Source organism: Hetaerina americana, unplaced genomic scaffold, assembly GCF_022747635.1.
Source record: "Hetaerina americana unplaced genomic scaffold, ioHetAmer1.1.p SCAF_36, whole genome shotgun sequence".
Lineage (NCBI taxonomy): Eukaryota > Metazoa > Arthropoda > Insecta > Odonata > Calopterygidae > Hetaerina > Hetaerina americana.
In genome coordinates this window covers 1,142,142-1,214,230 of record NW_027286941.1, presented here as the reverse complement: position 1 = coordinate 1,214,230, position 72,089 = coordinate 1,142,142, and positions in this window count along the sequence as shown.

Sequence of the window (72,089 nt, the reverse complement as noted above, 5' to 3'; positions counted from 1 at the left end):
GGTTCATTTCCATTTCATTGGCATACTCAAATACGGCTCTTGCACTAGGAGGTTCAGAGCTATGGGAATTGCTTCGGGTATGGCTCCCTTAGAACCCGCAATTCTATTATTGGCTTCCGATTGAGAGATATGCTTTAAAGAGTTTGGAATGTTTGCATGGAGGGCGTGTTTACTAACGGCAGGGGCCCACTGTGGACTATTATGCTTCTGAAAATCGGCTTCGAATCGATCGTCTCGGAATTGGTGTGATATTATGTCTTTTGCCATAACAATTTCTATTCCAAAAATTGCAACTTTCCCGAAGAAGTCCTATTATGTCATTTATGTCCTCATATTGTATGCATGCTCTTGTTCTTTTATTTACGATATACAGGGAAAATTGGACAGGCATCGTGTATTTAAAGGAAATAAATATTCAACCCAAATCCCCATTTAGTTATTTCGGGTCATAACATATATTCACAAATTGTTTTACACATTCTCGTCTGTTTTTATTCTTAACAATTGTGTTGGATTATCGTTATGCTTAGTTTTATAAAACTTAACATCAACTTAAATATTTTCGATAAATTTCCTTCACAATTTAAAAAAAACTGCCCCTGTATGCGTTGATGTTTCTGTCTCATAGCCACTTTTTAAGGATTCATTTTTTTACCGAACCTTGCAGAATCTATATTAACGTCAAATTAAATGGTGATCCTATCACCAATTGCTGAACTGCCAAATATCCACACTGCCATAAGCACGGTTAAAGCTTATCCTATGTCAACTCTAGGAAACTGAATTCTGTGGACACACAATGGTGGACGAATTTTGGAGGAAATGTGTCCTCGTATTTCATTTTATTCTTCAGTAATATTATCTCTTCTCGGTACGCAATGGCGCACCCCTCCTCAAGTTTCCTCTTTTGCATTGAAATAGAAGAAAACCACTCAGCATCTCAGTTGTTGGCTTTATCGCCGTTGGTTCATTTGCATAAACACACAATGCTTCCGTCTGGCCTTGTGCCGGAATGCTCTTTCTTACGTGGGCTAATAGACTTCCGCTCTCACTCGCTGTTCCAACATTTATATCAATCCTTTTCTTTTAGCTTTCATTCGAATTAAATGTCCCGCAAATAAGTCATTTTGTCCTAAACTGGATTAAGTGTTTTCATTTGCAGTCATGCCCGCTGTGGAAAGAAACATGAGAATAAAAGTTTTATATGGTGGTTAGCCCCTTAAAATAACCAACTGTTTTCTTTATGTTATTTTTAAATGTATAATGAATATATTCTTATATATATCTTTCTTTTTGACCCTTTTTTAAGAGTAGGCATTCATTTTAAATGTAATTTTTCATTTTTTTTTCAAAAATATCTGCGAATACTTGCTGCTAGTACTAATTATTTGGGGTACTTATTCCGTTATATCCAATAAAGGTTTATCTTTGGGAATTTTTTAAGCTGTGATTTCTTTCCCTGCGTTATAAAATATTGGTTAGTGGTGAAGAGGGATGAATGAATGCTGTAATACAAATAAAAGCATTGAATTAGAAGGTTACATTTTCTAGCTGATATTATTTTTGGAATTTGAATGCACCCGAGAGAAGATTTGTGATAAATTTAGCCCTTATTGTAAATATTTTTCACTAAGTAGAGTGATGCAAATGTATTTGTTTTAAAATATAGATTTTAAATTCCCATGGATGTGTAATGCATCTCAGGGGTATCTTTCACAGAAAACAAAAACCTTGATATTTCCGTAATCTTTGGAAATCGTCAGTCCAGGGGCAATTCCTCAAAAAGTTACTGTCGTCGATCTCTCGGAGACTTGGGCGGAATGTTCTCGCAAATTCCAAAAACCTTCCTCGCGTGGCGAGACTCGCTTCGAGCATTTCTCTTCCCCCTCGGGGCGCCAAACATCAAGCTGAATGTCAATAGAAGGGATATATCCTTTCCGGTTAGTTGCAGTATGTTTTCTACTAGACCCTTAAAGGAGTCTCTCCCTTTTGACATCCCTTCCGACGTCCCTTTGCCCCGATGTCTCGGAAGGGGGAGACTTTTGCAAGGGAGATGTTTTCGTCTCACCAGTGGAAAATAACTCCCCTCGACTCCGAAAAAGTTCCGAGCGATGGGAAACGGAGGAGGGGTGGAAGGAATACTCCCCGTTTTGTATTGTGGACATTATCCCCAAAACGAAAGCTTTTGGCATCTGCATGCCATTAGAAGGTGGAGTATGAAGTCATTTTACCCGTCATTACCTATGTAACTAACTTTATTTCAATTTATTTTGCTCTGCCCTTTTTCTGCATTTAGTCCTGTGCTGAAAGTTGTCCCTTTATGCTGACTGATTCCGCGTTGGTTTTAGCGGTCAACAAAAAGGGATTGATCGAATTGAAATTGATATAGTGAGGCAAATATATTTTCTATAAATCTCTATTTCATACCGTCAAGTGTAATCATGGAACTAATAATGACCGAGACCATCTTTTTGCTCGCGGACTCTCTTTAGGCAGACCACAATTTTATTTGTCATTGTGAAGGAAATTAAAGAAAGGGAGGATTACACTGCCTATGATAAAAATAAATTTACCTCCGCGTTTATTTGTGAAATAATGCAATTGGATAAGTATTAAATCGAGCGTTCTTGAATGGGAGCCCTACTTGGGATCACATTGTGTTATTTTAAGTATCAAAATGAAACTTATAAAGCGGGGGCAATTTTACAAATTTGCCGTTTCATCACACCGATATTTTCAAATGTCTGTGCGAAGAGGCAGTTCAGCACAATCTAATTGGGCATTACTCTAAAGAGGATGTTTACCATCTCGGATGCAAAAGCTTGGTTTTAAATGAAAAATTGTCGTATTTTACGTGTATACCTGTATATCGTTCTCGTGGTTGGTCATTAATTCAACTAGGAAATTAAATTTTTGTGTGCATTTCTTTGCAAAGTTCTCCAAATTACGAAGAAGCAACCGAATGAATCCACGTTTCCTGAAGTCATGACAATATGACACACCTGCTTTTAAGCAATTATAATATCACAATATACAAATACTCTACCATCTCTACTACTCATCTCTACCGACAGAACTGTCCTCTCTTCCTTGATAAAGGTGGTCACGACCACCGAAAATTCGAAAAATTGTGTGTCTCTTTTTTGTGTGTTTCTGTGTGTTTTTGTCTGTGTCCACTAGTGCTAAGTGTTATACATTATTATTCACGTCCGTGAGACTTTCAAAAAGTGTTATATATATAAATATATATATATATATATATACATGTATGTATGTATGTATATATATTTATATATATATATATATATATATATATATATATATATATATATACATGTATGTATGTATGTATATATATTTATATATATATATATATATATATATATATATATACGAGGGTCATCCGGAAAGTAGTACCCGTTCGTGCCGCATGAAGTGCTGACGACGCGAGTAGCCGCTGGACGAGGTCAGATAGCTTCAGTGGCTTGTCTGCCTTCTCTGAGCCAAGTTGCGTGACGCTAGCATTGCCTGTGTTGTTTCTGTGATTGTTTACAATGTTTAAAAAAATTGAGAACGCCGCCAGTTGTGAAGTGAGGGCAGTGATTAAATTCCTCAATGCAAGAAACGTTCGCCCATGTGATATTCATCGCCAATTAAAGGAGGTGTATGGAGACAATGTAATGGACGAGTCGTCTGTTCGGCGGTGGTGTCGCAACTTCAACATGGGGAGGGGGAACACACACGACGATGAGCGTTCGGAGAGACCGTCTGTCATTACAGACCAACTGGTGAGCTCAGTTGACGAATTCGTGAGGAACGATCGGCGCGTCACAATTGATGACATCTGTGAGCATTTTCCCAATGTTTCTCGAACAATTGTTCATGAAATTGTTAAACACCATCTGCATTATGCAAAAATTTGTGCAAGATGGGTCCCTCGCGTATCTCAATGAGCTGGCGGCGAAGGACTATGCAGCAGGAATACAGAAACTTGTCACACGCTATGACAAATGCCTTAATTTGCTTGGAGATTATGTTGAGAAGTAGTTTAAAGTATCCTCTTTCAAATAAAATTTTGTATGTTTGTTAATATTTACTTTTGTGTCTTTATTTCACGAACGGGTACTACTTTCCGGATGACCCTCGTGTGTGTGTGTGTGTATATATATATATATACATTCAAACATGAAATCCCGCCAAACGGCGAATAAATACTCATATATATAGAAACAGATATAAGGAAAAGGGATAGGAACACATATAAAGGACGAACACAATAGAGGTGGGGAAGGCGGAATCGAACGGATCACAAGAGTAAAAATACTCCTTGGGTGGGTGAAACAGCCCCCTGACGCCATCTCCTGGCTGAAAGAATCGGGGCGCTTGGCGACATATTAGACCCACGGATCTCAGGGTAAATTGACTATCCTCGATAGCTCAAGTGGTTAAGAGCATCCGCCCGGCAAGTGGAAAGATCCGGTGTTCGAGTCCCGGTTGAGGAGATATTTTTACTCTTGTGATCCGTTCGATTCCGCCTTCCCCACCTCTATTGTGTTCGTCCTTTATATGTGTTCCTATCCCTTTTCCTTATATCTGTTTCTGTATATATGAGTATATATATGTATATATATATATATATATATATATATATATATATATATATATATATATATATATATATATATATATATATATATATATATATATATATATATATGCATACATACATATATATACACATTCAAACACGAAATCTCCCAAACGGCGAACAAATACTCATTTACATAGAAACATATAAGGAAAAGGAATAGGAACGCTCATAAAGGACAAACACAGGAGAAGTGGGGAAGGAACATCACGAGTGTAAAAATATTTCCTAGACTGGGACTTGATCCTATCCCTTTTCCTTATATCTTTTTCTATGTAAATGAGTATATATAGTATATATATATATATATATATATATATATATATATATATATATATATACTTATACACATATATATACATACTTATAAATCTACATATATATGTATGTATGTATATATATATATATATATATATAACAGGTTTAAATGTATATACATACGAGTATATGTGTAGACGGTATATATTGCATTCCGCGGCGAGTAAATAGCGTTAAATTTATTCGAGTTTCAAAACATTTGCGTGAGCCTCGATCGATTCCAAACTTCTGGATTATTTGATTCCATTCGCTCACTTTCACTTTCGCCACATTTCTCTGGCCTTCCCGATTTATATGTTTATTTTAAATGTATGGGTTGAGAGCTTTTCTGTCAAGAGAATAAGTTTCTGGTGGGTGGTCCAGTGCGTTCTAACTCAACGCCGTTCCCTTTTTGCTTAGATATTGGTACGGATTATATTATGCACACGCATTAATGTAAGTTAAATGAAGGGCGATCGATATTCGTAATGTCCATAGATAATACTGAAAGAAAATTTGGTACTGGGAAAATTTCATCAAGAGCGGAAACTTATTATTTCAAGAGAGAGGATAATTAAAGTAATTAACACAAGGTTTAAATAAACTTTTTTTATCCATTCTTTGGGAGCGGATTTTACTCAAATCTAATAAATTGCAAAGAAAATGCGGGAGATGCCGCAACAGTAACTTTTAACGAAGTCATCCGCTAATGTGCATATCAATGCAACAATTCCAGTCTGTAAAAATATTTGCCTTCGAATGATTTTTACACTCTGAAATTGTTGAATCAAATCTAATACACTCATTACAGGTCAGAATTGTCTAAAACTATTTGTTGGTGAATTTACGATATCTGTGTATGTCAAATATTACGTCGGCTACTGAAACGTTTTCTAAAGTGATAATTAAATTAAGAAAAGGAAATTAAACTCTCGGGTCTCGGTTAACGAAGAAAATATCAGCACTTACGTATAATTGATTACTAACAGGTTTACGGAGAATACCCAAAGACAAAAGCTGATTATACGGAAAAGATGGCGATTGAGCTGAATGGAAGTTAATCAAAACCTGTAAAAATTTGACAGAATCGGAAGTTTTGATTTCCAAACTTGCCAATGTCGACGGGGATGACAAAATTGACCCTGAGGCAATTGCAAAGGCAAATTATCAGGAGAAACGAAAAAGGAATATCATAAGTAGAAAACTTCATGCAGTTTTTGTGCATAGTAAATTAAGAATATTAATCTTGTGAATTAAGCCTTTCATACGTAAGATATGAACAGTTGCTTTGAGAGATTATGTCAGACATGACGATTTTCTATTATTTTTTTTATGCGAAATCTATGAAAAGTCCAGAAATATAAAGAAAATGATTGGCATTTTTTTCAAACTGTTTTGTTTGTTAAAAGTTCCACAGGAGAGGATTAAATCCCCAAGAAATCGTTAGTCGTCTTATAAACGAGGAGGGTTTTGTACAGATGGTGGAAAAACCCACGCGCGGGGGAAACATCCTCGACGTCATACTTGTGAGACCGAAAAAGTGGGTAGGGGAAGTCGATGTCCTTCCGGGAATAAGTGACCATTCAGCTGTGCGTATATATCTAAACTGGGAGAGGGCTCAGTATAAGGGGCTAGTAAACAAAAAGATAGTTTGGCAATATAAACGGGGTGACAGGGAAGGGTTACAGACCTTTTTAAGGGAAAAATATTCAAAATGGGTAAGTGGTGGGCAGAATGTAGAAGAAATCTGGAAAACATTTAAGGGGATAATGGAGGAGGGATTAAATAAATTTGTCCCGAAAAAAATTCTTAAAGAAAATACTGATCCAGAATTCTACAACCGCAAAATTAGATCCTTGAAGAAAAAACTGAGAGTGATTCACAAAAAACGGAACGAGAGCTCGGAATGGCTCATAATTTACAAAAAATTAGTTCGTGAATTGAATAGAGAAAAGAAAATAGCCAAAGATAGTTTTCTACAGAAAATAATCGGGATAGATAATGGAAATAAATTTTACAAGTACCTCCGGAGGAGGAAAGGCAACAGGGAAAACATAACAGCTTTAAAAAAAGAGGATGGGACACTAATCGTTGATGATAAGGAAAAGGCTAATACGTTTAATAATTGGTATGCAAGTGTATTTAAGGTTATGGTAAATAAAAAGGATCCTGTAGATTCATCTCTGAGTCAACAAGGAGGCGAAAAAATATTAAATACCAAAAGTATTAAAACGACGAGCGCAGAAATTTATAAAAAAATTATGAAAATGAGGGCAAATAAATCAAAAGGGCCAGATGGTATCTCAATTGACTTGCTTAAATTGGGCGGTAGTGTAGTTTCAAATTATATAAATCATTTATTCAATGTTACCTTAAACAATAATGCCCTGCCAAATGCTTGGAAGGAGGCATATGTTACGCCAATTTTCAAAGGAGGAGATAAGGCACTAGTTGATAATTATAGACCGGTCAGCTTGACATCAGTTGTATGCAAGCTATTAGAAAAGATAATGGCTGATTATCTCTGGGACCTGTGGGAGAGTGAGAATTGGTTGTATAGTCGCCAATACGGTTTTAGAAAAGGGCACTCTTGTGAAACTCAGCTATTAGGGTTCTGCCAAGAAATGTTCGACTCTATGGATGCGGGAATAGAGGTGGATGCTATAATAGTCGACCTGTCAAAAGCCTTTGACAAAGTTGACCACGATCGCTTAATGCTTAAGATGGGCCAATTGCCACTACACACAGATGGAAGAGTAATCTCTTGGGTCAGAAATTTCATGGAAGGTCGAACACAAAGGGTAAAATTAGGAGAAGTGTATTCTGAAAAAGCAAGGGTAACATCGTGAGTCCCACAAGGAAGCGTACTTGGCCCGCTATTGTTTTTAATATATATAAATGATCTCCCAATAAATATTAATTCTCAGTTAAGACTTTTTGCAGACGACTGTATTATCTACAGGAAAGTCGAAAATGACAGAGACCGTGACAAACTTCAGTGGGACATTAATAAAATGGCTGATTGGGTGACAAAAAATGGGATGGATATTAATGTTAACAAATGCAAATCCATCACTTTTAGCAATAAGGTAAATGGAAACCATAGGGAATATAAATTCTCAGAAAATGTCATTCCTAGAAGTGATACTGTCAAATACTTAGGTGTATATTTAACTAAGGACTTAGGGTGGGGGCTAAATGTGGAGTACATCTATAAGAAAGCTTTCAAAACTCTTCATTGGGTAATGAGAAACCTAAAAGGGAGCGTTAGAGCAACCAAGGAGAAGGCTTATCAGACCCTAGTAAGACCAATTTTAGAGTACGCTTCTCTTGTATGGGACCCTCATGAAGAAGGTCATATTAAAAAACTGGAAAAGGTGCAAAGAAAGGCTGCCCGATATGTACTGGGGAAGCATAGGAGGATGGAGAGTTTGTCTGACATGCTAGAAACGCTGGGCTGGGAACCTCTAGAATCTAGAAGAAAAGTAAGCAGACTTTGTGGAATGTTCCGAATTTTGAAGGGGGAGAAAGCTTGGGCAGATCTTAGGAAAGAGGCGGGGAACCCAAATTTTATAGGCAGAAATGATCACAAATTTGAGATAAAATGCCGGGCACAGAGGACAAATAAAAAAAAATTTTCATTTCTAAATAGAACAATTGTTGAGTGGAACACCTTACCTGCAAAAATATTCGAGCCCTTTCCTAACAGAGTGTATACTTTTAAGAATAGATGTAAGATATATATGTAAAAATTTGATTTATGTGTGGTGTATGGTATTATATGTTATAGCTTAATTTTTTTTTATGTACGAGGGTCATCCGGAAAGTAGTACCCGTTCGTGCCGCATGAAGTGCTGACGACGCGAGTAGCCGCTGGACGAGGTCAGATAGCTTCAGTGGCTTGTCTGCCTTCTCTGAGCCAAGTTGCGTGACGCTAGCATTGCCTGTGTTGTTTCTGTGATTGTTTACAATGTTTAAAAAAATTGAGAACGCCGCCAGTTGTGAAGTGAGGGCAGTGATTAAATTCCTCAATGCAAGAAACGTTCGCCCATGTGATATTCATCGCCAATTAAAGGAGGTGTATGGAGACAATGTAATGGACGAGTCGTCTGTTCGGCGGTGGTGTCGCAACTTCAACATGGGGAGGGGGAACACACACGACGATGAGCGTTCGGGGAGACCGTCTGTCATTACAGACCAACTGGTGAGCTCAGTTGACGAATTCGTGAGGAACGATCGGCGCGTCACAATTGATGACATCTGTGAGCATTTTCCCAATGTTTCTCGAACAATTGTTCATGAAATTGTTAAACACCATCTGCATTATGCAAAAATTTGTGCAAGATGGGTCCCTCGCGTATCTCAATGAGCTGGCGGCGAAGGACTATGCAGCAGGAATACAGAAACTTGTCACACGTTATGACAAATGCCTTAATTTGCTTGGAGATTATGTTGAGAAGTAGTTTAAAGTATCCTCTTTCAAATAAAATTTTTTATGTTTGTTAATATTTACTTTTGTGTCTTTATTTCACGAACGGGTACTACTTTCCGGATGACCCTCGTATCTTTTTTTTTCTTGCTGGTTAATGGTTGTAAATGGGATGGGGATTCACTTGTTTTGTTAAAGAGATCTGTGTTTGTCTGGTTTTATGTATTATATTTTGCAATTGTTTGGGACTTGTGTGCCACCTGACAGTGTCTATAAGCACATGTGTATTTATAATAATAATAATAATAAATGATGGAAGTACCAAAGAGAATCAAAACGCATTAAAATATGCGATCTTCGTGTACAAAATGCTGAGATGAGTGGCGGTAAAACTTACCGTTAAGCCATATCCTCACGGAGAGGAAAATGGACTATAGAATTTCCAGATGCCCATCCTCGTTTTCATGACGATTGATCATATAAACACTTATTTGATATGAATATGAAGCTCTGATTGTAATATGGTCGCCATCTCTAAAAATAAGACAATCATGAAGCACTTTATGTATGTTTGCTATTGGATGGATTTTTATGATTCGTAAAAAGAAACGAATACTAGTACAAAACTCAATGTTTTTAATGATCATGTGTAGGACTAAACGCATTTTATTTGGTGAAAGCAATTTCTTTGAATGGTATCCGCTAAAATGTATGCAAATAAGGTATACGATGAGTTGGTGCCTAATTGAGCCGGGAGGGCCAGTTTCAGTGTCGCTAATCGTTGCTGAAACTTATTCTTGAATAAAATACTTGCATGGGCGAGTCACATTTTTGTCAATTAACATGCTCAAAAAATTTAACAAAATCATCTTGAAATCCTTTCCCGTCATTTGCGCATTTAATTTCGCTCAGTCAACGTAGAGTCATCATTACCATAAGAGCTATATCAAATTGAATGCTAATTCCTTGGGATGATATTTTGAGGAATAAACTCTTCAAGAAAAGTATTTTATCCCATATAGCCATATATATATATTCTATAACTTAAGAGCAACATACTAAAGTCATTGCCCTTCCGGCAAAATACATCGTTTTTCCTCGGTGCACAAACTGTATGCCTTTATTGCTAAATGAAGAAAGGTGACATTTTCAAAAATAAGTTTTCAATATTTCGGTTATTTTATTTAAGTGGTTAGAAATTTTTTAATTTTGCAAATTCAGCCATAAACCTATGAATCAAATAATAAATCCTGATCCGAGATTATAAGCATGATTAATATGGTTCACTTTACTCAGTGTTAATATTTACGTGATATTTTGCGGATTAATACTAAAGGGTTTACAAGGTTCATCTCATATCAGTTACATTTATTTCAAAACCATTTCAAATGTTTTTCGTATCGCTTTTAATAGAAAGATTGTCCGTTAGTGGAACTGGCAATTATGGTCCTCAGGTAGAGGTGTAAGATTATTTTATCGGAGAGCTGGTGGAAGAGGGCACACAAGGTGTGAAAACGATGCGGTAGGTTGGTTGAATGGATCGTTATTTCTATAGAGTTCAATCATACCTTCCTAACGGAAGTGGCACGGCTATTGTCCGATCACATCATTAATTAGAACATCACAAAAGCCCCTTAGTTAGGCAAGAGCTTGGAGTGGAAAGCTCTGTGTCCAACGCAGACGTTGGTGAAAACCACCAGGAAAAATGGACACAGCGCCGTTGCAGCTCATGAATAATGCTCTGATCGCTCTTTTTTTTACCTTCCTCGAGCGATTGAGAGGTTTTCAGAGGTGCACTCAAAGACAATGAAAATTGCATGAGAGCGAATTCACCAAACCCTTCACGTCATTATCCCCATCATGGACCAGTGTGCCGGGACGCAAGAGTGACTTATTTCTTTCACGTGCGCTTTTAAATCTCTCTCAAACCGAATCGCTCATCTTTGATCATGTCCAGCAAAATACACCAGATTCCAGTTAATTGTTGAGTTATGAAAGATAAGTATAATTGATATATTAATTAAAAATTGGCAATTTTCCACAAAATATTTTCGTGTAAAATATAAGACGAACTTTAAGCTGGATATAATTATTGTACCATGAAATAGAAATGTTCAAATACGAAATAAAAATAGTATATAATTCTAAAATAAAGCAAGACATGGAAAATGTGGCGAGAATAACTACGCCATGAAGAAATAAAGCTATCTAGCTTGTGGACTTTTCCTCAAATGAAGAATGAACTCACAATCCTCGGAATACCATCTTAAAAATGCTAACGCTGAAAAACACGATGTGGCATTAATGAAATTTCTGAGTTCAAGAGGACGCCTCGACAGCTTAAGTGGCTAAAGCACTCGACCGGATATTGAGGGATCTGGGTTCGAATCTCAGTCAAGGCGAATGATTTTTACACTCCGAAATTGTTGCATTGAAATGCACATTAGCGGATGACTCCGTTAAAAGTTACTGTTGCGGCATCTCCCGCAGTTTCTTTGGAATTTGTCAAATATAGAGATATTGGAAAGCGTGAATTGAAGGGTAAATGAAGAAGTTTGCGTACACAGCAATTAAACCTTACAAAGTATTCTTATCCATATTAATATCTGCCACTATTAACTTGGAGACTTTAAGGTTTCTGTTAGAATTGCATGAATAGTTTTTACGTAATAGAATTTGAAATACTCATAGCTGGCAAAAAATTATAAATGTGCGCATTAGTGTTTTCAGATGCCAATTTTCTTTGCGTACAAGATTCTGCAATTTATTGTATTACTATTTTACTTTGGAAAAAGTATAATGTGTCAAATGAATACTTTACAATTCTACTAATTTCTTTTCGCATGCGTTATGCTGCGTCAGCTTGGGAAACCAATAGACATTTCGTAGTGTTTCTTCACCAAACGATTAGATATTCGTAAACCAGTCCTAAAAATAGATTTAGCTGACTTTATGTGAGGCGATAGGAAATCATCGTTGATAGGCTTGCGAATTATTTGCGAATAGAGGATGCTTATATTACCCTACCCTACGTCGTTGTCGTAACTCTGCGTCCCAATTCTCAAGCTTGAATTTGGAGAGCCTTTTTGACGGGCGTAACATCAGCAACTCCGTAAACGAGCGGACAAAAAGAAAGAAAAGATGAAGTAAAACAGAAAAAGCTGGGTTTGTGTCCATATTTGTTGTTCTAGCAACTTTTGCCAATTTCAATATATCGTGGCGATGGTAAAAAAGAACTCGGAGAATTGATGTGTATATTATATATGTTTTAATGCTAAATTTTATTCATTGGTTATTCATTATAACGATTTAATGTAATTATTGCCACCGAGTTTGATAAATATCATAAACCCACTGCGGCGCAGGTTGTAATCACGAAGAAAACGATTAATCTCCAGGAACGAACCAGAGCAGGAGACAGACGAGAAAGGCTTTAAAGCATTGGAACACGATTCAAACATAACTTCAAATGCTGTACGTAAAATACGAGGGTCATCCGGAAAGTAGTACCCGTTCGTGAAATAAAGACACAAAAGTAAATATTAATAAACATAAAAAAATTTATTTGAAAGAGGATACTTTAAACTACTTCTCAACATAATCTCCAAGCAAATTAAGGCATTTGTCATAGCGTGTGACAAGTTTCTGTATTCCTGCTGCATAGTCCTTCGCCGCCAGCTCATTGAGATACGCGAGGGACCCATCTTGCACAAATTTTTGCATAATGCAGATGGTGTTTAACAATTTCATGAACAATTGTTCGAGAAACATTGGGAAAATGCTCACAGATGTCATCAATTGTGACGCGCCGATCGTTCCTCACGAATTCGTCAACTGAGCTCACCAGTTGGTCTGTAATGACAGACGGTCTCTCCGAACGCTCATCGTCGTGTGTGTTCCCCCTCCCCATGTTGAAGTTGCGACACCACCGCCGAACAGACGACTCGTCCATTACATTGTCTCCATACACCTCCTTTAATTGGCGATGAATATCACATGGGCGAACGTTTCTTGCATTGAGGAATTTAATCACTGCCCTCACTTCACAACTGGCGGCGTTCTCAATTTTTTTAAACATTGTAAACAATCACAGAAACAACACAGGCAATGCTAGCGTCACGCAACTTGGCTCAGAGAAGGCAGACAAGCCACTGAAGCTATCTGACCTCGTCCAGCGGCTACTCGCGTCGTCAGCACTTCATGCGGCACGAACGGGTACTACTTTCCGGATGACCCTCGTACCTCGAGAGAGTCAACAGAACCACTGACTATGGTAGCTTGGATTCGTTTTAATTTCGCCTATGCCTTGCCTTAAGTCGTTTTCTCGACGTATTTGGTTTTATTTTGTGCTCTGGTTTTGTATTGGTAATTATTGTTCCCTTTGACTTTGTTTCGTATAATTTTCATTTTGATGTGTGTCCCCAAAATTCCATTTCTCTTAGAGGCGATGGAATATCCCAACTGCTGAAATGCTCGAATCCAAACAGCTATCTCTCGGCACAGCAGTCGCTAGTGAAAGTTGGATTAAAAGGCCAAATTCCCCGCCGGTCCTGTTTTGTGGAAAATTTTGACATTTTAATGGGTTTGAAAGAGAACGACTCGTGAACTTATTTCAAGACTCTTTTTAATTACGAAGGATTAATTAATTTGAAATATTTTTCTGTAAACGAACCCCAGGGTGATTTTTCTGTGATTGCATATTTTTGAAAATTAATCAAAAAGTGGTACGCCTTGAGCTAAATTAATCGAGGAAAATATGAAGAACAAGTAGAACTAGTCATCGTCAGTCTGGTAATATCTATTCAGAATCAACTCCGTCCACATTTATTGAAGAAACCGTACAGATATTCGTCCCAGAGAGCAAACGCTGCGTCACAGAACACATCATTCATATGTTCTTCTTTAAAATCGATAAAATCTATGTTATTGATCTAATTCATCGCACAATCCACACCAATTTTGATGGACAGGAAGGGAGAAGAGTTAGGAAAGTTTCTTTGGTCCTCCTCTTAAGTGTAACTTTACCCACGTACCCGCCACAAAAGAAAATCCCACAGATAAAACGGAAAACTTCGGGATTACCCTGGGCGACTTATGCCCTGGACGGTCGAAGGTCTGAAAGGATAAGGAAGCGGACATTGAGGGTGGCGAAGGATTAAAGAGAGGAAGAGTAAGAAATGGCTGAGCGGAAGATTTGCGGACAAGAGGTAGGAATTTAAGAAACTTCAAAATGAACCAAGCGTTTGGGAAAATATGAGCCAAAGGAAAGGAAAGGGATGATATCAGAATCACCGGGATGTTCGGCACTATAGTAAAACTTGGTAAGTAATATGTCCTTGCTTTGTGTGCCGGTCAGACTTTCCCTCTTTATCTGCCTAAAATTCTCTCCATACTTTTTCACCCTTTTTTACCTGGCTTGCAGTGTCGCGTTCGAAATTCATTGGTATTATTTGGTAATTAATGTGTCACATCAAGCTACCGCGTTACTTATGAGTAATTAAATGGGTACTAAATATTTTCTTGAAGGTTTTAATCACACAAACACTTAGACGCACAATAGGTTTTCTAATATACCAAAGAATTATGTCTATCATTGGTTCCAGTTGTTTATTTTTATGAAAAAGTTAGGATAGCAATACGAATCCTCGTGAAGAAAAATAGTGGTTTGACAATAACAGGTCATCTTTGTTCACATGCATTCATTCAATTTTGGGAAATTTCTCGATTAGATCAACCATGATTGCAATGCGAACGCATATACCGACTTTGTACTTTTCTGAGTGTTGGGTTGTGTGACACTCCGATATGTCGAGTAGTTATCGTTATTTACCTTTATTTCGACCTATCGACACTGACTTAAGTTGTTGTTAACATATCGTGGATGCTCTAAATGTCGAGGTAGACATTAATGTCAACGTCGAAATGAGTGCCGAGGGCGATATTGATTTGGTCATCGACGTGGACATAAGCTGATCTTCCGTTTTGAAACATTTCATGAAAGCGAGAAAGAAATAAGCGACTCTATGTTTTTGAGGTAGACGACGAATTATCTGCATATTTATACAAATCGTCCGAAGTTCAAGGGTTTCAACGTTCGTTAGTAATATCTCCTTTTCCAAACATATTTAAGGTAATCTTATAAAATTATGGTAAGTGATTGGTTTAAAAGATTACTTCTCCCCATCCGATCTCTTCCTGTGGAAATTTTTTCGGATTGAGTTCTGACGCGCGCACTAATCGAAATTAAATTCTTCGATGATGGGTCCAACACGTCGATTTAACAGATGAGAGGAGAGGAGAGACAGATTTTACAGAGTCGAAGTGAGACTCTATCTCTGCCATCAAATTTTAATCCTCTTCTTCGGTATGAAAATTGCAGATTGATTTTATTGTGGTTATTGAACGAGATTCAGCTGAGATTGCTTTGAAATGACTAGTGTTTATGATTTTCATTTATGTTTTACCTCACCTTTTGATAACAACCTATTACTTCTGTCCATATAAGTTTAAGAGCTCTTCACTATAAGAAAATTATTAAAAAATTGTAATTAAATATAATGTGCATTCTATTAGGTTGCTGGGAAATGGATACCCTTTCACTCCACTGTCGTATTGGAATTATGGAACATAATTGAAATAGATGAAATGATTATAGTTACTAAGAGTTCTTAATTTCTTTCGAAAATAAGAAGGAATAAGATAGGTTGGTAAGTTTTCACCGATGGCCACCTCCGATACAATCGGTGCACGAGGTCTCTCCGGAAACTATCCAGCAATGATATATTTTAAAGAAAATAGCCTACATGGAACGATGAGTGTCATCTTGTCAACCGCTTGTCTTGTCTTGGCTTTCGTGCTGCATCCTAGGGTGCAGTTGTTTGTTGGTGTATGGTATATGTGTTTGCAAGAGTGTTAGATGAAGGGATTTTTGCATGAGTGTGTGTGCTGCTGTGGGTGTAGTTTTCCGTGTGGTATTGTTATCTTTTACGGGTGGTGACCTAACACCCCCGCCACACGCCCTTGCGGCGGCTCGCGGGGTATTGTGTAGATGTAGATGAACCAACTGGTGGGAAGACTGTGCTTTTGCTTGAGTGTCATAGCCTTGAACCCATGACTCATTTTCAGTTTTGACCTGTTTTTAGAAAACCTGGTTCACCGTTTGTGGCTTGGATCAAGCCCCCTGCAACTGTGGCACGAAATGTTTGACGTTGACGAGAGGAGAGGAGAATGTGACAAAGTATACCGTAAAAGGACTTTGCTGATTGTTTTGAAAAGTGGAGGAGACGCTGGGATAAGTATGTAAAGACGCATGGGGAGCACTTCGAAGAGGACTACTAAGGCCTCATTGTTCTAGGCAGGCTATTTTTCTAAAAATATTGCATTGCTGGATCCTTTCTGGACAGACCTCGTACTTTTCAGAAAGAAATACATATGCATACGGTGCTTTACTTCCGGCAGTATTCTAGGAATTATGATTTTCTTTTAAATTACAGACACTAAGTTAACTAAGTTTACTCCTAATTCAACCTTTCCATTGCACTTACATTTGGGTAATCATGGCTCTACATTTCCCTTTTAAAAGCGAAATGTAATTCCATGATTACCTAAATGTAAGTGCCACCGACATTCATCCATGTTAGTTTTCATTTAATCTCATGGCCTCCATTTCCTTCCCGTAAATATAGATCTCTTCGTATCTAAAGAAATCACATTAAACCATCCAAATAAATGAATCTTTTAGTGATTGTTGTATTTTTACGACTCTTTACGAAACTTGTTTGTCTTTTATTTTGTGCATACCCAACCTCTTTGCACCCTTTTTGCTGAACATCTTTTGTTTTCTCATGTCCCTTTACTTTCGTTACTCCGCTTCCATTGATGACATTAAGCTAAGCATTCGATAATAATCACGAGGCTTCCAGCTCTAAGAAAATAAGATCCACAGAAAGAAAGAAAAGAGAAATCTTCTGCTACATCGCCGCTATGAAATTTATTTTCAGGTCTTCGCCAGCCGTTGAAATTTTCCGTTGGGAAAAATAGTCTCCTCCAATACCCTCATTCTCTCAACTATTTGGGATTGTGGACGCCAAGTGATCAGACGAAATGATGAAAAAAGTTTTTTTGATGTCCAGTGAGAGGTAAAGAGAAAGAGAGTATGTGTAACAAAAGCTGAGTACTACGAAGATAATCGGGACAAAACTTTTGATGGGACGATCTGGAACCTTGAAATGCTTGAATTCTCGATTGGATGGTCACGCATGTTATTCTCAGACTATTTGCTTGGTCTTTCCTGAACTAAATTTCCTTTTCTTTTGGCCGAAAAGTTCTTTCTGGAGGAAACTTGAGTATGCCACTTGATCGGAACATGTTATTAATTCTTCGCTAATGTATGTAGATTATTACATCTTATTAGTATGCCCCGTAAAGATACTGAAGATAAGTTGATTGCCCCAATTGTAATTTTTCCTCATTATAGCATGGGAAATTCAAAATATGGTTGAAAAGTGACTATATTTCATTCTTATTATTACAATTATTATTATGAATATTAGGAATTCTTTTCTGAAATACCTACTGCAATTAGTCGGTTGCGAAAGAGACCCATTTTGAGTTATTGCTAAAATTCTGTCTTCTTTTTTCAAATTTCATGAGTTGCATGTAAACTTACGAAAACTCTTTCTTAGTAAGAAAGACTTTTCGGGGGGTTATTTTTAATTCTCTTTGAAGTTCTGAAAAATGGCAAATTAAATCATTTATTTGAATTAGCTCTATGCAATATTTTCATTTGTGTCAAAGTTACTGTATTATTTTAATGATATGAAAACATAAAAAATTGTTCATAATTCAAGCAATAATACATTTTAATACGTTGTCATGAGGACTACTTCGATATTTCTCATAAGGATTTCTTCCAATTTACGAAGCATTTTTAAAATATGGTGTATATTTTACTGTTTATTCAAAAAAGTCTTTTTACGCTCAAAGGATAGCCTATAAAGAAAATATCGGTTGAAGTGGAAGACTGGTATATGAATATAATTAATTTCCTCGTTCATAATTTTTTACAATTCATGATTTCGAAGGCAAGTGGGTCTGACATGCTCCTTGCAATATGGTTTACTTACTGACCCAGTCATGTCATCACCAAGACGGTGGGTCAAAGGGTTAGTTGGAAAAATGTATCGAAATAATATTTAGGGGGAGGAGAGAGTTTTCATGGGAGTGGAAATGGAGAGTGAGGGCTGGAGACGGCACAAACGCCAAAGACAGAGAACATCTTCAGATATGCCCGAGTGCATCGTAAACGGGCCTTTAGTGAAATGGCATTCCTACGGGGACACAAATTGGTGGCAAACTTTGGAAACTCCAGTGAAGGAGAAAGAAAGGATAACCAAAGAGTGTAAGAAGGGAATGAAAGAACCTGCACGTTGTAGTTTTGTGCTTTGAAGCTAAGAAATTTTCCAACTGCTCGGAGAAGTCTATTTTTCTTCATATCCTGGATAATTTTTCTTAGATGGAAGCATACTAATGGTTTTATGGTCTTGTATTAGAAAATATCAGTAGTAATTACCTAAATAATTAATATCGACAACATGCATATTAAGCCATTAGTCCGACCTGTTAAGGTCGGACTAATGGCCTAAGTGAAATACTCCTATTCCGTATCACTCCTAGTACGTATTCCATTCATTCCCTTCCTATGATTTTCAGTTCCTAGAATGTTCACCTAAGAGCTGTATTACTTTTGTTCATCTCAGCTTATTCATCATATTTCATCCATATTTTCTCCTAAAATTGTTTCATAGAAGAGGTACTTAATGGCTTATTAAAATACCGCTGCGCCCATTATGAGAAGTTTCAGATTAGGTAGCAAATTTTGTTCTATTTATTTGAATTATAAATAATGATTCTTCTTTAAACGGCGAGACGTAATAGATACATCGTATCATTCGTACCGCTACCTCATCAAAATACGTTCGAAATACAGCTTCCAGCCGAGAATATTCAAACCAGTCATAGGTGAAAGAACTATCGGGTAGGACAACCGAGTTCAATAATAATAACATGGTAGTACCCGTTACATTCGACATTACGGATGTTTTTTTGGTTGTATTCCCCTCAGTAAACATTTTAACCCTCGAAAGAAGCCTCGTTTCGATTACGGGGTGGAAGTTCTTCCGTTCCAAACTCTCTGAATCTCTGAATAATTCACAATCGGTGGTATTTAGATCATTCCAATGAAGAAAGGAAGGTCGCATCCTTCAAAAACTCTCTTCAAACCTGTTTCGTGTTTATATTTTTTCGACAGCAAGATTTGTTTGAGTGCTCGTTTATATGCGTTCCTTTTTATGCTTCTAATGGGGACGTGATTTTAAGAGCTTTCGAAAACGTTAATTCTCAGACTTCTCTTAGCGAACCTTAGCGGGCCGGCGATGATGGCACAGTGGTAATGACGGCCACTGCGAACTTTTAGGGCCGCACGTGCGCACTCTCCGTTGTGCCCAGCGCGACTTTAACAGTGAGAGCCACATCGTCCCAGCAAAGGAAATCCCAAACGAAAGGAAAAGTTTTTGCATACCTTGGTGTCAATAACGCCATTGACATCGGATCAGTCAGTTTTCCTCATTATTCCTTATTTTGACGGCCGCTACGGGGTAATTCATTCTTGCGGTTGGGCGTCCCTCGTTATTACTCTGCTTTCATTGCCCTTTTAATGTTGGGCACCCGCATCACTTCGGAATCTGAATTGGAACGTAGATGGAATAGGTTTTTCGAAAGTGAGAGATAAATCGTTGAGGGGTCTTAAGAATATCCCCTGCGGACCCTCCCTCCGCCTCGCCCCGCCCTTCTCCGGGTAAGGCAAAAAGCGAGGGCATCACTAGGGAGTAAATAGTTTCTCGGAGAACGAATTCTTCTCCTCGGCATGCTTTCTCTTTCACTGTCGGCGATCAGTCCACTAAAACAGCACTGTCCCACATAAGCACGACCCCTCCCCAAACCGCCCCCAGTTTTACGAGTGGCCACCGCCGGCTCTCTGCTACCACGCGGATAAGGATGGAGAAGAGAAAAGGGTGCATGGGAATGGGAAGGGGACGAAGGGGTGAGGTGGGTGGTGCTAACGCAAGGCGAGAGAGTGCGGGGGAGTGGAGGGGAAGCGTAGGGGAGTGAGAAGCGGAAGGATGCCGAAGGGCAGGGGGTTGAAGGAGAGGGGGTGGACGCCGAGGGGGAGGGAGGAGTAGGAAGGATGCCCGACTCAGAGAGTCGGATCGGGAAGGGCAATGAAACTCGATACGGGGCCCATTTCCTCCTTTCCTTTTCTTCGGAGGTCCTTTGAGAAGGCCCGTTATCGGGAGAGATTAGCTAAGGGGGTATTAAACGGTAATTCGCACGTTAAGTCGAACAAGTCTTCGTCCCTCGTCCTCGTTCTGCTCGCAGGAGTAATTGCGTCCGTTAAAAGTGGTCTTAGGAGTGCCAGGTTTTATTCTTGAGGAATGCGCCCCGGGAGTAGTGTCCTCGAGGCAATTCTTGAACGATTTCGCGTGTCTAGTTACACCAATGAAAGTAGCTGACGTCGTTTGAAATCCGCAAGTAGTGACTCCTCTTTTTTTTGCTTGAAAGAGGTGATGGATTGTTTTTTTTCTTTTCTTTCTAAATTACGGGTGGTGTCCTAACATCCCCCGCCACATCCCCTTGCGGCGGGTATTAAGTAGATGTAGATGGATATGAAGCTTCGGTCCTTGCGACTTTTTTTTCCAAAGTCAGATTCCTTCCGATAAAGTGGACCCTATAAACTCTCATCCGTCATTTGTTGCTATTAATAAATGCCCATCTGCTCGGACCTTCTTGTTACCATTTTCATTTTCCCTCCTTCCGGTAACCGATTAATTCCATAACCATCGGATATAATAAGTATGATTGTTTTTGGTTTCTAAATAAATACTTCCTTGCGGATTTCGCTGTGACACGTTCAACGATTGCCTGTGCCATTGAGTGTGAGTCCGTTTTTATGGAAAGTTTGGATTTTGGAATGAACATTGCGGAAAGGAGAAGCACTCGTTGGCGTTAGCTCATCGATGGACTACTATTTACTAATCACGGCGTCATATAAATCATTTCTTAACATCATATTCCATTTTTTTCTTTCCACGTCCAAATGAGCGTCCAAATCAATTTTAAGGGGTCCATTCGCTGGGGGTTAAAAGATAAATGCAAACATTTTATTCCGTATCTTCGCGATGTGAGCCTAATTTGTCTTATAATTGAGTGAATTTTACGTTTGTTCCGCCCTGAGAAAAAATACGTATTGATGATTAGTCCGACACTTCCCAACTACGTTACTTCAATCAATTATGGTTATTCAACCCGTTAGCAACGTGATTGGCTGCTAGCCCAAAATACTCACTTATTCCACATTAGGAGATTATTATCGGATTACTATGCGACATAAAGAGTTCTATTAAGCTTCTGATTAAGCTCCGAAGCGGACTCAGCATTCGGATACTCCTTCCAGATTGATGGCTCGATTGGCATAATTATCTGATGCGCACTATTTACAATTATTTTATGAAATAGAAGCTGATTATTTGTCTTTTATGGGAATTGATAATAGGTTTAATCTTTTCGCACCTTATTTATATGTAATTAGAACGCTCACTTTCATCGCGACACGAGAGTCGTCTGGAAGCTATTCATATCCATTGATTTATGCACTGATTCCGTCGGGCCATAAATAAGCGTCCAGTATATATATATATATATATATATATATATATATATATATATATATATATATATATATATATATATATATACCATGGTTAATAAAATAGTCAAAATATTTGTTCATGTAATAGACCCTCCGTGTTTGTAAGTTGTTCAACAAATTCAATTTTGTCATGCGTGGTAATTTAAAAACCCCTTTCAGACACTGTCTTTATTTTCTTTTCCACTTAAATTTTGTATTTTCAACTTCACCCGTCCTCTTTTTTCTCTTTCATCAGTCTCTTCATCCACGGTTACAATCTTGGACAAACAGTGACGGGAAAGATTAAAAAGTTTGCGATAGATTACGCAACGTAATATCAAGAGGAAAAATGAGAACACCTATAGTGAAAATATTAATTGCGTCCACCAATGTACTATGTAGTATGTAACAGAATATTGTGATCAGGGACCACATATACATTTCAGATATAAATACATTAAGTCATGAATGAAATTGTTAGAATACTTTAGAAAGTTTAAAATTGTTTGGAACGTTACTTTACGTTTATTCTTAGTGCTTGTTTTTTATTTGTTTTACGTTAAAATTATGAGGACACCTTAAATTATACCATAGCCAAAGAAATTTGAATAGGCCAAATCGCCAACGCTAAGGAATGTGATTTGGTTAGGAATAGGTGTAGTAGAAGAATTAGGAGAATGCTGAGGGAACAGAAAATTTTATATGGGTGACCGCCTAGTGGTCAAATAATGATTTTCATTCAATGTCGTCCCACCTTTTTTTAGAGAACATGTCATTTTGGATTGTATACTTATTCACGTGATCGGAGAGAAAAAGCAAGAGAGTATTGTCAATTATTTGCTACACGATTTATGAATAAGGCATTTTCCCATAAAATTTTACTCGTCAGAGCAATGAAATTCCATTTCCAAGAAAAGGCTCACTGACCAGAAAATATAACTTTCAAGTCTACGTTAGCATTATTCGATCTGGATTATCACAGTAGAATAGTTGATGGCGGTTTGGATGTCGAAGAACTTTGTTTACCTCCCATGGTTTGGCTGTGCTCTCTTCCTTTATTACCTTTTGGCATATTTAAGGATGAACTGACGTAACCGCTTCGAGATAATTTTAAAATGTAAATTAATGAATCGCATTGATTTCTCTCTTGATTCCTTTTAAACATTTATCCGGTTAAATTCTTTAACAGTGGCACGGGTTGCTAAGGGTCGACTGAAAACACAACTTAATTATTAAAGCAATAATATCCATTCCAATTCCCTCCTTATGAATATTCCTCGTGCTCATAATATATTGTTTCTAATAAAATGTTGCAACCGAAATAAATCCCGCTAGCGATTAAAAAGAACTTCGTATGCATTTCTTATTAAAGTTGATGTTCATGATCTGGAGTCGAACCTGAGACTTAACTTGTGTAGAAAGTAGTTTATTATCTGAGGAGTCACATTTAATCATTAGCAAAGTTTGAAATTTGTTAAACTCGTGGATCTTGAAAAACTGAGCTTTTCAGAAAAATATGAAATATAATTGGATAAAAATGTTGCGGTTTTAGTTGGTTAATGGAACATATGTATTTTCTCGTCCGCGCCTGGAATATGAATTTATTATCCCTTTAATCTTTTATCTCTTCCCTCAATACAACAACCTCCTTTTCTTCTTTGGTTACTTCACCTATGCTATTTCCTCCACTCATATCACTTTCTTAAATGCCCAATTATCCATCCTCAACAACAAATCCTGCACCTCTGTCACTATTAAACCCTACGACAAAAACCTGTAGAGTCACTTGAATAGTTTTCATCCTCGAAATCTCTATCTTTCTATCTGTATTTTTTCAATCCGCGGCCGCCTCATTTGCAAAAAACCCCATTCTCTGAACAAAATCCTTACTACTGCTTGTACTCTCTAATCAGACTTGATTACCCAGACTCACTACTACGCCAGAAAATTATCAAATACAAATTCAACCCTAAAACATCCCGCGATTTCATTAACGACGATCTTTCCGTTTTCACAACTTTTTCCCCGGGTGTGTAGTCCCTAAATATTATCATTATGGAAATTTTCTACATCCTTTGTAACCAGACAACCACCTCTAATCTGTCTTCCATATTTTCCTCTGTAACGTTTAAACACTCCGCAAAACTGAAGACCGCCTGGCCCCTTTCGAAATTCACTCCAGTTCCCAAATTTCCTCCAACTCCAACCGTGCCAGATGTAAAACGTGCTCAATACTCGTCGCGAATTCCCTTTCTGCCACAGAGCCTTCTCAACTATCTCCCGTCCCTTCCGGCTTCCTTCAACGCCCCAAGCAAAGTCGTATATCTCCAGAGGATCAGTGTGGCTGACTTTTTTATCGGCCAATTTACAACGATCCTCAATATTAAATTGATACCGCTGAGCATTTTGTAACCCCTTCCCATCTCCGCCTTCCACCTTCCAACTGGATGGAAGGCGGAGAGGGAGGAGGGGTCCATCCGACACGCAGCTACCCATAGCAAATGGTTTGGTACTTGTTCCGGTGGTGAAGTTTTCTTAAATTATCCGTATGTGTGTATATTATATATATATATATATATATATATATATATATATATATATATATATATATATATATATATATATAGATATATATGTGAATATATATGTATATATATATATACACACACACACACACACACACACACATATATATATATATATATATATATATATATATATATATATATATATATATATATATATATATATATATATACATATATATATATATATATATATATATATATATATATATATATACATATATATATATATATATATATATATATACATACATATATATACATATATATATATATACATATATATATATATATATATATATATATATATATATATATATATATTCATCCACAAGGAAATGGATATAAAGAAAAGGGATAGGAACGTGTATAAAGGACGAACACTGGAGAGGTGGGGAAGGCGGAATCAGGCAAATCACGAGCGCAAAAATATTTCCTTGACCGGGACTTGAACTCCGGATCTTTCGACTTGCCGGGCCGATGCGAAGAATCGACCTTATGGAACACCATAGAGAAAATAAGAAACAGATGGATCGTTCACACCCTGATGCACAATGGGTCCGTGAAGAATATAATGGAAGGAAAAATAGAGAGAAAAGTCCCAAGAGGAAGACCAAGGGATAAATACATGGGACAAATAATGAAGGAAGTACATTGCAAAAAATACTAGGAAGTAAGCCAATAAGCATCAAATAGGGTATTATGGAGGGCTGTCGTCAACCAATCTTAGGATTGAACGACAAATGATGATATATGTACATACATACACACATGAATTAATTCTGGTTAAAAAATTAAATAAAGATAGAAACATAGAACAAGGACCAACAGATGTAGCTGAAGTTTCGACGGTCAAGTCGTCGTCCTCAGAATGCCTATCTCTGAGCAGATATTTGATTACTTTTAGCTGATGATATCTACTCGGGTGGTTTGAAAAATTTAGGCACCCACATGTGGACCATCTCGAGTGTTCTCGACTCGATCCTGCTTGCGTATTCGGAGATGGTTTCAATCACCGAAACGAAGAAGCTGTTACACACGAGGTCTGAAAGTCAGTGGGTGGAAGTGAGACATTTTTGGCAGGTAAACCAACCATTGGCCATAATGACCAATGGTTGGTTTACCTGCTAAGCACCAAGACCTTCGGTGTGGGAAATGATCTCCGAAGGTTCAGGAGGTAGTAATCGGACGCCAAGTAACCGCACCCCCGAGTTGAATGAGATTTGGCGGAACTAGAGGCCGGTGTTGCTCGCTCTCAACCCTAGACCACCACATTGGGTTAAGGTTTTTAAATAATGCCTAAAATAGTAGAGTCAATGTTTAGTGTGTGCTATCAAAACGTATTGTCATTATCATAAAAGTAAAGCGCAACAGAATATTACAGCGTTTTAATAGTTATAAAATCTGACTTTAGTCACCACTTAAATAATTAATGAATTCATCGTTTACTACCTTTTGAGGCAAGGGGGTAGGTGTGGATGTGAGGATTTTGAGCTGTGAGTGTGGAGAAAGATGGAAACAGTGAACTGGAAAGAAAAGTAAAAATAAAGTAAGAAAAAGTTCCAGGCAAGTAAGTATGGGAAAGACAAGTGGCGTGGGTCGCGGCGTTCCAGGGGTAGAGTGTTGGACTACTGACCGGATGGCCCGGGTTCGATTCGCGGGCTAGCCTCTCTGAGCACCTGCAGCTCCACCCAAGCTATGTGATTTTTCGGGTACAAGATCTTCCTGGGAAACCATAACCGGCACAGGGAAAGGAACACGCCCCCCGACCCTGATGTATGCATTTCACGAGCCGTATAGGGCTTAGTAGTGGGTGAACTCTACAATACCTTTCAAACCGACCTTTGGGTTGATTACTGTGTTTATGGTTTTTTATATGCTAGTGACAACAGAATGTCGAGAATTGTAATAGAGAGGAAAATGTTGAGTAAACGAGTGAGAGGTAGTAATAGAATTGGCATATTGATCGGAATGAAGGGAGACCAAAATTACTGTATATGAAGCTGAAGGTTGTTTTATTGAGATGCATGCTTTGGAGTAATTATTAAAGGTCTCGTAGTGGTGTTGAACTTTGATATGTAGGTTTTTACGGAGTGGATCCATCGATCCTAGCTTGACTTCTAGGCTACACATGATGATAAAAATGATTAAGTTGTCAGTTTTCAGATTGAAAACATCCTTAAATTTTCAACCTCGGTAGCGTAAACTCGTGTATCCAAAAATCGTCATTCCTCGTTAGGTCACTTAAACAGAAAACGGAGGAAAACCACGCAGTGCTGGCGTAGACAATGCTATCATCATTGTCCCACCCCCCTTCTCCCTTCATAGGGTCATCATTATTAAGTTGTGAAAGAGGGACTTCGAGTACGTCCCGTTCTCGGCATATAATCTCATAAAAGCTCAATTTGCGAGGAAACTCTCTCATTTCATCCGGTCCTTAATTCAACTCCAGACACCTCGCTCCCCTGTAATTTCCGATTCGAAACAATTTCCCGTTTCACTTTAAACACCACCCCTTCCGGTCAATCACCGCCCACCACAGCTCGACAACCGTCCCCGTCGCTTTCCAACCGGGTGCCACCTCTCCCCGACCAAGAGACGAGAATCCTCGTCCCTCCTTCCCACCCGCCATTCGTTTCCACGTCCCCCCCTCTCTACCTCTCCCTCTCTACCTCCCCCTCTCTACCCCCTCCCCCATCTCCCTCCCTGCTCACACCTCTTCGGCTGCTGCCATCCCGTCCCGACACTCTGCATAAGAGAGGTTTTGATTTCCCTTCCTCGGGGGGCTTCTGTGTCGTAAAAGGAGGCGGTCCCGTAGGGGTGGGAGGTTAGAGTGTGGGGAGGGGTGGGAACGAAGAGAAAGGGAGCGAGGAGGGGTAGGGAGGGAGAGAGAGCGAGAGATAGATTCGGGGGTTCTTAAGATTCGGGGCGATAAAAGGAGTCTGGGGGAGGAGAGTGTGAGGAATAGGGGGGTGGGTGAGTTCGGGGAGGATGGGGGACCGTCGTTCTGTGGTGTGAAGTAGGGCGGGAGGAGGCGGTGGTTCGGATTGCAAGTGGGTCGAAGGGGGAGAATTGGGTGGTTGGGGAGGTGTGGGATCGGACGTCGGGATAAGGAGGCAGGATTTTGAATACGTCGGATCGGAAGAGAAAGGGAAGGTGAATATAGATATATTTTTAAGTATTTCATTATCGCGATGTGATATCGTGATAGTGCAGGGCCCTGGGGATGGAGACGGTCAGGTGGGGTGGGTGAGTTGGGACGGGGACGGCGGTATACCTTATGGTTTTCCTTCCTCGCCTCGGCATCTTTCCCTCCTTCGCTCCCCCCTTGTGCCCCTTCGGAATTTCCTCTCCCGCATCTTCTTCCTGTACATGTTCTGCCTTTGCTCTCTGCCTGCTTTTTGTTCCAGACTATATGTACTCTCACTTCTCCGTCTCACTTCCTGCCTGGGATGAGTTTAGCTTGCGACAACAGGCCGGGATGGTGTTTTTGTGAGCTGGATTAGTGTTCCACGTTAAGGGATGGGGTTGGATTCTGTGGGGTGCCAGAATCTTAAGTGTAATTTTTTCCTTTTACCACTTGGTTGTCTCAGGGCGAGTACTCGAAGGTTCAGGTCATCCCTCGGAATGGACATTACGTCCGTCCCCTGACAGCGTACTCTGCAAGAGCCCAATTCCTATACCAGTTCTATTTTCTCCTTTCTTCTTTCCTATACTCAATGTATGTTATTTGTTTACGTGGTACCATGTAAGTCACCCATAAAGTCTGGGGTAGAGGATTATTACACACCAGTAATGCATCATTAAAAATTAAGTTTTCTTAAATTTTATTTGCAGTTTATGTTTAAATAATTCAAATAATGTAGATCATGATAATTAAATGTACATGCACTATGGTGTCGATGTGAGCTACCCTTCTCTATGCATACGAGAGGAACTGAAAGTAACAAGAAGGGCAATGACTAAGGCTAGATGAGTTAAATATAACATGATAAGCTAATTAGAAAGAAAAAAAGGAAAATTATTTTCCCCCTAGGCGCGGTCGGAAAGTTATTCCGATCCTCTGTCGTTTGTTGAAGAAATCTTTAACCTATCTTCTCTGATCTCTCCTACCGCAGTACGAGGGTGTTAAAAACACGTTCTCGGAAACATAATCGCTAAAACGTCCTCCTTCCAATTTACATAAGGGATTCAATCTGTAATTTAACATTCCCTAAATGAGTGATTCCCAACCTAGTGCCTCAAAGAATCTTGATACGCCACTTCAACATTTTACAAATCTAGCTCCTCAATGCTGCACGCATTCTATACCGGCGATTTTATTACCGACCATTTTCGAGTAAATAAGTGCCTCCCCAACCATACTTTGCTAAATCATTGAAATCTGCCCAATGAATTTTATTTCTATATTTTATTAACAATTTTATACCCCTCCTTAACGTTTTCAACAAAGCTAGTCTGTACACCCTTTTTTACGTCACCAAATATTTTGTTATTATCTCGTTTTATTTGACTCCTACCTCAGCCCGGGACCGCAATGAATGCAATTAGTATTCAGTGGAAGATTTGGGATGGCGATGCGGATGTGGTGAAACTTGCATAGGTTAGCATGCGTCACCTAAGGCTCGCACAGAAGTCTTAATTTCGCGAGAATAGCCATGCGATGTGCGAGGCCTCGTTTTGTTCCCTTTCTGGTGCATCTTGGTGACAGGAGAGCAACTGAACGTTTAGCGAAGGGTCTCAAAATCATGCCACCTTGAAAGACCGCCCCATTCGGCGTTTAGTAGATTGCTGCAGCATAATATGCATGGGTGAAGACAGTACCGGATCTTTAACGTAAATGAAAAGCATTAATTTTTTTCATTGTACTACCTAGTTTCCTTTTGGAAGAAGAATACTTTTTGTGGCGTTTCGCAATGTTTCAAGCAATTTCAACAGTTTTTTTTTTATTTATTCGTGTTAATTTTAAATCTAAAATGCTATCAATGTTATTCCCTTGCAACCAATTGCAATGCAAGTAATGTCAGCAAATGTTAAGACGTATCAATGAATGACAAAGTAAGCATATCGTGAGCCTCAGTGACTAGTTGGTTGACTAGTGACATGGGTGGCGGTACGTTATCGAACGATATTTTTTACTGATTTCGTACCGCTGAAATTTCGTATTTTACTTATGCATAGTTTAATTTACCGCGCTAATTCCGAAAAATATCGCATGGCTATCGTGGAGGCCCATTTTTTGGGGAAAAATCTTTCTTCGCTAGGTACCCACATAATACTTAAGCCAATGCGTATTTCGGATTTCGGGATGAATAACACGTAACTTATAAAGTTACTGTGCAAGCTTAACTCAGCTTCCCTTTTTTAGGGCTTCCCTTTGGGCTGCATTTATGAAGGTTGAAGAAAGCCCTGTACGAGGGTAGTCTGAAAAGCAATACACACATGCTTTTAGAGCGCGATCCAAAACAGCAATAGCAAGATCGATCAAAAAGTACATTTAAGTACAATTCTTAAGTTTCAAAATCATATATGTACATTTTTCAACATATTCACCGTTAAGGCTAACTTATTTCTCCCAGCGCGTAACAAGTTTTTTCATTCCGTCACTGAAAAACCCTTCCAACTTTTCTCAAATCCAGAACTAGACAGCTGCCTTCACCTCATCGTCGAGGTGTAATGATTACCCTTGAGGTGTCTCTTGAGTTGAGAAAAAAAAATAAAAATTGCAAGGCGCAAGATCGGGGAAATAAGGAGGGTATGGAATCGGTTCGAATTTCAGGTTTTGCAGAGACTCTCCAATTGCGCGCGAGGTGTGGGCGAGCGTTGTCAATTGTTCAATAATGAAGCCGACACGTTCCTTCGATATTCCAGTATGGTTTGCGATACGCTTTCGAGTGATTCGCCGGTCATTTTGAATCAAATCTTCAAGGAGTTTGCGATGTTTATCGTCTGTGGCAGTGATCGGACGTCCACTGTGTGTTTAATCAACAATTATGGCTTTTCCAGGCTCACAACCACAAAATTTTAATACTCATCGACTTATAGTAGACCTATAAGCAGTATCGTCACCATAAACAGCCTTTAAACGACGATGGATCTCTAAGGGAGTCACCTATTCAGCAATTAAAAAATTCGACAACAGCACGCTGTTTTACTTGCGTTGACATAGCACGACCTCAAACCTGCGCATGCATGAGGGGAAATGTTATTTCCACATGCCACCAGGAGTTTCTCTGAAGGTCATTTTGTTTGTGGTCTACAAGCATGTGTGGATTAGTTTTCAGCGTACCCTCGTATTATTCTTTATTGATGGGCGAAGACACCTTCATATGCTCGGATGCCATGAAGATCTGAGAAATGGAGAAGGCATCCACCAGAAGCCTGATTACCCGAAATGTGTTTTTCACAATCGGAATTTACAAAAAAGGAGAAACGCAAAAAGCTGGAGATTATAAGATTATATTGTCCAAATCTTTATTATGAAACAGTTTTACGAATGGAGTATATTTCGTACAAACCGCTTTTACGGATGAAAGTGTAAGCTTTTAATTTAAAGCATGGCATATTACAGTGAAGTTGTGCAAATAAAAATTTTTGGCATGATTGGTTTGGTTGTAATTGCAAAATGCATAAAAGAAGATCGTGTATTAAAATGTGCATTTGCTGTAACTATTTCCGTTATGTTTCCCGGATGATTTAATCTAACTCTCTTTTGTTCCCATCTTAAGGGGAAAGACCCCAACCTAGTTTCTCTAACCTAGAATATATATCTTTGTAAATACTACAATTTTTGAAATTTAATTAATCTTTTTGAGCTTTCGAGTTCCTTCTTCTTTTTTAACTTTCCCTCCGGTTTGTCTCAAATTGATACCTCAGCCATCGTCTAAATAAGACGGATCCTTCTATCGATTCCTTATTCTCGGCACATTCCTGTGCAAGTTTAGTTCATCCGTAACTCCGAGTGCTTCCATTCACTAGTATTTGTTTGTACTCTTTTCCTTTAAAAAAACTCTTGCTTTTATTTAGGAGTTCAAATGTTTTAAAATAATAGTTTTGCTGTAAAAACATGTAAACAATAAGTTAACATTCCAATTCAATAATTTCAGAGTGTAGTAATCATTCGCCTTGACCGGGATTTGCACCTGGATCACAGTCAAGGCGAATGATTTTTACACTGAAATTTTTGCATTGGAATGCACATTTGGCGGGTGACTCCTTTAAACGTTACAGTCGCGGCATCTCCCGCAGTGTCTTGGAATTAAGTTAATATTGTTTAAACCAGAAATTTCTTCTTAAAAATCTCCTGTTAAAATAATATAAGATAATATGTTATCAGGCTAAGTTGAATTAAGATAACATGATCCAATTATATTCGGCCGTATATTTTTTAATGTAAATTGATGAAATAATTTTTGGATAATGACGACCATAAATTACTAATTAATAATTACACTTATATTTAGTGATTATGTTTAACTGTGCTGTTGAACACAAGAACCTTCGCGTTGATTCGATCCCATATCTGTCGCTGTAAATTCGCAGGCAGCTTTTAGCTGCTATGCTCATCTTATTGGCGGTGTACTTCTTCAGTTGTCAAAGATGGAAAATGAATCAACACAAAAGATTGGTCCTTGAATTAGCATGCAGTCGATATCTAACGAAAGCGTTTTTTGACAGTAATTTCAGAATTAAAACTGTGAAGAAATGCATGAAATAATAAGGTATTTCTCAAAACTGAATTGGTTTTTTAATAGGCTGATTTTTTTGTTTTCAAAGAGACACGATGGGTTGCTTAAAATAAATTTTGTTTAATAAATGTATAATTGTAATAATTATAAAAATTAAAGATTAATTAACATTAAGTAGTACTTCTTTCATATTTCATTTGAAATATTTTTGGCACTACATGAATCGTAATAAGGAATGGAATCTAGTGTTATTGCGCCTTTTGCCACAGAGGGCAATTCAAATGCACCTCGGTAAAGTGACATTACATATACGAGTTAGTTTCAAGAGATGGTCAGTAGGTAGCGCAAGCGAGCGCCTCCAGCGCCTTTCGGCTTCTTCCAAGTAGTTAAGTCCGTTCTTCCTAGATGTCTCACCCCATGCTGAGCGCGCGGTTAACTTGTGAGAAATCAGCTGGTTTCGTCTTTGGTCTTCGCATTGTGCCTCCTAGGAGTGGACAAAGTGGCCCAATTCATGGTAATCACCGCATTGGTAATTCTTTATATTGAAGCTGAGTGGAAGAGGAGGACTTGTACAAAACTTGTCAGCGGCTAATATACCGAGAATATGGCTAATTTTATTGTCTTAAGACCAACGCATCTATTCGTAGGTCATATTGATTAGAATGATTAGGTATGGATTAAATTCATGCACACTGCTCGACTCCGTGTGGCCTATATTTGCGACCAATCCTATGATTCTTATATTTTTTTATTTTTCTGGGAAGTGTTTTTGCCGTAAATGATGGATTTATTTCCTGAAACCGTTTCATTAGTTCCTGAAACATGTTTTCGTTCACAAGGTTAATTAAGCAATTTTTCAACCTATCAAATTTGGTTTGTACTTTCTGCTGGAGGCATTTCTTATGATAAATTTCCATGTCGTAAGGAATTTATATGAAACTTATAAATAAGAGAAATATATTATTTACTGCGATGATTAATAATTACATTTTATTAGTGAACAGTTTACAGAAGGAACTGTTTTTCAATTTTTGTCTTATTTAAATAAGCTTTTTGCTTTCATTTACCAAAATTTCTTGGTTTACAAGCCCCGATTTTTTAATTTAATGAGTAATATAAAGTTTACTGGGCTAAGTTTAAGTGAAATAATTTTTATTCTAATATTTCTGTCCCATGGCCCCTTTTCAAACAGTTTTTTTTATGGTTCTATTGCTCGAGTTCTTATTATACTAATTTCTTTTTCTATATTTTCACAGGTAAGAATCTGAAGTAAAGTCTTACTGCATATGAAACACCTTTTACTCCTGTCGTCATAGAAGTAATGGTAAGCGTTATTGTTTAATTTTCTTTGTGATGCATTATCGCTATATATGTATTAAACCTGCCGGAAAATCGAGGGACGTTCTAAATTTATTAATGAAAAAGTGATTTTGTCGGCAAATAAGACGTGCTCTGTTTATGAATTAATACGCTAATTTTGGATATGGAATATATAAAAATATCCAAATCATGGCTCATATTCTGGACTGGAATTTCTCAGCATGAGATTGGTTTTTCATTCATTAATTAATCAGAATATATTAGTTATTTTGACGACAGCAATTGGTAATGCAGGTCGTTTGCAGTCGTACTTTCGGTAGTTATTGAGTTTTTTATTCAAAATATGTCCCAAGCACTTAGAAAATGTTATACCTATTGTTATCTTCTTAACTATAAAAATGTAAATGGATGTTTTTCTGGCGTAATGAAGACTAAGATCAAGTCGAAATAAGAGTAATATGAATTGTAAATGATTGATGACAATTGAAGTTTATGGAAATATTCTATAATGATAATAAAAGTTTGTTGTATTATTACGCGTAAGTATTTTTTACCAGACGATGCACGGCATTACTACGCGTTAGTAATTTTTACCAGACGATGATTTGAAATTAAAATGTGAATTGAAACGAGTAATACGCAACAAATTCTTAGAAAAAGTGCCACTATCTTTTATTATCAAAACTTTTTAAGGTATAAATGGGACATAGCAGTTGAGTGCGCCCGAGCCCGATTCCGGGTGGCGCCCCTGGGCGCCCTCAGCGTCACACAGGCAGTGTGATTTGTTGCGTACCAGTCATACTGGGAAGCCATACGGAAAAGAACTTACCCGCAACACTGACATGTGAATTTCCCACGCCGTCGGGCTTAGTACTAGGTTAGGTCCATCCTCTCCTGTCAAAGCAACTATTTGGTTTTTTACTGTAGTTAGTTGTTTAATGTTTCTTGACGTGAATCCTGAAGATAAACTGAAATAAATTCACCAAATTTTGACGGATTCCGCACTTTTTTAGGCGTCACATACCGCAATATGTTTCTAGATTGCCAAGAGCCATCCAGGTACAAGCTTATGTCTTCCAACGCCATTTTTAGTAACTACTGGGGAAATAATTACCGAATCTCATTAGATGAAAGAAGTTCCAAGGACTACTCTAAGTATTAATTACTACGAAAACTACGCAGCGCTTGAAGTGAATGGAAGGATTGGCTCTGCCAGAATCCGTCCCCAACTTCAAAGAACACCGGAGTTTGTTGCCTCTTAGTCATACACATCTCCTTGCTCCTACGAGAAAAGAATTTTCTGCCCAGCTTTATCTTCGAATATTAAATTTTTATTTTATTGCTGAATTTTAAATAAAATCCATTTTTCATGCTTTCAAATTTATACGATTGTGGAAAAATTAGTTCTCTCGTCCTTGAAAAGCTCAGGCCATTTTGCGTAGTACATCTCTTTTAGGTGCGAAAAAATATGCAACACCCATTTCCAATGTTGGATTCCTCCACTTGAGAATTAACAAGCAAGGATATAGTAGCTAGAGAATGGTTAAGAAAGAAAAATTAAGTCGAACTGACTAATCAAAATCGATGAAAAGCGCTGAAGTTTTTCTTACTTTTTATAATCGACTAAAATTAGAAGCGCCATCAAATTATGTAATATTAAAAAGAGTGGCTGAAAACTCGCCATGAATGCAACCATAATCGAGTGATAGATTTCGTTCCACCTGTGAAGAGTAAAATTTCGAAAGCCATTGGGATTAATCGAATATCTGAATCTTTAAGGTATTTGGTTTTTCACATAAAAATCTCTGTTTTTCAGTTTTGTGAACTTACTGTGCGTACAAAGTTCTGAGAATAATATGTTAGCAATATGCTAAAAATGTATGCTCATTCCATTGTTTAATTATAACGAAGTTTATATTCAACATATTCACACATAATTCAACTATGCAGAAATGTTTAATTTGGAATGGTCAATGACTTTTTGCTTCGGAGACAACATTTATTCAGATTTGTCTAGTTATCTACAATCATTGAGGATATCAGATTTCGGCGTCGTCTTATAAAAATATTTTCTCTATTTAATTACAATTATATTCAACTGAATCTATGTTTTAGTTTTCCTCAACTATCTTGGTAATTAATTCACCGTTCTCAAATCTTTCGTCACAAAAGTAACGGTAAACCCTCTGCGGGGAGGAAAACAGTTTTATGCGCATTGAAATACGAGAATTTATGAAATGTTTTCGCCATTCCTAAGAATCCTTCGTCGCCGGCCCTTTTATTTGTTCGCTTGTAGAATCAGTGAGTCTCAACTCGATATGTAAAGCATTTCTTCCACATAATATTTTTTTGATCGTGCCCATAATAATCCTATGACACAAAAGGCTCTCAAGCTATCCTATTCAATTTCTTTTGTTAACAAACAACTATGCGGGGTTTTTTTTAGTTTAACTTTATTCGTTTTGCAAATGGTTTCGAAACTTATTTCCTTATTCGGCAACAATTTCGGTTGAATAAATTGTACCTGCGCACAGTCCCTCGATACATCTTCACTTTTTAGATTCTGGCTAGATTATTGTGACAGATATTATATTGAGTACATTTTTAATGACATTAATTAGCATTCTTGTGATACCTTGAGTTTTGACCGGTATTGAAGCTGTTTAAGTGGTGAAAAAATTGTTATCTATTAAATGATGAATTATTTTCCGTTTGGTGATTTACGTGTGAGTGTTTATTGAATATTAATATCGATATATATTAAAATTAAACCATTGTTGTAACATGCTGCTTTTGACACAATATATCGTCTTTTCCACCCCGTCTTTTTTGTGAAGTAGGAGACGGTTCCTTTTTTTTACCCCGTTCACCTTACAATCCAGTTTATGCAGTTATTTAGACTGCAGTATGCCACGTACAACATGCGTGCACGAATGAATCCACGGTCCCTGGAGGGATTCCATTCCCTAATTCTTGTTCTCCAACTTGGCAAAAAAAATCGATTCTTATCAGCTGTGATGCCGCTGAATCGTCCCACATGAGTGAGGGCCTAGGCGATCTCAGGAAAAGGGAAGAAACGTGCGATTACTCGAAGACATCCATGTACCGCCTATAGGAGCGGCACAACTTGCGATAGCATCGAATGAATGGCCATAAGAGCTTGCCAAATGATCCACACCCGCCGCAAAAGAGCTTAATCACGGGCACAGGTCGACCGTGGCCAGCGATGCAAGAACTCTCACAGGCGAAGGCTATTCCACAAATCACTACCCACCGAAAAATAAACGATTCCGCCTCCTTCCTTCTCCCCGCCCTTCCACCTTCACTAGCTCAGTCTTCTTCCCGAAACACTCATCGAGAGATTGCCTCGGAAATAGCTCTTATTCCCGTTAATATTAAGCTGTGACGTTCCAACCTCTATAAGGGATTTCGGTCGAAGCCACTCATCTCTATGGAAAAAGAATGACCATGAAACTCTTGCCTCCGGCAACGAAGAGAAAATTGTTGTATACATTTTTCCCCTTACTCACTGTTTTGGCCGACTTCTTGGGGACGTTTTCTGACAAAAACAGTCGTTATTAATTGATAAAACTAGTAGTTTGAATATGAGACGAAAATTAAGCCTAATACCTCTTTTATCTTCTAAGATATTATTTTATCTTAAAGAGAATGCAAACACAAGACTTCCGTACTCAGAGGTCCTGTGACACAGTGGATCTGTGAAGAGCACTTAGGGTGAAGCTATCGAAAAATCTTGGAAGAACGAAATGGTTGACATTCGACTCACGATGAGTTGGAGTGATTGTGATAATTAATCCTTGTGTAGCCGACTGAAGAAAAATATAAGCGCCTCGAACAGAAAACATGGGCATCTAAATTGAAGTAAGGTTCGTTTTAAAAATTAATTTTAATATCAAACTTGTGTGAAGTTACTTACGTAGTATCCTTTTTATGAAAAGAAATTTACGAAATAAACCATTTATTCATTTAAAAAAATAAATGTAATTGTAATCTATCTCGCTCTGTGGATGTTTTTCTTGACTATGAATGTACAAATTTCCATGCTACGATATTTGTTCCTTTTGAAAAGCTTTTTTTGGTCGCTCATTCCAATGGTATGCTAAATTCACGGCGCGTGAAACAGGAGCCCGAACACGATAGGTTGTAAAAGGTATGCCAAAAATTTAACAATATTTTTAATCCCTACAACATAAAAACACTATCAGCCGAGTTTCCAAATGTATTCAGCTACCGTTTCGCATTCTTGTGGATACATTTTATGCTTAAGTATTTACACATAATACTTATTACCTGAAATATATTTGGATAAATAATTTGTTTGAATGAAAGCATTTAATAGTTCTCTGAATTCGTGATTTGCTTGCTTTATCAACCTCATATTTCATTCTACGTACGAGTGTGTGTAATTAAGCCCAAATTCTAAAAGCTGTACCTCATCAGATAGCAAAATAAACCTTTGCAACAAATAACCTCGCACCTGCCGCCTCACTTACCGGCTCCACTTCCCCACACTTCCTCCGTGCCCTCCCGTTTCAGTTACATTATACTCTCTTTCCTCTTGAGAAATTTTTATTCAGCAAATTCCTTCTTCGCGTCCCCACATATTTTTCGTCCTTATCTCCTCCATTTCCCAGCGTTCCTTACGGCCACCCTTATTTCACCCATTCATTCCTTCCCACCCTCCTCACACCCTACCCCCTCCCTCTTTCCAACGCTTTCCCGCAACTGTCTTCACAAGTTGTTCATCTCCCCTGCTCTTCCTCTCCCCTTAACCACCATTCCCTCCCTCCCCCCTCATTTTCTCACTCCTCTCTTCACCCTCCTTCTTCCGTTAGCTCGCACCCTCTTACTACCGTCGACACGGTCTCTCCCTCCCAAAACCACCCCTCCAGCATTTGCTTCCCTCCTCCTCAAGCGTGTACGGCCATTCCTCTCTCTCCCTCCTCCTACCAACCCTCCTCGCCCTCTCAATTTCCTCGCCTCTTTTTCATCCGTCTACCTCTTCCGGATATCCTAATCAGCCAAATCTCTCTCCATTTCCACTCCATCCTCGGGAATGGGACCAAAAGGAAGAGAGAGAGGGAGAAAGTTGCTTAAAGTACTTTCGGGCGGGGAGGATGTGCCGTCTCATTCGTCGCAATCGGCCAGTACGAAGCCGAGAAACACAAACCACAACTTCAGCTCGATCTCAATCAATCATCAACTTGCTTGAATCTTGTGAATTCCTTTCGACCGTTGCATTTTAAACCAAACTCCATAGAGGTCGATTAGCCTAAATTTGTTATACTGATCATTCATGCGGGTAGTATCAAATAGGATTGAATTTTTATTCTTTAAATTGCATTACCATCCGTTTTTTTTATCGAAAATTGATGAGAACATTCGGTAAAAAGTAACTCCATCAAGGGGAACAAACGAGAGAGAAAAATGAAAACAGTTCGAATAAAAAGAGTCTCGCCGACTTGATGAAAAAATTGTTGATGGCCAGAAACTCTAAAATATTCCAAGCTGGAAGGATATTTTAAAGCTTGCGACAGTGTCATCAACAATTTTTTTCCAGAAGTATGTTGCTCACATTTGCATCAAAGATCGGGGGCCTCTTCCACATTCAAGATAAAGCAATACAATGCATCCCACACCCGAGACATCCAATTGGAAGAGAGGTCCAGATTGTCTCGCTCTACTGCCAAGTCACGACTTTTTGCTGGACGTAAGGGCCGCGGATGACTTCTTACCTCGGGTAATGGGAGGGTGCTTCGGACACACCGCCACCCTGGGCAAAGGTGGGAAGCAACCGCAGGAGCACTAATTGCAAGACTGCGACGGAAAAAAAGTTACTCGAAAAGGAAACGGGTTTATTTCACCCGAAGGAAATTTATTAGCTGGGAAAGATGTCCTTTTCCTTCAGTTCCATAAATCTTTTGACTATTGGAAAATATAGTAAATAATAATCTTGAAAATTAATCATCATTATGATATTGGCCGTAGAAAAGCCTTAAAAATCAATAAAAATTGTAATGTTATTCCAATCAGTCGAATAAGGAGATATTTCATTCCTAAACTGCATTGCCTTACAGGGTTCGTCCGGAAAATAAGTGTACTGAGCTCAGGAAAAAAAATGTATTACACTTTTACATATCTTAAGCTAATATTCCTCAAAATAGGACCCTTGTGAGTCGATACACTTGTTCCAGCGGCGTTCCCATTCCTGGAACGCTCCCGCGAAGGCATCATCGGGAACCTCTCGAAGACTCGTCGTCGACCTCTTCTCTGCCCTCCACGAACATCTTGTGCCACCGAAAGATCATGTTTCTGGACATGGCTGACTCCCCGTAAGCCTGGTTAATCATACCGACAGTTTCGGTAGACGATTTCCCAAGCTTTACCGCAAATTTGATGGAATAACGCTGCTCCAAAAACTTCGGCATCGCGTTCCGTGACGTGGGTCGAGCGTGGAGGTTCGCGTTAACAGAGCTCCTCACTACACCACAGCTCAGAGCCGACTGCCTTTTTCAGCGTCGCTTGCCAACATACCCCCCTCCAATCGCAGCCCGTCAGAGCGGTGCTGGGCGCGCTTGGAGCGGCGCGCCCAGCCCAGGAGTCAGTACACTTATTTTCCGGACGAACCCTGTATGTTTGAATACTCAACATGAATTATTTACACCGCACAGTAAATAGTAAGAAAAGCTCAGTTCGTTGTAAAGCATTTGAGGACCAATCATTTCTGATTGGTCCACAAATGCTTTTCCACCAATGTGCATTTTAACAATACTTGGCTTGATAATGGTCAAAAAACAGGGAGATACTGCTCATGTTTCGAAACCACCAATGGGATATTATGCCATTATTGGTGTCGTACCACATTAAAAAGGTGACGGCTCAATATCCAATTCATGTTTATGCTATAATTGTGAATATTCGATTTCATCCCAAATGAAGAGGACAAAATCGTACATTCATTCATATTTCAATGAAAACTGAAGTGTTTTATTGTGTCTGTTCATTTATGCATTATTCCCACAACTCCGGCCATAAACTGAATATCAGGATCTTAAGGTTAACGTGCAATGACTATTTAGAACTAACTACGAGAATCCCTGCAAAGGAATTGAACATTGCTGTGCGGAGAATAATCGTAGTTTTCAATTTTCTTTCCCTGGCAGTTTGATAAATATCTCGTTCCCGTTCCCTAACCCATGCCTCTTATTTGCTATTCTTCGCATTTTTTCCAATACTGCATCTTCCTCACCAATGCATTCTCCTGTCTGTTGTCATTTAATGATATACCCCGAGGGCTTAACCTCCACTTTCAAAATGCCTTTTTATCACCCGAATATTAACATCATCTTCTCAACTTACCATATCACTAAACGAGTTGAACACCAATGGCGAGCCCAGTTGCGTTATTTATCACTTTCTAATTAGCCTTTTACAGCACTGCATGTTACATATGGTCCTATTTCTTTGCCTTTTTGATCATAAGAAGCATCGTATTTTTTGATTAAAGATGAGTTATTTAAGGAACTAAGCTGTCTTGTGTTTGTGTTTCAAGCAATAGTTGACTAATTTTTCCCTCGATCAAAATTTTCAATCGTGGAAAAATGGCATATAAACATTAATCAATTAATAAAGGGATCATAATACTATTTGTGATCGTTAAAATTATTCATATTTTTTGTTTATTGATTTTTTCCCAATTCCGGGAGAATAAATTTTAATAGGTTTAATTGAGGTATTAATAGTTACAGAGGTCATTTTTTTGTCCCCGTAGAATTGAGAATGATCAGACCGGTATTAATTTGCACTTGGAAGCAGAGAATTGACAATGGTGAAAGTCGGGGATCGAAACGCGGCCAGTGTATTTTTGGGTTGAAGATGAAAAACGTAATTAAAGGTCAGGACGCAAGGACCTTCCGCCTTTAAATTGAACGGAATTTCTTCGGTCATTTTTCCCGGAAGTTCGCTCCTCAGCGGTGTGAGATACGTGCTGAAAACGTAGAAGCTCGTTTTGTGATAAAGATCAGGGGAAACCAATTCTGGTTTTGTCGGTAGATACGAAGAAGTAGCAATCCCGCCCAATTCTCGGAAGGAGAGAGACAGATTGGGAGCCCGAAAAGTAGTCGACAGGTTATATTTTTTTTCAATATAACCTTTAGCCAACCTCTGCGAAATAAATTTAACGAGCCAGAATACGGTTTTCCATTTCCATATTAAATTATTTTTTCATTGTGCTTCACAAGTCTTCAAATCACCTTTTGCTCAAATTTTCATTTCAATGGTTTTCAGAATATTTCTTCCTGGTCGGCTAGGGTTTCTGGTTATGCTCTTAGCTCCGTCTAGAAACGTGTTCATCACTAAAATTTATGCTATTCAATGTTGAAAGATTTTAACCTAGAGTAAATCATAACTTCTTGTTTATCCAAGATATTACCTAGAAACAAATAGTCAAGCAAACTACGGTAAATTTATATTGTTTAAATACATTTTGGAACTCGTAGATGATCCGTTTTTAATTTTAGGTAAGCATTTTATTATAAACCACACGCCGGAGGGTGAAAGGACTTTTCCCGCAAATTTTCATCAGTAAAGTTTGAAATCAGTACCAGTGCCTAAATTTATCAAAACTGCGGTTGAGTTGATTAATATGGTTTATTTCAGTGAATGCCGAGTTATTAAAAAAATACGGTGATTCCATTGAACGGGAAAAAGTAGTAAAAGTATATATACTAACTGACGAAATCGAATAATTGTCTTAAAATTCAAAATTTTCCATTGAAACGTCCTTAAAGAGCGTGAAAACCAATGTGGAAAATATATATATATATATATATATATATATATATATATATATATATATATATATATATATATATATATATATATAGTCCAGGATGTCATCTCATTTCAGATCAAAGAATAAGTTAATTTTTTGCTTTCTCAAACTGTGGTTATGAAAAGGTTTTTTCTGCTTTTTTACCCCAGAAATTCCTCATTGTTTTAGTATTTGAAGTTATTAAAGTTTAGATTCATTAACAATTTTGAAAAAAATAAATTGTCAACCGACCATAGTAATCAACCCGAAAGTTTATTTGATATGTGAGGTAGATAGGGCTCACCTAGCACTAACTGGAGTCGTCCAGGTGGGCGAGCACTCGGCATGTTAGGGGAGCAATTCCTTTCCTTGTGCCGCCTGTGGATTCTTTGGGAGATCTACTTCCGGTAAACCACGCAGCTTGGGTTAAGAATGGGGTGCCGTAATACTACGCCCGTAATTGAACCCATGAACTCCGACCAGTGACCCAATTCTCTTCCCATTAGCCTATCACGTCCCATAATAAACAGTACACAAATGTCGACAATAATAGCGAGGAAAATGGGATTTCAGCATAAAATATCATGTATGTCACGACTTACATATCCCTCACGAATGGCACAAGCAATCCAAAGTGTTCAGTAGTAGTCCGATGCATTCTAGACGTTAGCGTTTCTCTTAAAAATGGTTTGAAATGTGCTTCTTTACATTGTTGCTTTTAAAAAAATGACAGTGGTCCATTATGTGCTAAGCCCCTCTGGGACGGTAAGTTTTATCGCATGGATTCCTGATTAATCTCATAAGGTTTTAATGCAAATAATAAGGAAACTATGAATCAGTGCAGACTAATATCTCACCGTCGAGTTTTTTCACGCCAGACACGGAATAATTGAAACCTAAAGTTTTCCATCCCCCCTAACTTAGCAAATAAGTTTACTCTACCCAATTAAGAAACTAGGAAATTAGTTCATTAACTCCATTTCGTACTTACTTAAATAGTGTAATTAGTTCAATTACATCTTGATTGTTTTACTTGCCATAAGAGAAAACTTTATCTTAACTTGAGTTAGAAATAAATAATGAACGTATGTGATTGATGAAGTGGCAATTCTCGCTGCAGTACTTCCGCGTCAATCAATGTTTCAGCGTGACATTTTTATTGCATATGACTTGTTTAGCTCAAAACCTCTGACCCTAAGAAGCAACATAAATTGACGCTGAATTAAACCCGGCAGAGTTGTCTCATTCGTGGAACAATTCTGTGAAAGCCGTCATCTCACGACAACTCCACTTTTTCGAGGATAAAATTACTTTTCTCACCACACCAACAAGTCTCTCTCTTCGGAATTACTTCATAAACGTCATTAAAATAGAAGTTCACTCTCCTTTGGAAGCCAATACATTACAATTAGCCCGAAATTGCTTGATATTTTGGAAAAGCTAGCAATGATCTTAATGAAAAAAAGGCTATCATTTGCCGCCCCAACTCGGACGGCGCCTTCCTTATTCCTTTGACTCGAGATGAGTGTACTTGAGCAGGCTGGATTAAAGGAAATGGGTTTGCTACACGATGACGGATTTGCAGCAGTGGCAAAGTTGGCGATGAAACGAAATGAAATAGTGGAGAGGATAGGGGAGATTCTTGGATTGGCCCTCCGTTCTCTTTTGAGATGGTATTAAGCTTTCATCCCCTTCGGTCCTTTTGCTTCCTTCCCCCTCTCCTCCCTCTTGATTGCTTGTCGACTTGCCTTCACCTTCTCGGATGGGTTTCTTCCGATCTGCTGCGACAAAAGTGCAACTTCAAGAATTACTCCCGTAGGTATTGACAAGTTATGATGGCATTTTATGACACGCAACGAGTCATTTTCGTTAGGTCTTACTTCTCCTGACGCATGATCCACTTATTAAAGGCAATAGGGAGAGGAATATAATATTTGAATTGATTTCTCTAAAATTGCTATAGTTCTATTATTGAATGGAATTCCCGTTTTAAGTGCTTAATACCTCATTTTAATACTGAGTGCTTTGAAGTTTCAACTAATAGATATCCACTGAATTTGAATTTATATGACTGGAAACGGAAAAACTCCGCCAGAGTCAACATCAGTCTCTCTGTCACCGGTAATTTCTGTACTTCGTTACCGACAAGCAGTTTGAAATCATTTTATGAATTAGATATGATACATTCGAACGGTATATTATGGATATTTTTCAATGTTTTTAAGGTTCTAATTATTGAGTTGCTGTCGTATTTCTCCAATTTCTCAAGATGTGCCTAAAGGGTAACCCGGAAGACCTATATTGAATAATTTTAGTCGTAAGGCATTTCCCCTTTCCCTCCGTGTTAAATGTGAAGACTTTTCAGGTGCGTAGCCGCGAGTGAGGGGAGGTCATTGCAGTCGTCCACTCTCTTCGAGTTGCGACCAAGTCACCCCGAAGGTTGTTGCTAACTTAGATAAAAGTACGAATATCAAAATGCTGAATTCGTGCGAATATTACCGTCCTAGCTTTTTAGCAAGCCCCTCCTCCCTTGAATCCACCCTCGGATCCCCATTGGTTCAGAAATTGTGAATTGTTGCAAATCCAGAGAGAGTTAAAATAAACGACGTCGCCATCAAGCATCCCATTGTTTAGCGCGAGGCACCCTAACCCTATGTAACTGTTAGTTGGGGGGGGATCTACCCTTTTTGAATATAGGCATCCCACATTTATTTCCTACCCCGCGAATAATCGAAAAAATATCGGAAATGGTTTATTACTCTGATCCCTTAATAGAATTAGTGAGATTAATACGCGTTTTCACCCTGAATAGAATCTTTCACATCGACTTTTGTGTCTCGCTGGGTAGAGCAACGTTTCCACGTCCCCTTCAAGAAAAGACTCCGTTGCGTCGCCCCTTCCCTTCCTTCCATCCCTCCCTCCCGCACATTTCTCCCAGGGCAAGCATATTCCCTTCCTCCTCCCACCGCCCACTTTTCACCGCACGTGTCACTCTGCCGCCACCCTTTGTCGTTTCCCCCTCCACCCCGCATTTCACACCTCCTCGGTTCTTTGCCGCCGAAGATGGCACTATGGATTCGACTCGCCCCGTTTTGTCGATGAATTTTACGGCCGCGCGAGGGAAAGGGAGGGGATGTCGTCACGCCAGCGTGTCGGATATAGGTGTGCAGGTATTTGGTGCGAACGGCAATCTCCTGCTCCCCCCTCCTCCTCCTCTTCGCCTTCCCTCCTCTGCTCTCATCTCCTCCGCTTCCCATTCCGTTGCCATCCGTCGGGGAACCAATCAGATGCTGCCGAAGGATGTCGGTGATCCATTTTCGTCACCCATCGGCATAAATATAGACGCCGTTTGAGGGACCTAAAAGGAAGAAGGGACGGAGTCTCTCACTTCCGGACCAACCTCCCCTGAGACCCCTTCCCTTCCTTTTCGTCGTCATCCTCTCTCTCCCCACCCTCTGGGATGCCTCGTTCTGCCTTTTCGGGACGTGGAGTCGACTGCGGGGTGCATAGATTGAGGGGTGGTCACCGGAATACGATATACCTTCTGGTCGGTATGTCATCTCTCTCTTCATATGTACGAGTGCGTATCGGTTGAAGGAAAAGAGTGAACCCGTCTAGGTGATGGAGTTAATTTTAACGATGATCAAAGTAATTATAGATTAAACATCGACCCACTAAATTGCAATTTTTGTGGCTTTCAGATTTTTCGATTGGCTCATGCCTGTGTTATTACTGCATGATCACATTCTAATTTGAATCCAACAAAACATCTCTCACACACTATAAGCCTAAAGCATAAATAGAAGAAAAAGGTGAAGCAGTTTCTTTGTTAAAGAAATATCACGTGCCACATAAAATGCAAAATCTTCAAGTGCTTTTCTTCTCTGCAATAATTTTAAGACGTTATATCGCTGCAAAGGTACTATCTTGTTTCCAATACAGTTAGGTTTTTGCATTTGTGAAAATTATCAGAAATGCATCAAAATCATATCAATGGAGAGGGAGTAGCTAAAGCTTCTTTAAAAAAAAAATAATGATCAATTTCATTTGGTTGTCACCAAATATATATTTGGTAATTTTTATTTTTACACATTTTTAGTGCCTCCTATAACTTTAAAACAGTTGGATTTAAAGTTCCAATGGAATGCTAGCATTTATTTTTTATTAGCAGTTATTCACGACTACAAATACAGAGGACCTATGCTCTTAAGTTGCCTATGGGGAGTTACATTATGATATCATTGTGATGAACCACGAAGCAATGATATTTTGTTGTATTCTAATTAAGGAATTCAAACGCATTAACCACTGGGTTTGAAATTAGATTAAATGTATAGACTAAGCATTTTACCCATTCAGCCTTTTGTTTTAGGCAAGTAAATGTACAAAAATGTTATTAGTACCTAAATTTGAGAAAACAATAACTGTGAATAAATAATTTGTTGTCCGCTTTATTGTCGTTTTCACAAAATAAATAATGTTATATCATATTTTCCATATTTACATATATATTTATATCTCCATATTTTATATTTTGTATATATATATATATATATATATATATATATATATATATATATTTGATCTCAATTATATCTCCATATTACTAAGGCCAGATTATGAATCAGAAAATTTTAGATAAATGTACAAGATTCCTTTATTTGGAAAAACTGGATCTGTTCAGTGTTCTGGGTGTATACGACAAAAGTTGAAAAACTTTCTTTTAAATACCTTTAATTAAGCTTTCATAATGGCTGAAGCAAAAGTGGAGGATCTAATAAATTGAGAAATGGCGTTCAATGATTTGTCGAAATGACCAATGGTAGAACTATTGTTTTTATGAAGCATGTTCAATTGTCATTCTCTGTTCATTGATTTCCCATTTTTTCGGGCATAATACTACCTTGATCAAAAATTTCCCGGAATTTATTCAGAAAATTAAAAATACAAGTTTATTCATCTAAATCTATATTGTCCCCTTCAAAGTAATCCCCATCGACTGCAACACACTTATGCCAGCGCTTGATCCAATCCTCGAAACATTTTTTATATTCGGTTTTCGGTATGTCCATCAGTGCTTCCTGCGATTTTTCCATTACTTCCTCTCGGCTGCTAAAACGCGTTCCCCGTAATGGTTTTTTAACTCGATTGAACAGAAAGAAGTCACAGGGAGCCAAATCAGGTGAATTCGGTGGCTGTTGGATGGTATTTGTTGCATTTTTCGTCAAAAAATTATGAATAATGATAGCACTGTGCGACGGTGCGTTATCATGGTGCAAAATCCACGAGTTTTCTGCCCACATTTCTGGTCTCTTTCGGCGGATTGCTTCACGCAAACGTCTCATAACGCCCAAATAATACTCTTTGTTTACTGTCTGGCCTTCTGGCAAAAATTCATGATGCACTACACCGTTGTAATCCATGAAAACCGTCAGCATTGCCTTCTTTTTTGACTGAAAACGACGTGGTTTTTTTGGTCTCGGCTCATTTGGTGAACGCCATTCACTTGCCTGATGTCTGGATTGCGTGTCGTACTCATAAACCCACGTCTCGTCTCCAGTAATGATCCTTTTGATGAATGTGGGATCGGATTCAGCCTCGCAAATCATGTCTTTTGCGACGTCAACACGGTCTCTTTTTTGCATGAAATTGAGGTCTTTCGGCACCAACTTTGCTGCTACACGACGGAAACCCAAATCATTAACCACAATGTCTTGGGCGGATCCATAGGCAATGTTCAAGTCCTCCGCTATTTCTCTGATGGTTAATTTGCGGTTATTGACCAACATTTCTTTTACTTTATCAATTTTTTCACCGACTTTCGATGTCGATGGTCTGCCACTGCGTTCATCATCTTCGATTGACTCACGACCACTTCTGAACCGCTCGTGCCACTGGTAAACGACCGTTTTTTTTAGAGAATCGTTGCCGAAACACTTTTCCAACATTTCCAATGTCCGTGCGCCACTAAATCCGTTTTTTACGCAAAATTTAATACAAGTTCGTTGTTTCAAATTTAAATCCATTTCTGCAATTGTAAAAAATCGCCAACACACACAGAGATAGATGTACTCTTGGCTACGTAACTTTTGCAAATGTCAAGTTATGACACTAAGATTTAAAGGGAATATCAACAACAGATGTACCAATTTAACAAAAAAACAGAACTCAAATCGGAACGATGGGAGCGCCACACGGTGGTTATTCCGGGAACTTTTTGATCAAGGTAGTATTTCATTTAAGGTTAGTTTGTGACCATAAGGTTTGTATAAATCTTTTTCTTGAAAGTAATATTTCTTAGAAATATTTTGAAAAAAAATCACGTAAGAATCGGTGAATTGAAATACAAAGGTAAATTTGAACAGTACCATAAGTAATATTTGGCTTAGCCTCTATGTATTCCGTTGGTTAGTTTCCTAAATCAGAGGGTCAGAAATGTTTTTCTCGTTCTCAACCCCGCCTTTTCCTATAATTCAGACCCATAAACCACTCAAAATTTCGACATAATCTCTTGTGCAAAATGTCGAAACTCCGTCGCCTAAGTTGTAAAAGCCAAGATGAAATATGAGAAGGGCTCTGCATAATTTCTCAGCGGTTAAGTATAGTTGTTGCTCCTCTTCAAGAGTGCTGTATTTCTTCTATGCCTTTTTATGGACCGAGAAGGGAGTTTTTGTTAAAAACCGCCGACCAAATAGCGGTTGTTTTCCGGAGAGCCCCAATTACGTCGACGCTCGCCGTTGGTTGTTAAACTGCCGATGTCTCCTTCCGATGCTCCGGCAAAGATATGTGGTGTGCGAATATATGGAAGCGCTGAAAAAAATTTAAAAGGTGGAAGCGTGAAGAACGGCGGAAATTATAGAGGATTTTAGAAACGTGAGTAAAGTGGAGAGCGTCAGTTTAGGGTATCTTTCTCCCGTGCGGAGAGCACTTTGAGAGATGAGGCAGATGTTAACGTTCGCGCTGTTTGAATGCAGATTAATTCGTCAACGTGTTCGAGGCGCTGAAGTGGGCGGAGGGAGGGGCGTAATGCTTAGGCGGGAATCCGGAAATACCGGGAATAGACCTCCCCGCCCTCGTTCCTCTATCCTCGCCGGCGCCGGTCACACCCACGTGCTCCCACAACCAAAAGCATATCTGCTATTATTTACTCTCATTCTTGTGATAAGTTGTGATCGAAAAAGACGAGATGTGCCATTTTTGGAGCATTTTTCTGGGATTAGACAGTGAATGCGATGTAAACATTAAAATATAGCCATGACAATGCGTCTGGGTTTGAGTTAGGATTCCATAGAGTGTTTTCCATCGAAAGTTTACCTCTTGTAAACGTTTTGTTCAAAATTTAGGATAATTAATTGTTTCTTAGCCCTGCTGATTTTATCATCAGTAGACAGAGCATGATGCCACTTCAAACTATGCGCCTAAAGTTGCTCTCCGTTAGGTATGCGACTATTTCACGTACTGAAACAAATCATATTCATCCTTTATATAAGCGAGCGAATAACTTCAGTCCGACCACGTTTGCTCGTAGTCAGATACTAAGCCGTTATAGATAAAAATGATATTTTTGAACTGTAATTGGCAATGAATTGTTTTTTTTTAAATGAAAAACATACATGGTTTTATGAATGAATAATGCCATTCTCAGTGCAAAGAAATGCATTTGAGACATGATATGGATCGTCCTAAACCATTGTGTGTTCAAATAAAATCGAGAAAGAATTGTCGGTTTTCTTGCGAGAGAGAACATTCGCTTCTCAGCCATTCTTTCTCTGTTGATATCACGTTGTCATCCATTTAGTTCCGTGTTCCACGGGCTCACCCAAACGCGAACTTTTCAGTGTGAAAATCACCATAAAGGAAGTCGTGCGTGTCTCCTTCGGACGGGAACCGAATTTGTCACCCAAGATTTTCAATTTCTAACCTCCCGCGAAGAGATAGGACCCCCGTAGAGATTCAGGACATTTTTCTCCCAAATCCTTTTGAAAGGAAAAGCGGGAAAGTGAGAAGTGGGAGTGCGATCTGGCATTCCGGAGAGGCGAGAGAGGTGGAAGCTTGAGATGGAGGGAAGGGGGCGTTGCCGTGGGAGGCCCCGGAGTTCATTTGGCCGGGAGAGAGTGGGAGTGGGGTGACTGGGAAGTGAAAAAAAGTTCGAGGCGACCGGAAGAGGTGGAACGAGCGCCCTGAGGAAATTCAAAAGGGCAGTCTGCGAAGGGAATGAATCAAATGGTCCGGGATTACAGAGAGAGAATGTGGATGCTATTTTCTCACTTGGCTCATTGCTGATTCCAAATATAGGCGACTCGTTTGGGAACTTGAATAAGTAATAAATGTTTAGCATATGATATCAAATGGATCCAGGCGATTATTCATCCTCTTTAGTACAATTTTAAGTGTAATTTTACTGGAAAAATGAAGAGAAATTGATTACATTTCATTTTGCTGGTAACTCGATTTGAAAAAAACATCCTTTAGACCTTACTGGAAATGGCGCCCTGGAAGAGGAAAACTGGTCTTAGTTTGGCTGCTAAACACATTTTTCTTGCTCGCTGAAAATTGATGCACTAAAGTGATCACCTTCAAATCCATCCACAAATGTGTATTAGTTCGGGAGATAATTCATGATGGGGACCAACCCTCTGCCACTGCTCTTACCCATATCCGCTAACGACCCTGTTTAATTTTCAAGACGAGCAAGCATTTGGCGAAAAATATGACGCAAAAATTAGTGCTGGATTTGATATTTAATTTGCAGATGGACTTTCTTTTTGAAGTTGTTCATTGCTTGCAAATACATTCCGTCGAGGGAGAAATCATTTCGGATTTAAAAAATGGTTCTATTTTCAATATTGTTCACGTCACAGAATTATCAAATTAAACACAATCCTACAGAAGAAAATTTTAAGCTTAACACCGAAATCGAAATTCTTTATTTGGTTATGTATCCTATGTATTCTCAATCACCGTGTGCGTTAGAGAACGGGATGCGCTAGTTTAGCAAACACGTTAGCGTCACGACCTGACAGGACTGCGCTCAGCAAACCAACTCATGGTAGGGAGAGAACTCCGGGGAGAAATAGCGCTTTTATATCAACCTATGTACACTGGGACGTGCAAACGACCTTCCGCAAACGAGCGAGCACCTGTCGAAGCGCACCAACTACCAAACCGCGTCCAGTAAATCGCGCAGAGTGCCCACGGGTACACACATTTACACCACACACGCCACACTTGAACTCTTTGACTTCCGTTGAGGAAGGACTTCTGTGAGTTGTCTCATGTTTGTAATTCGTTTGTGTGTGCGTGCGTGTGAACGTGCATTTTTTGTGGTTGTGAAAACAGTTCGACGAGTAGTGTGCTTTCGAGTATTATACTCACCGGGAGACACGAGAGAGATGACGCAAAGACTAATCGAGAAGGCGGGGAAGTACGCTATTTTGTACAATATATCGATAGACCTGGCAACGAAAATACAACGGCGATTGCCGAGACTTGGACTATGGCCATTCGCTTTCACAAAGTGTGCGAGTAAATATTTGCCGCCTTTGTCGCCGGGTGACCGCACGGACAGAGACGTGTGACGATCCTCCGGCGGACTCCTAGCCGCTCGGTCGCCTCCTGGTTTGCTGTACACGACCACGTCGTATATATACAGAAATATATATATATATATATATATATATATATATATATATATATATATATATATATATATATATATATATATATATATATATATATATGGGTGGTCTGAAACGTTTCCGACCTAACAAATTTACAAGATATTTTTTTTTTTAATTTTCGAGGTCGGAAACTTTTTAGACCAACATATATACATATATTTATATATATATATACATATATATATATATATATATATATATATATATATATATATATATATATATATATATATATATATATATATGTATATATATATATATACAGAGTCGCACCCAAAAGTGGTAGGACTGATTTTATCTGGCGCGAACGGAGCGGTGGAGGGGGGTCTGCCTGGCAGGGTAAGGCGGAGGGGGCTCTTAACAACAGACCGACACCAATCTCAGTCGCCTGCGGGCTGTCGTTGAGTGAGGACACCGTTTTTAGTGAAGCAAGTTTTTTGTCCGCGTCGAAAAACAAAATGAATCTGAATTTAGAGCAACGTTATTCCGTGAAGTTTTGTGCGAAACTCGGGAAGACGGCAACTGAGACCCTCGATATGATCAAGCAGGCTTATGAGGACACTGCCTTAAGCCGTTCCACAGTATTTGAGTGGCACAAGTTGTTTAAAGAGGGTAGGGAGCTCGTTTGAAGACGACCATCGCTCCGGACGGCCGTCGACGGCAAGAACCGACACGAATGTGGACGGAGTGAGGACACTGCTGAACACAGACCGACGCTTAACCAGTGAAGAAATTGCAGACCAGTTGGGTCTGTCTGCATTCAACGTCAAACGCATTATTTCACAGGATTGGCCATCGCAAACTGCTGGGTGCTTCATCATGACAACGCGCCGTGCCATGGCGCGCTCGTCGTCAGACAGCTCCTGGCCAAATACGGCGTTGCCACGTAGCCGCACCCGACCTATTCTCCCGATCCGGCACCACCGGACTTCTTCTTCCCCCTGATGAAAAGACAGCTCAAGGGGCGATGTTTTGACTCGATAAAGGCCGTTCAAGAGGCTTCGACGAAAATTTCCAGCGGGCGTACGGGGAATGGGAGCAACGTTATACTAAGTGTGTAGCAGCTCAAGGAGCATACTTTGAAGATTATTAAGTCGATGAAAGTATATCGTCAATAAAATTCTTGTAAAAAAATCAGTCCTACCACTTTTGGGTGCTATATACACACACAATATATATATATATATATATATATATATATATATATATACTATATATATATATATATATATTTTTTTTTTTTTTTCTTCTCCGTCTTCCGTCGAAGACGGAGCAGAATTCCGTCGAATTGATCAAGAAATAACGTGTGAGTGATCTTTTTATGTGTTTCTATATTGTTTGTTGCTGTCCAATTTATTATATATATATATATATATATATATATATATATATATATATATATATATATATATATATATATATATATATATATAAACATGTATACATATACACACCTTTTCCTGTAATTTAGAACAAACAGATTACGTGCCATTACGTATGAATGCATTCACGCCGCTGTTATAAATGGAAGATATTGTGAATGGAACGAAGAATAGAATATTGTAAATGGAACGAAGTTCCTGGCCTCCGGCAGAGAACCGCAATGAATTGCTCGCCGATATGATCCAATTGGTTGGCCAATTTCTGTTCCCGAATCATCTCTTTGCGACTGCCACCCACAAGATAATTGATTGGTAATCATCCTTAATCTGTTGTGCACTTAACAATGGGGCTTTTATTCTTTTTTTAATGGGTAGATTAGTTAAGGTCCGTGAGTTCATTACAGTAATTCGCTGAGCACTAACCAACCATTTCTTAATAATATCGCACGGAACGATTTTTGTATTGACTATTTTAGCTCTAATGGTTTCGTCAGCAATTTGCGCTCTTATAGACCACGATTATCCGACGATTTCTCACGAAGAAAGGAGACGGGAAGCAAGAGATTTTCATTTTTTTCAAATGATGATAATAGGAGCCTCGAGTGAGTGAAGGGTGCATCGACTTCTGAGTAAGTCTACGGACAGGAAATCTATCACCCCCGAAACTATTAAAGCCACCCCTCTCCAAAGTAAACCCCTGAGACGAATGGAGGATGGGGAAGGCAGACATCGTGATGTGTCTATGAGAGCAGAAAGGATGAGAGGGGATTGATCGTTGAGGAAAGCCCACAGGGGAGGATAGATAGTAACCCTCTCTATGTCTGTGAAGACCGGCTATCCGTTGGATCGGACGCGGGAGGGATGGAGAGATTTCGGGTTATGGACCGAGAGAAAGCAGAGGAGGCCTCTTGCGGGGGAGCGAAAGGGTATTGTTTATGGGAGGAGTGGGGTTTCTGAGGAGGACCGGGGAAGGGGAGATGGGAAAAGGGAGGAAGAGAAGAAGTCCATTGACGACGTTTCCACGAACTGGGTTCCGGGAGTGAAAGGGAGGGTTTAGGTTACGATGGCCGCCAAAGGGGTAGAGACGAAGATTGGAAGGAGGGTTTCTCCCGAATGGGAAGGTGCCGAGAGGGGAGGGCAGACTGGGGCGGGATTCCTTTTTGGGAGGATAGCAGGCCGAGGAAGGGAAAGAATGAAGAGGGGAAAGGGTTGGAGGGAGGGAGGGTGTGTGCGTGTTTACGGAACTCCGCTCTCCTCCATTTGGGCCAATGCCGATTGTTTGGGTGGGGTCGGCCTCCCGAACGGCCCGAGATGGGGAATCCGGGATTCCTTCTCCTCCACCCCCATCTCCTCCCACTCTCCCGAGGGCCGATCAACCCTTTCTCTCCAGCCGAACGCACCTTTCGCTGCCTCTCCCCCAAATACCGACTCCCCTCCGACCTCGCCATTCTCCGGCGGGGCATCATTCTCCGCCCTCGGCTCTCCGACGTGGTGAGAGGTCATTCCCGCGATCAGGTACCCTACATGCAACGCTACGATTCAACCTCTAGGATGCGAGGCAAGGGAAATGATTCCACACCAGGTACCCAACATCAATATTTAATGTTGCCCTAAAATGTCAGTTAACCATGAAATACATCCCTAAAACTTCGGCGATTTATCGCACTTTCAGTCGATTATCCTTCATGACCATTTTATGTACTTTTGCAATAATTTTTGAGGTGGTGGCAAATGTTGGTCGGCCACTACGCGGACCATCAAGCTGTCCCGAACAAACAAACTCGTTTATCCTTTTGGGAACGGCTGAATATGAAGGAGCAGTGTTCCCCAGTGTTTTATGAAAGTCAGCATTAATTTCATTTGCTTTCATACCTTTGTTTAAAAAGTATTTCATCACTGCTCGAATATCAATTTTTTCTATCTTTACAAATCAGTACATGGAAACAACAACAAAGAGGCGTCCGCACCATAGATCTCTTCCTAGACCACTGACGCGTTACGTGTTTATTCATAAAGGATTACCTATTACTACGTGGAAAACTCGTTGTCCTAGCGCTAACATCTGTTGATCATTCCGTGAACCTTTCAAACTACCCGTATTTCAAAACGTAATTCGAATGTTGGACATGATTTCTTCAACACCTTGCATGGGCTTCGGTATCCAAGTTTTAAAATTGCTGCACGCATTGCTAGGGGAGATCCTGTTAAGGAGGACAAAAAAATAAAGTTTTGATGAAATAATTGTCGCAAACTAGAATCGGTACTTGGCATTTTAAGAAATCCATTTGCTTTCATAGCGCAGTCCGTTTTATTTGGGTGGGTTGTCGCCCGCGTGATTGAGGGCGGGAATGAACGAGAGTTACGGCGATCCATTTTTCTTTTTTTAAAAAAAGGTTGTTTCGGGGCTCACCGCGTCTTTCCTTCCTCTTCCGTGTCCCTCCCTCTCCGTGGTGGTCCGTTTGACCGCCGCTCCTTCACCCCATCCTCCCCACCCCTTTCCCGCTCTCAGCCTCGATAGCACCCTCTCTCAATAGGAAGAGTCCATAACGTTCACCCATCACGCGTACGGACACGAGGCGGTGGTGGTTCCGTCCCCGGCCTCGATGTTGTTGTTGTTGTTTATTGCTCACAACAGTTGATTCGTTTCTTCCTCTTGGCCTCTCTTTTTTCTCCAACGACGCCTCCGAGGAGAGATCATATCGCTCCGATGGGCGATCTCGAGTCGGCGGCAAACGAGATTGGCTCGACCGCCACCGACGACGCCGCCCGAATATGAAGAATGGATCGGCGTCCCATGACGAGGTCGCGGGAGAATTTTTTTTTATTTTTCGAGTGGCGAAGATTGAGTCCTTTTTTTTTGGCACGCTCGGTTTTTCCCATCGATTAGACGGCCGCAGCACATGCAGTCACGATCAGTCGGTCGAAGAGCCGAGACCCCCCTCTGCCCCGAGCGCTTCCTCCGCAGCTGACGGGACGTGCTCTTCGTACTGATTAGGCTTGATTTTGGCGCATTTGGCTCGTTATAAATCGTATCATTTATGTCTTCACCACATGAGGATATTTTTCCACGCTTGCTCAGGAAGTCTGCTGTCAAATGATTAACTTATAAATTCAGAATATTATACTTGTACCAATTAGGAGTTCTAGTACGGTAATTGGGCAAATAATTCTGATTTTCAACCGCATATGGTGGTTGAAATTTCCATTTTTTCGAATTAAAGTACTTTTCATCTAAGTTAGTGTTTGGGCGCTAGAGAGCATTATTGAGGTTACATTATTGTTCAAAGACAATTGGAAAAACTGGTTGGTATTTTGAAAAATTCAGTCATTATTCAACTATTTTAAAATTTAAAACGGTTTTGTAAATCCAGCCAACATGCTCGAATTTCATTATTTGACAGTTAGTTAACGATGTTCATGAAATTGGGATTGCCTTCTCTCTAGAGAGAGTTGGTCAAAAATAAGTTCTAATAAGAGTAATTTTTAGCAGTTGTTAATGATTTCTAAATGCTCATCCATATTATTTCTGGTGGTCATTATATTTTCATGCGTATCTGTCGTCATGACATTATCGGACACCTATATCCTTAATTCAAAAACCAGCCATCCGGACAGTAACTGTCGTTTCTCTTGGTTTCATTTCAGCGCCAGCATTATTTTTCCAGTTCCACCGAAATTATGTGATTTAATTATGGAACTCTAAAGCCATCTCGTGATTAATGTCAACTCGTTTTTAATTTTGGTTTGAATTAGCTTTTAAAAGTGTCTGTACTCTCATTTCATTGCCATATTCGTGTATACATGCGGTAGGTTGCACGTGCCTCTCAATTATGATTAGTTACATTTATTTTTCACCATCTTAGTCATCCTTCGGTACTTAAAATAGCAGCAGTGCATGTGGCCTAATTGAGTTGCGATAAAAAGAGCCGCTTGTACTATATTGCCATGGGCCTTTATGGGGATTTCCGTCGGCTGTATAAGCTTATTATTTCGTGGGCTCGCTTGATTGTTTAATTAAGGAAGGAAATATTGCCTACACAATGCAAACCTACCCGACAAATCACGTGGCCTATTAAGCAGCCATAAATCCTATCCTTCCTTTCATATTCGTGCGCCCCTGTCAGCATCTCCCCTCTATGGCGCCGGGCCTGTAATCACGGACGGGAAGGCACTATCTACCCCTTTAATGATTAATGGTATCATTAGCAGGGAGGGAGTATATCATTAAAAGGATAATCGATTTCAGATAGTCCTCTCTCTTTCTCTACGTCTGCTCACCCTCCCCCGACCCCCTCTCCTCCCCCCCCTCCGATTGTCCGTCACAATACCATTCTTGGATTCATTGGCGCTGTTTTTGAGGTGTAATTGCCGCCGGGGCGGAGGGATTGATGGCGGTCGGCTGCGGGGAAGGTACCTGCCGCGCTCTCTGATTCCTCCCCCTCGCCGAGAATGAATCCCTCCCTGGCCTGCAGCACATCTGAAGAAATCGCGTACGCGTCATCGGGAGAGAACTCAGTCCGTATCCTTGCCGTCGACTGGGGATGATCAAACGAATCGCCGTTCACCATTCATTTCAAGTGTTTCCCAATGGCGGAATGAAACCTTAAGCACGAAAGGTAAATTGGCGCTCAAATGAAAGCGACACGATTTATGAGATAGTGCGTTAATTAATGCGGTGAGTGTGTCCAGTTTATATTGAACTAAATAAAAATTAATTAATATGTTTGAGACATGGAAATATAGTGGAATATATTTATTTATACATATATTACATCGTGTGCTTATTTCAGAGGAAGTAATTAATAAAACTTCTTCGACTATCTGGGACTCTCTGGTCGTTAAAATTTCTATTATTTATTGCTGCAATTTATAATTGATACACTTATATTTTCATCTATGTGTAACGGAAATTGTTCGCCAATCGTTAAAGGGTTGGAAAATCAGTGACCCCTTTTAGCTAACTACAGAAAGAAAAACGGCGCGAATGCTTTAGCGTTCATTTATTTGTATCTCCTTTCAACATAAATAGTATATGCTCTTGTATACGACGACCTTTCAACACAAAGTTTGTATGAAAAAATTATCGGTCGACAAATACATGAGAAAGGTTCTTATGGTAAGATAAAAAATAATGTATTTGAGATGTGATAAACCTCTGCAAGGTCGCATTCCGAAATATATATTGCTATCACCACCATGTAATAGTAATGACATGATTATGACTTTTCTTACTGAGCAAATACTGCCGCTACTGCTGCCTGCTTGTTGCCGTGTACCAGTAGTAAAAGCAAACTATTTTAGCAATATCGTTTGGGCAATACTCGCGGCACTCTTGAAGAATCTCGGTTCCCAATCAAAATCTCGCCATCGATGATAGAAGTCATATAAGTACTGTCCTTACATGTACAGGACAGTACTTATATCCTGTAAATAATCGAATTAAATATCTAATATTTATGACTAGCTAGCTGCTGTAAAAATTGTGAAATAATATTTTTTTTAGTCCTTATTACTGGAGAATATCCTTTTTGCGATAATTCATTATTTTATTCACTAGCATTATATTAACCGAATTTAATTATTACACGCCAAACTAGTGTCGACTTGTAATAAGAGAAATATATTAAAAAATCGGAAATATTAAGTAAAAGTTCGTTGGTCGATCTGTACACAAGTACATGTGGGGCATAGTTAATCAATGACTGCCGCACCTTCACTCCAGCACCTTTTTGTGCTACCCTTAGGTCACCCTTAACTAATTTTATACAAATGGCAAATGACTATTTATCAAAATCTGAAAATATAGTTTGGCAATATACGAGATAACATTCATATTCTCATAAAATTAGTGGAAATTTTCTCTACTCATATTTTTATTATAAACAAAGAAAACTTACACTGGGCAAAAGGATGCTTCTCATGTTTGAAAGTAACATTCTTGAGCAATTCAACATTTTGTATTCTAAATCCCGTATCGATTTCGGTAGATTTCAGATATGTATGGCAAAGGATGAAGTTGCACGGAAAGGAGTAAGCGGTTTTAAGGTTGCGACATAACTCACGGATTTTAATGAATTCATATATATATATATATATATATATATAAATGCAAATCCAGTCAATGTTATTCGCTCAGCACTGCGTGCCAAATTTTACACTAATTTTATTTTGTAACTGCAGGATTTATCTGGAAACTGATTCCCAACGCTATATGCGCAATGCATTTAATCAGTTGGTGGGCATAAATTTCTTGGAAAGAAGGACATGCTTCCCTGAAGGGTATTCACCGAAATCCACTGCTTTACTGCTGCAGTGTTTCAAAAGATTTTAGCAAACCGTTGGCTCTGGATTAACTGCGAGTGGAGTAATTTGCAACCCGGAAGACAGGTGTTCGTGCTGATAGCGCGGGGACTGGGTGGATAAAAGGAGATAAGAGCGACGCGGAAGAGGGGTAATTTCGTGGATTGAACGTGCGTGTAGCGGAGATGGTGGGGGAGGGAATCTCTTGCACTTCAGGATCCGTTGATCGCTGGGAGGAACCCTAGTAGCCCTCCCCCGGGGGGGAGGGGGGGGTTCCTTCCCCTTGATAGGGCCCCGCCGTCATTAAAGGAGCTATGTGAGCCCTTTGTTTTTAAGGGAGGGCGTCGCCCTGGGGAGGCTGGATTTGCAAGCGCCCGGGAATGGAATGGGAATTCGCCCTTCATCCACTGAGAAGACGTGGTGATGTGACGCCTCTGTCTCAGGTTTAGTACCAGCGCACCGTCATTCATTCCATCCGGAGAAGTTTCGTGGAATTAACACCCAGGAAATTATTTTAAGCAGTGAGCGTAATATCTTGGTGTTTGAAACGATGGAACAAAGATCTTCACAACTTTGACATCAGTCCATCATTTTAGTAATGCGACACCAGGTGGAACAGCAGTGGTTCTTCTATCATTATTTGTGTGGAATATTGTGTGCAAATAAAGCTAAACAAAAACGTAAAATAGACCGTTCATGAAGATTGCTTTGGCGTAACTTCCACAGATACGTATAAAAATTTATTGAATTTGTTACTTAAACAAAGTATTCTAATCAGCGTTTTGAAGCTGTAATGACATGTGAAGTAACTCAAAGACTGACTTAGGAAAAAGTTTAATGAGAGCGCTGATTATAAATAGAAATAAGACAATGAATATCAGTGAGGACCGTATTGGTATTGTCCAGAAGGAATACGGCTCGCTAGGATAATGCATCAATGAGTGCCTTGCCAGCCTTTAAATTTCTAGATGGCCTGGGATTCTTGTTTTTCTGTTACTTATTGTGTATTTCTTGTTGTAAGAGTACTGTGGAAGAATTTACGTGTTACTTTTTTTGGTTTAATTTACGAGGAGTTATATTAAATTGGAGACAATCGATATGCTTGGTTTGAAAACAAGCATCGATGAGTGCCGGTAACTTCCTGGAATACCCATTTTGATTCGCAAAATTATCGGTTCCAAAATAGCTACCGTAATTGGTGGAGAAGTTTTCAAAGGTCGCATTCCTAAAGGAAAGCAACAAGGGATTGCAATATGATATTTTTGTGATCAATGCCGTTAAAAATTTTGTGTGTCCTAAATGATACTGATTGACCGGTCCTTAATATCTTATTATGACTCCACTTAATTTCCTATTATGGATTTTTTTTGGATCGAGATGGTGCGGGGGCTAACGTACTGGCTTCCCACCCTGAGGGCGCGGGTTGAAATCCCGGCGGTGTTGAATATTTTTCAGAGGTATCTCGATCCCTACTTGAGGTGCTTTGTGGAGGGCACTTTTGAGTGAGTACGCCGTCCGTCGTCCGTCAGTCAACACTGTCAATATCGAAGAGCTTATTCATTACTTTATCTTTTCCTACCCTCTCTTTGAAACTATTTGTCTCCATCTCATTTGGGATGCTTTTTGACAACAGTATTTTCTCTTCAAAGGAGCTTTTGTTCATTTGAAGCTTCTTTGTTCATTCCTTGATTTTGTTGTGTTGCTTATTTAAAGTTTGCAGTTTGGAAGCAAGTGATCTTTTCTCCATGGATTCGCTATCTCCACCTGATTAGCCCTGTCCGGCAGGATTAACCTGGTGGGTAACAAGTCTGCACTCTCTCGACGAGCATTTGTTCGGGTCCCGCATTGGCCATGGGTGTCGCGTTCAGTTTTGTGGTTCGGCCTTTGAGACAGTTGATGGCCACCCAGAATTGGCATCTCATTGCTTACACTTGAAAATGAATTCTAACCATATTATTCTTTACTTCGCGTTAGGAGAGTATTCGTGCACTCAGCAACTTTAAGTCAGTGCACTCTTCGTTTTTAAATCCTAATATAAAATTTAAATTCTTGAAAAAATATTGTGCCTAATGGCATTCATGTAAGGGGAAATTAGGAAATTTTCTGATTTGATTATGAAATGATCAATTGAGGAATCTCAATTGATCATTTCATGTGATCATTCATTCAACCGGAAAACGATATTTGAATTAGGAATGAAATTCTCCTTTAAGTCTGCAGATGGAGTTATTTTCACACGTTTTTCCCGCCGTTCTCATGTCAGTTTCTCAGATTAATGTTCGAGTATGTTAAGAATTTCAGCATTATATATTCATCACTCACTCAATATAATTCTGAGCATTAAAATGCGGCTTTCCCAAATGAACAAATGTTGCGGAATAAAAAGGCATTTGAATGTGTATGACAGACCGCTGAAAATTATATGGAATGAAGATCCATTGGCAAAATCGTATCATCAAATACTATTTTGATAGAGGATTGCATTTAATAGACATTAAAAAATAATGTTGACTCACAATAGTCTCCATAACTTACAAAATTCATGGTGATTATTTGGTATAGCACGAAGAATTCTGGGTGAACAGAAAACAGTCTCAAATCTTCATTTTTAGTTTTGCGAATGTCATTCTGTCTGTCACCGTGCGTCGCTTCTGAGATTATATCCGCTATTATTTCTACTCATCTCATGAAATTGCAAATTTTTATTCTTTGCAGTACCCATATTCTATCTATGCCAATTGGTTTTCTATTCCTTCTCTAGAATCAAAATAGTTGTTATACAGGGTTGTAAATGGCTGAAAACGGAAGCATTGCTGAAACTCAAAAGTAAACGTAGGTACGGAAGTATTACTGCAAAAAGATTAATTGAGAATTGATTACTCAGTGAAATAGTTTAGCAAGAGAAATATTTTCCTCAAGTTTTCAATGGAAATGATAAATATCAAAATAGGGATCATGCCCTCTGAAAAAACCGTAAACTACAGAATTCAGAAGTAGCTGCAATTTTCTTTACCAACTACGTATCGCGGTTACTTCTCCACAGAGCTTAGATGGTTAAAGATATCTTAGTTTAACTTATCACTTAAAGGCAAGTTTAATATCACTTTTATAAAAATAAATTTTTTACATTCATTAATTTGTTGAACATGCCAAGTATGCTAATTTTCATGAATGTTATCAAATTTTAAACTCTTTTTTATATTGTACGTATTTGTACAATATTTTCAATTCATTCTTCCTGTTTGTTTTTGTTTACATTACGTCAGTAAATATGGAGAAAGTAAAAATAAACTGTAACTAGCATTTTATTCATTTAAAAATTTTTTCATAGAATTGATCTATCGTTATTGGCTGATAGTTGAGCTAGTACATAATATATACATTATATATATATATTTAATATATATATAATATTTTTATTTTTAATGTCGTCAAATCATTGCTTTGAGTAATGTGTTCAGTTTGAAGTATTATAAAACTTTGCTCATTATTTTGAAAGCAGCAGTACGTTCAGTTATACGACTCATTGTCTGTTTGGAATGCACGGATTTACATCAAAGAATTGAGTGATTAGAAAGTGTCATTATGAGTGTATGAAGGCGCAATTAAACCTAAGTGGAGGCTGGTTTTTATGTACAATTGGGGGGGGGGGTCGTGAGAATGGGTGCTCTGGGTGGACAGGGGCAGAGGGGCAAGAGGTGGTCACTCCACTCACAAGAAGTGAAGGTTGAGGTCCACAAAGCAAAGACGGCCAAAGGGTGAGACGGAGTGGGTTTATATTCCGGGGGCTATTTTCCCATTTGTCCGGCCAGCGTGGGATAATAGTCTCCGATTGTGGGCGTGGCCATCCCTCCGAAGAGGCGACGGCTCCGTGACGGCAGAGCAGAGAAAGCAGAGAGGCGCGGAGTACGTATACCGGCGCCGATGCTCGCGTCTGCCCTCTCGCCTGCCACGTCCCCGTCCACGTTTGCTCTGCCCTTCAGATGACGCGGGCGAGGAGATTCTGGAAAGGGAAGGAGATGGTTCCATCCGTCAGTGCGTGCGTGTATGTGTGTGTTTGTGTGTTGGGGCCGCTAGGAAAACAGAAACGCCTCTAGCTTCTGTTTTGTTTATTCGAGGATAATGGAGTCAGTATGCATGGTATTCGGAACTTGTAACGTGGTGAGGAGTTGATTTTTTTAATAACTGACTTTTGGCCAGTGAGGTGATGATGAATCATTAACGAAGCTTAGGATCGAATGTCCTCAAATTTCTGGTAAAACTTTCATTTTTACTTTACTAAAAAAAGTCGTGAAATAACAAGTTATTAAAAATCGCAGTGTAGGTTACGCAGCAGAGATAACGGTTCAATTTTAATGACGCTGATGATTCTCTTCTTTACCTGCTATATGTATTTCAGATTTCATTGTCATGATTGTTCCCATATTTTGCGTATAAGGTTTTCGATTGAATGTCGCTAATGAGGCTTCGTGCATAATAATTTCCACAGCAGTGAATGGTAACCCTTTTTGTGAATTATTATGCTGCCATTAATTTGTTTTGCACTCAATACAAACTTGCCTTCATATCCATTTGATGACTGTATTTATTCATACCAGAAAATGTTGTCCTTAAATACGAGTGAGGCAATTGCGAGTCAATTTCTGGAGCTAAAATTATTGTAACCCCTAAAAAGAATATCATGACCACATTTGGCATGAATATTGGTATTTAAGTACTAGTGTTAAGTCTGGGAGAGGACGCGATTAGCATAATGTCTCCTTTGGATGACAGGAGAAAGCATGTCGCCCTCGCGACCTCACCAAAGGCAGAGGGAGTCATGTACTACTAAATGGAAAACGTTTTGGACCTTAAAGGGATTCATCAAAAGGTGGATTTAAGGTCCCATCCGGATATGTCTTAATGTGTTCGCCCCTGAAGTGCTCAATAGCTAATTGCGACCCATCTCAATATATTGTCTCATACTGCCTCACCTGGCCATTCCTCCTCTCCAAAAGTGCCGCCTTCTCTTTGTCTTTCCCTTGCCATCGTCTGCCTTTCCTTTCCTTTCTTGATCCTTTGAATGGGGCTAATTATGCTGCCGGTTCCGTATTTATAAGACCCCATTCTCGGCGCTATAAAGCCTCTTCACGCAAGAGCATCAATTTGGGGCGTCCTGTGGCTTTGGCCCATCTCTCTGCCTCCTCCAAGTCGTCTCAACCTTCAGTTCGTATGTCTCCCCTCGCTCATAAACCTTAAACGTCACCCCTGTTCAAATCTTCCCCAACAGAACTCATTTCATATCTCATTTCGCGCGTTAATTTCTTCTACCGTTATTAATTTTTCTCATAGCCACTATAACATATAGGTACCTCCAAGTTGAAGCGAACAACTACATCGGAATCTTAGCGTAACAGAAAGGGAGGAAATTACTGTCAACCGTAGTTTTAAGATTTATTTTTAGCAGCATTCCTTCATGAATAAAAGAAATATGTGGGTTTTTAATTGCTGTTCTGTTCTCTTGCTCCTAATTTCAATGAATCACATTGATTTGTTGAAGACAGCTTCACTTTTAGATTAAATTTGAACGAGTGTTACACTATTTAAACGGCTCGGGCCTCGGAAGGAACAGGGTGCAGTGAACTTTATATCATCCGAGGATAATGTCATAATTGCCTAATTGTCTTAATAACTTAATGAGATCATCTCATCTAAATTTACGCCCCAGCATCTATGGAACTCAATACATTAATCACTCCAGCAGTAACATTGAAAATCATTAACATACAGAGGTGAGCAATGACTTAAAATCCATTCACCATATGAAAATTTGAGTTTCTATTTCCAGTTTTATGATACACCATGGCAAGGTAGAACTCCCATAATAGGTGTGCTAACAGCCTATCTCAACTTTGGTTAGGGCACCGCCTAATGCGTCTTGAAGGCCCAGGGCATATTACGCGTTAATTTGTCTGAATAATTAGCTGGAAACGGCTGACGACTTTGCCGATCAGCTAATACCATTCAATGATTGGCCGGGTGGGAACTGGCTGGATTGGGTCCTCCACTCATTCCCCTTCCCTCGAAACAATTGCCTCAACGCCATCCCGTTAGTAGGCGAAATCTCTCCGTGAGACCCCGTACAACGACAAAAACATTTTCATTTCTTCTTTCTACCGTATTGAGTGCCCGATTTCATTTACGCCTGTAGATCTATCGAATGTTTTAAGACCGCTCCCTTCGCATTGATCACTCCCACCCTCTTCCCTCCTTCCTTGACCTCTCATCCGAGATTGGCTTAATTAACGGTTACCTACAGGCAATTAGTTTCCAAGTGATTTCATTCTAGTCCCAAGAATTTTCCAAACCTCTGAGTTTAATGACCTCTGGAAGGTGTTTATTATGGGCTGATGGTCTAATATGGCCTAATGGTCTAAATATTAATTATTTACGCGCTACGTCATTCCTTCATTGTTGATGCCGAGAACGTGACGAGAGAGTCCAAGAGGACAGGTATAAAAGTACTTCGGCATGACCTAATCTTTTATTCGTCATAAATTTTGACGGGAGCGTCATTGTTCGATAGGTGTTCTTTTCAATTTCTGTCGCAGATTACGTTTTATCGGCCACTGATTGACCACCGTCGCTACGGCGCGTTTAGACCAGCCTACTACCGTTGGTTCACAATTACAGTGAGGTTTTTATGGGCGCGAATTACGCTTATTTTAAATGATTCAGAAAATTACCTGAAAGATAACTTACCTTGCACAAACAAATTCCTTCCGTTAAACCCCTAAGATTATAAGCAGATTTGTATTAAATAATTAGAACTGCCGAATTAAATGGGGTTCAACCAAGGAAATATGGTTATTTTAAAATAGTTACATAGCATCAAATATTTAAAACTCAAAAAAGTTAAAATTAATTTTTCCCATTTGAACCTAGGCGATTATATATATATATATATATATATATATATATATATATATATATATATATATACATAAATATATCAATATATTATATATATATGTATATATACATGTATATTAAAAAATACATAAGGGTAGGGGGGCCACATCCTTTCCCTGAGCCGGTTATATATATATATATATATATATATATATATATATATATATATATATATATATATATATATATATACACACACACATACACACACAAATAAATGACATACTACCTTGATCAAAAATTTCCCGGAATTTATTCAGAAAATTAAAAATACAAGTTTATTCATCTAAATCTATATTGTCCCCTTCAAAGTAATCCCCATCGACTGCAACACACTTATGCCAGCGCTTGATCCAATCCTCGAAACATTTTTTATATTCGGTTTTCGGTATGTCTATCAGTGCTTCCTGCGATTTTTCCATTACTTCCTCTCGGCTGCTAAAACGCGTTCCCCGTAATGGTTTTTTAACTCGATTGAACAGAAAGAAGTCACAGGGAGCCAAATCAGGTGAATTCGGTGGCTGTTGGATGGTATTTGTTGCATTTTTCGTCAAAAAATTACGAATAATGATAGCACTGTCCGACGGTGCGTTATCATGGTGCAAAATCCACGAGTTTTCTGCCCACATTTCTGGTCTCTTTCGGCGAATTGCTTCACGCAAACGTCTCATAACGCCCAAATAATACTCTTTGTTTACTGTCTGGCCTTCTGGCAAAAATTCATGATGCACTACACCGTTGTAATCCATGAAAACCGTCAGCATTGCCTTCTTTTTTGACTGAAAACGACGTGGTTTTTTTGGTCTCGGCTCATTTGGTGAACGCCATTCACTTGCCTGATGTCTGGATTGCGTGTCGTACTCATAAACCCACGTCTCGTCTCCAGTAATGATCCTTTTGATGAATGTGGGATCGGATTCAGCCTCGCAAATCATGTCTTTTGCGACGTCAACACGGTCTCTTTTTTGCATGAAATTGAGGTCTTTCGGCACCAACTTTGCTGCTACACGACGGAAACGCAAATCATTAACCACAATGTCTTGGGCGGATCCATAGGCAATGTTCAAGTCCTCCGCTATTTCTCTGATGGTTAATTTGCGGTTATTGACCAACATTTCTTTTACTTTATCAATTTTTTCACCGACTTTCGATGTCGATGGTCTGCCACTGCGTTCATCATCTTCGATTGACTCACGACCACTTCTGAACCGCTCGTGCCACTGGTAAACGACCGTTTTTTTTAGAGAATCGTTGCCGAAACACTTTTCCAACATTTCCAACGTCCGTGCGCCACTAAATCCGTTTTTTACGCAAAATTTAATGCAAGTTCGTTGTTGCAAATTTAAATCCATTTCTGAAATTGTAAAAAATCGCCAACACACACAGAGATAGATGTACTCTTGGCTACGTAACTTTTGCAAATGTCAAGTTATGACACTAAGATTTAAAGGGAATATCAACAACAGATGTACCAATTTAACAAAAAAAACAGAACTCAAATCGGAACGATGGGAGCGCCACACGGTGGTTATTCCAGGAACTTTTTGATCAAGGTAGTATAAGCACTCCACTCACGAGAGTATTTGGACGCCACAATAGAACAAAAAAATATATCAATGAAGAATATGTAAGAGGCCACTCACATTTCAGAAAGTTTAAGTTTCGACCTTCCTCTGGTCAGACAGAAAGGTTTCGGGTAGAGGGAATGCGAGGTCTGGGGAGGGGGAGACGCGGGTTATGCTGCGAAGGGATCTAGTGGTTTCGGTTGAGGCCGAGAATTTTAAAAGATCGGAAAAGTAATATGTATGTGGATTCGCGAGTTCTCACCTCTATATTGTGGCTAAATCAGGTATGGATTCTAGCATGGTTAAGGAGAAACACCGGTAAAAGGAAATCTTGAGGGAATTTACGTGTGAAGAAAAAGGAAGAGAAGAGAGTGAGGGAGAATTACAGTAGTAACGATGATTGTTCATACGGATGGACAAGGTAAATGTGAGTGTCCTTTTACGTTTTCTCTGATATACAGGTATGTGTATTAATTTGGAAGGCATAATTAAACACAAAGTTAATGCACTTCATCAAACATAGGCGAATGTATTACCCCCTAATCTATTAGAATGAAAAATCACCGCTACTCCGGTTATTCTGCCCCACTTTCTTCTCTTCCTGTCTATTCACACGCAAATTCCCACAACCTTTCCTTCGACCACTGTTTCTCCCTAACCATCCTAGAGTCCCTACCCAATTCAGCAACCAATATAGAGGTGAGAATTCACGAATCCGCATTTTTACAAGCTTTCCGATCTTTTAAAATCCCCACCCTGAACCGCCATTATAAATTACCTTCCCAGCATGCCCTTCACCCTCCTCCCACCCCGGACTCCATAGTTTCCCTCCAAGAACTCCCAGTCTGACCTGAAGAAGGCTTCAGAGAAGGCTGAAACCTCACACACTCTACAAGGCGAGTGTCCTTTTACGTGTTATCTATTTATCTATTTTGTTTTGTTTTATTGTGCCATCCAAATGTTATATTGTTCTTGTGAATGCTTCAATCATCTATATATATATATATATATATATATATATATATATATATATATATATATATATATATATATATATATGTATATACACACATACATATACAACCACACACACACGAGGCCTATTAAAAAAATATCGCGACTTTTGTGTTTTTCAAAAATTATTTATTTATTCATGAATATCTATTTTGCCTACCTCACTTGATATTATACACTTGTGCCTACGTTTTTTCCTATCCTCGAAGGACTTCAAAAAATCATTTTATGTGATCTTGTTCTGCTCCTCCTTTGATGCAGTCTTTATCTCGTCAATTGTGACGAAGCGTCGTACTTTCATGGGCCTCTTCAATTTCGGGAACAAGAAAAAGTCACTGAGGGCCAGTTCAGGGGAATGCGGTGGCTGCGGCATCATTGGTGTGCTGTTTTTGGCCAAACATTTGCGCACAAGTAACGATGTGTCAGCATGGGCGTTGCCATGGTTCAAAAGCCAATTTTTGTTCTTCCGCAAATCCGGGCGTTTGTGGCGGATTGCTTCGCGCAAAACGCGCATAACTTGCAGGTAATATTCCTTATTTACCGTTCTACCCTGTGGCAAGAACTCATGATCCACCACGCCCCTGCAATTGAAGAAAACTGTAAGCAAAACTTTCACATTTTACGGAACTTGGCGCGCTTTTTTCGGTCTTGGCTCGTGCTGCAGCTTCCATTGGAATGATTGAGATTTAGTTTCCACGTCATAACCATAAACCCATGATTCGTCACCGGTTATGACCCTCTTGAGCAAATTTGGGTCGTAGGGAACAGAGTCCAAAACCTCATTAGCAATGTTTATGCGTTGCTGTTTTTGGTCGAAATGGAGCAATTTTGGTACGAATTTCGCGGCGACCCGTATTATGCCCAAATCAGTGGTAAAAATCGAATGGCACGAGCCAATCGATAAGTTCAGCAACTTCTCTAACGGTGATTCGACGATTGGCCAATACTATTTTCTACACTTCATCAATGTTTTCGTCTGTTGTTGACGTGCTCGGGCGTCCGGCACGAAATTTTCGGCATAAGTGAGAGGCACAAGTACCAACATAACGCAACAAAAAAAATCGAAAATCAAATATACGTAACTCGAGAAAATTCTAAACTCGCGATAAGTTTTGAACAGACACCGTATATATATATATATATATATATATATATATATATATATATATATATATATATATATACCTGCTTTTCCTAATACCTGCTTCTATATAAATGATTATTTGTTCGCCGTTTGGCGGGATTTCGTGTTTGAATGTATATATATATATATATATATATATATATATATATATATATATATATATATATATATATATAATAGGATGTTAGAACGACAAAGACAACTAGGTTTCGAAATCCGGTGGTCCACGTTACCTTTCTGAAGGAAACAAAGGAGAGGACTGAGGACAAGAAAGGGCTGGAAACGCTGGATGGAAAGTGAAGGTGGGGAAAGGTTTGCGAAGGAAAGAGTTAGGATGGGGAATTTTTGAAGTGTATGGATAATATGGAAGGTGTTAGCTGGGAGGGGGGTGAAAATATGTGCAGATCAGGGTAATTAATGTCTTATATTAATATCTGGGCAATTCCAGGAATTCAGGAGCAAGATAAAGGCTTGCTCCATTGTTTTGAGTTTCAGTAGAGGGTCAGAGGGTAGGAGGGATGCTAAGATGGATACACGATAGGATTTTTTTAAAGAGAATGTTATGTTTGGAGGCGTGTTTGGGGATTGGGAGCATACCAATCAGGGAAGAATTATTGCAAGAGGCCCAGTGGTTATTGATTCAAAAATTGAGGGGTGTGGTACACTATTCAATATAAGGCAGGAAAAATTTGGCACTTCAGAAGGTAAACTACTTTGCTGGAGGTGCGTGAGGAGTAGGGATTTGATGGGAGAGAGTTAAAAAGCGGTTGGGAGAGGGATGGGACTCTGGTTTTTAAAATAGGACATGTTTTGCACCTAGGTTTATTGCAGGGCAAGGAAGTGATTTTTGAATTCGGCAGGGATTTAAGCAGTAGATTGGTTGATTTGAGAAGATCTGATAAGTTGGCGGGGCATTTGAAAATAGCAAAGGGACATTTGGGAAACAGGTTTGTGGTGGAATTATGGTTTTTGAGGATAGGGTAGAGGTCTTTAAGGATTACTCGCAGATATTCTAGGCCAGGGAGGTATGTGGTGTAAAATAAAAGAGGGTGGGTTTCGTGGTGGAGGAAGGTTTGGTAGTGTAGGCATGTCTACGGATCCTTTTTTTAAGAAAGGATTCAGGATAACCTCGTTTAAGGAGGGAATAGAGTAGATTTGAGAGTAAATTATCAAGGGAGTCGGTCTCTTTGAAGATTCTGAGTCCTCTTATAGACAGGGAATAAGGAATGGAGCGCTTGGTGTGCTATGCGTGGCAACTGTTATAATGTTAATATTGTTGTCTGTTGGTTGGTTTTATGTGTACAGAAATGTAAAATTTATGAATGGGAGAGGCACACGCAATACCATTTCATTAATGGGATCACTAATCGAAAGGAATATAGAATACAATCAGGAAGTGTTTGCCTGTTTCGTAGATTTCGAAAAGGCGTTTGATAGAGTGACCTGGGAAATATTAATGAGTATATTGCAGAAAATAGGAATAGATTGGAGGGAAAGGAGGCTAATCT